Source organism: Myodes glareolus, chromosome 7, assembly GCF_982192425.1.
Source record: "Myodes glareolus chromosome 7, mMyoGla1.1, whole genome shotgun sequence".
NCBI classification, from domain to species: domain Eukaryota; kingdom Metazoa; phylum Chordata; class Mammalia; order Rodentia; family Cricetidae; genus Myodes; species Myodes glareolus.
The window spans coordinates 76,125,179-76,196,677 of record NC_142032.1 but is presented as its reverse complement, the minus strand read 5'-3'; the positions used below and the strand labels follow the sequence as shown (position 1 = coordinate 76,196,677).

The window sequence follows — 71,499 nt, the reverse complement described above, 5'->3', positions numbered from 1 at the left end:
TTAGGTAGTCTTTGGCTCTTGCAGGGAACACTGTCAGTTCGCTCTGGAAGCTCTTATTTAAAATATATTTGTATATTTATAGACAGAATTACATATAGATTTTTTTAGACAAACTATTGCGTTTTTCATACTTATGACATTTTCATACTTAATACTTTTTTTCAGACTCCTTGGTATTTTACCCCCTTATTTGTGTTTCCCTCCGTCTCCCCTCCTCAAAGAGCCCCTTTTCCGTTTTCCAGATTGGACCCTGATCCCTGCCCTTCCCCCCATCTCTTGCTCCCCAGCTCCGCTGTCCAGGCAATGATCCTCTTTACTTCCCTGCCTTCTACAGTCACTGTTCTTCGGCTGCCACTGTCAGTACGACTGACGTCAGAAGAAGGCACAGTGATCCTCTGGGACTGGGGCTATGAGTTATGAGTCACCACGTGGGTTTTGGGAACTAAACCCAGGTCCTCTGCAAGAGCAGCCAGCATTCTTAACCCCTGAGTCATCGCTCCAGCCACACCCCACTACCGCCCCTGCTTTTTTCTCTTGAGACAAGGTCTTATATGGTCTAGGCAGGACTCAAGCTTTCTATGTAGCTGAAGATGGCTGAGAACTCTGGGTTATTTGACTTCTATCTGGGACTATAGACATATGCCATCATGACTAGCTTTAAAAATAATTCATTTTCGTTATTACCAGTTTTTAAAAGATAGGGTCTCATTATGTAAACCAGAGTGGCATGGAGCTCCCAGAGATTCACCTGCCTCTGCCTCCCAAATGCTGTGTTTAAAGGCCTGCATCATCATGCCTGGGCTTGAATGTAGAATTTCTCAAGGATAGGGTGGAGGTGAATTTCTTAAGAGGGAACTTGTGAGTCAGGAGACACCCACATATTCAATTGCCTAACAGGCACATTCTCTACCACTGAGCCTCACACAAGCGTGGTGAATGGATAGTGACAGCTCTCATTATGTTTCTTTTCTTTCTTTTTTTTTTATGAACTGAGTCAACTTTTAAGCTCTCATTATGTTAACACTTTGGTTTTCCCTTTAACCCATCACAAAACTTTGTAAGGCAAAGAGAAGGAGATAAAGAAAAGAAAGAGATAGACTAAAGAAGAGATTTTTCTTTCCTTCTTTCTTCTTTTTTTTTGAGATAGGGTTTCATGTAGCTCAGACTAGCCCTCAAACTAACTGTAATGGCTATTCTTCTTGGTTGTCGACTTGATTACATCTGGAATTAACTAAAACCCCAAAAGGGAGGGTCACAGAGTTAGGGATTTTTGCTTAATTTGAAGCTGAGAACTTTGAGCCCTCTGATTCTCAAGGGTTTGTCTCTCCCGAGGAAGAAGTCTCTCCACCCTCAGCAAAGATGTACTGGCACCTACCCCTTGGAATGTTACCTTTTCACCTTTGACTGAGGAAATGAATCCTTCGTTGTCTTTCTCTGAAGGTGATGCCAGGCAAGTCAGAACCGATGTCCCTCAAGGCCCACCAACAGTTTCCCTCTAGACCTCTAACCAGACTTAAGGCTAGCAGGCTCCTCAAGGGGAGGTAGACAGTGTAGCCCCCGAGGAGCTGCACTGCACTACTGAAGGGCTTAATGGGTTTGCGAATGCATCCGAACAGGAGTCTGGGGAATGTGTGTGGGAATGGATTTTAGGGGTGTGGGATAATGGTGGAAGGAACATAAAACCAGGTCAGGATGAGGTGTGGGGAGACCTTCTGTATATGTGTTGCTTTTATTAGTTAATAAATAAGGTTGTTTTGGCCAGTGGCTTAGCAGAATAGAGCAAGGCAGGAATTCCAAGCAGACAGAAGAGGAAAGAAGGCAGAGACAGTGAGACACCATGTAGATGCCGGAGGAGAAAGACGCCTGCCCCGGTACTGGTAAACCATTTTACCTTGTGGTAAAATATAAAACAGTGGAAATAGGTTAATTTAGGATATAAGAGCTAGCTAGAAAGACGCCTAAGCTTTTAGCCAAGCAGTGTTGTAATTAATACAGTTCCTGTGTGATTATTTTGGGTCTGGGTGACTGGGAAATGAATGAGCAATCTCTGACTACAGATTGGCACACCACCATGGGCCAACTACATCCATATAAAACCTGAGAGAGCTTGGAAAAAAATTCTAGACACAAAAGAACAGAGTTAGGCACAGCTTTTTGGTAGCAACTTCTTCTTGGGTGGACTCTGTTTGCTAGAAGCAAGCAGACATACTACTCCTTTAAGAAAAGTCTTACTGACTCAGCATAAAAAATGGCAGCTTCCTGGTTCATGCTGCCAGCAAGAACTCTGATTCTTTCAGGAGGCTGAGCACTTGAATGGGGTTTGTGAGTAGAGTGTTAGAAACTACACAAAATAGACCCGCTGCATACCTGGAACTTGGGTAGTGTGCATGGCTTGCAGAGGCGGTGAACATGCCTCCACTGTGTTGGACTGGGCAGAACCAAAAGGCAAAACAGTCTTAGCTCTAGCCACACTGCTTAACATTTTAAGAAGTGGTTCTGGTTAGAAAAGGATTACAGATACACAATAAAGACAAATTCAGATGAAAAAGACCTCTAAATGGGTCATAGTGTTAGATAAATGTACATGGAAAGAGAGAGAGAGAGAGAGAGAGAGAGAGAGAGAGAATATAGAAAAAAACAAAGTCTTTACAGACAGTCATAGATTAAAGGAATAAAGAAAAATAAGTCACGTAAAGATGAAAAATACACAGAGAGTCTGGATTATGTATATTATTGTTTTTCTTTGAAATTTTTGACTGTGAATGAGCTAAGACAGAGAGACATTTCATTGTACAGGCTGCTAAGTTAAACTAACAAATGTATTTTAGAGGTATCGACTTTAAAATTTGGTTCTAAGTATATATTACTTTGGAAAAGAGGTTCTGCTTTTGTGGATTTCTTCCAGACTAATATGGTTTGATGGACCAAGATCCCCCAAAAGATCTCTGAGAATCCTCAAAAACTTTGCCCAATAAAAAGCAGGAAGAAGTTTGGAAAGAACTGTGCCCAAATTCCCAAATATTGTTTATAAATGTTTGTTTACATTTAAAGGGGGATATAATATAGAGATGAATACTTTGCATTGGTATGGATCTTGGTTTATTAATACAAATTTAAGGTCAATTTTGTTTTATATATATTTCTGCTCTTGATTAAGGTATTGTGTTTGTGCAGCTCATTTAAAAATGTAATGTATAATTAAGAAATACAGTTTAATAGATAATCACCTATAATAGTCAAGTTTGTAGTCATGTTAGTTAGGTTTTCTAGATGTGCAGAGTATATTTCAGATGACTAAGAATTCTTTAAACTTTTCAAAGACTAACAGAATATGGCATTTAAATGTTTTAAGAATTTAGGGCTTTTCATGACAGTGAGACACATCTGTTCCTGGCAGTGTCGGTACCAATCTACTTCAAGAGGATGATGGGCATCGAAAAGACTCCTTATGGAGTTGGTTAGCCATTTGTGCAAGAAACTGCTCTTGCCTGGACTGCTTGATGTTATGTTGTATGAACTGGACATGCAGGACTGACAGAAAAAAGACTGCTGAACTTGCCTAAAGGTGAAAGGATCCTTCAGGGTTCCTGCTTCATGAAAGAGTCTGCCAGACATTCTGCAGAACACAGAAGAAAGTGACTAACAAACTGCCTAGGTGGAACTATCTTTGAAATTTCCTGATTCATGGAAAAGTCTGCTGGATACTATGGGCCTGAAGGCTGAAGATGGATGCTGAAATATTACAGAAGGACTTTGGGTGACTGCCCAGACAGTGAGATGTCTCTGTCAATTCTAGAGGTTTGGAAGTTGCTTACAATACACTTCCTATATACTTAGGTAATATTATATCCTTCTGGAGTCTTTGATGAAGTTAAAGAATAAATAGTTATAATTATAGTTTTCCTTAGTTATGATAAAAGATAAAGTAGATATAAAGATTGCAACTGTAATTCTTGCTTGATACCTATTTTGTTATATGTAATTTTACTATGTTAAATTTAAAACTTTCCTTTTTATTTGAACAGAAAAGGGAAAATGATGTGGGAAGTCATTCTGCATATGTGTTACTTTTATTGGTTAATGAGAATGAGTTTATTGATATAGACACACTGAATGGAGATTCTAGGTTTAATATAGAAGCTTTCACAGTCAAAAAAAAAGTGTCAAAAGTTTGTTTGAATGCTTGGGGGAAGAATTTGTCAAAAGATGGCCTACTGAAAAGGAGTTAGAGATGCCTGATATCCACCAACTGAGTGCTGATGAAGGGATTTTAAGGCTCAGGGAAAGTGCAATGCTAGAGTAATTCTCTGTAATGGAAAGGCACAGAAGACATGCCCTTCACAATCCTATGAGACAAAAATAGGGCCTAGAGAGATGGCTTAGTGGTTAAGAGCACTGACTGTTCTTCCAGAGGATCCAGGTTCAATTCCCAGCAACCGCATGACAGCTTATAGCTGTCTGTAACCCTAGTTCCAGGAGATCTGACACCCTCACAAGACATGCAGGCAAAACACGAATGTACATGAAATAAAAATACGTAAATTATTTGAAAAAAGACAAAAAATGGTAAGAGGGGCACCAGCACAATCGAAGAGCTCTGTCGTCACGCTTTCCCTTGTGCCAGACCTTAGGGTTGGAGATGCTGCTGCTCAGTTGCATGAATTAAACACAATGGGTTTATTTGGGCCCCAAAGTAGCAGGGGCCAGGTGGCAGCACTGAATTGCCAGAAGTGAGGTGATTGTAGTTATCATAATGAGTAGCATAGGCAGAGCAATGTCCATAATGGCCTGACCTGTAATGGGCAGCATGGCAAAGGGAACTTCATGGTGGCCTAACTCATACAGACCTTTGGTGCTGGTTAATCAAGCATGGCGTTTCCAGGCATGAAATAGGTAAGAAGCCTACTGAATATTTGTTTGATCTGTTTAAGTGGAAAAGTTCTCAAAGAAATGATAGAAAGGCTCCGTTGGATTGTGGCGAAGGAGTCTTGGCTTGTGAACCAGTTTCCAGACTTGATCTAGCTTGCAGACCTAGAACCCCTAGAAAGTAGAGAAGAGAACTCCCGGTTCCCCTGAGAAGGACCTGGATAAAACACCAAAAAGTTTGTTGATTAGCTGGATCATAGCCTGTCATTCTAATAAATCCCATATATAGTATATACTTCCAAATATGTAGAATATATATTTATATTCTATATGTTCTGCTACTCTAGAGGAACCCTGAGTAACCCCGACTAACCACTCACTAAGTAGCTGGAAATGACCTTAAATTCTTCCTGCTTTCACCTATCAAGTGTTGATATTACAGGCAGAAGCCACATCAAAGAGTTTTTAATGAAATGCTACCCCAAGTGACTTACTCTCCCAATTTGGCCCAACCTCCTTAAGTTTCTAGAACCTCTCAAAATAATGCCACCAGATGGGAATTAAGTATTTAAAACACAAGTCTATGGGGACATGCCATATTCAACTCATAATATCATATACAACCAGGTGATGGTGGTACACACAGACACAAGCAGTCTCTGAGTTTGAGGCCAGCCTGATCTATAGAGCAAGTTCCAGGACAGCCAGGGCTACACAGAGAGACCCTATCTGGAAAAGACAAAACGAAATTATATACTTAAGGAACTAGGGTTTAGCATCTCCACCCATTTGCTCCATATTCTGTGTTATTTACTGCTGCATCACTGTGACCAAAACACCTGACTTGTGGCTCGAGGGAGGTGTTGTTCTGCCTCCCAATTTCATAGCATCTCGGTGGATTAAGGCAGCGATGGCAGAGAGCGAAGCCGAGACTGCTTACCTCGCAGAGGAATAGGCAGCGGAGTCCAGTTTGTCTTCGAACCCTTGATTTCCTGCTAAGGGTTCCAGGTACTGGGGAAGTGTATAGCTTTTTACACACACACACACACACACACACACACACACACACACACACACACACACACACCACCCTTTACGATTTACAAGACAAAGACCACAAGGAGCTTTGGTTGCTTGTGTAAATAACAAGCCACTGGAAGCTCAGAATGATCCATGCATCTTTTACTGGGTAGATAATTCAGGCCCTCAGGCCCTCGACGGTGTGGCCTTGTTTCATGTACTGATGCTCAGAGAGCCAATGACCAAGGCAGGCAAGATTGGTAGTGATTGGCAATTACACACGGACACACTAGAGAGGGACTGAATTATTTGACCAGTAACGATGCACATATGAGCACACATACCCATATACATGTGAACTCCCAGCACTTGGGAGGCAGAGGTGGGTGGATCTCTGAGAGTTTGAGGCCAGCCTGGTTCTCTATAGAGAGAGCTTGTCTTAAGACAGCAACTATCGAGGTAAAAGGATTGCGCCTGGAACTCCTCCACTGGGGAGAAGAGTTCGGCCGAGGAAACCTCAAAGGTAGCAGAGACGGGGCTGTGGGGGTTCAGAGGCCAACTCAAGTTCATTTCAGGAAGTAGTGATGAAAAAAGGCAAAAGTACTGAACCACGGAAGGTAAGGACTGGGAACTGAAGCTGAAACCAACCAACTTGACCTGGTGACCTCTGTTTTGGTAGAGAAGGGGCTAGGGCTGGGAACGCTTGCTTGGAAGGGGTTTACGGAAGAAAACATGCAGAGAACCAGCTGCTTTGGAGAAGTTTTGCAGAATGGAAGCGAAACTAGAGCGTTGGTGGGTGTGGGAGGCAGAGCCAAAGAAAGGCTTTTTGCTTCTCTTTGGGAGAAATGGATAATTTCTGGTGGTAGCATTCGGTCCCCCTCTCTCTTTTTCTTCATAAAATTGTTACATTTATTGGCATTTTATTTATCTACCTCTCTGTCTATATGTCTGTCCGTCTGTGTGTCAGGAAATCAAAAGTTTGGGGACTACCTGGGCTCCACCTCTGTGAGGCAGGCAGCCTTGCCTCCCTCTGCTATTCTCCACCTGCCCGGGAGCCAGGAGTGTGAGAAGGTAGAGGGTAACTTTGGGGAGTCTATTCTCTCTTTCAGCCTGTGGGTTCCACTTGGGATGGCAGGGCTTGTAGCAAGTGCCTTTACCCACTAAGCCATCCTGTTGGTCCTCAACAGGGTCTCCTGTATCCCAGGCCGCCCTTTCTGTCAGTGATGTAGAACTTCTGCTCCTGTGGTCTTCGTCTCCAGAGTGCCAGAACTGTTGCCGTGTGCCGTCACACCTAGCTTGTTTGTTTGTTTGGTTGGTTGATTTTTTTGGAGACAGGGTTTCTCTGTAGCTTTGGAGTCTGTCCTGGAACTAGCTCTTATAGACCAGGCTGACCTTCAACTCACAGAGATCCGCCTGCCTCTGCCTCCCGAGTGCTGGGTGCATGTGCCCATACCTAGCTTTTGTTCCATGAAGTATCCTCTTTCTTTCTTTAAGGTTTATTTTTATTATTTTATTGATTTCTTCTTCTTCTTCTTCTTCTTCTTCTTCTTCTTCTTCTTCTTCTTCTTCTTCTTCTTCTTCTTCTTCTTCTTCTTCTTCATTTTTGAGACAGAGTCTCTTTACATAGTCCTAACTATCCTGGAAATGACTATTTAGACCAGGCTGGCCTTGAACTCATAGAGGTCCGCCTGCCTGTGTCTTCTGAGTGCTGGGAGAAAAGACGTGCAACACCATGCCTGTCCTAATTTTCTTATTTTAAATTGTGTCACATGTGGGTCTTCATGTGGGCTTGTGCTTGCCAGTGCAGGTGGCTGTGGAGGCAGACCAAACTCGGTCCTCTGCAAAAACAGTCAGAGCTTTTAACCTCTGCAGCTTCCTCTCTTCCCTTCCTTCCTTCCGTCCTTCCTTTCCCCTGCACTACAGAAAGCTTCCCTGGGTCGCTGATAATATCAGAGTCGCCGAGATCAGTGGTGGCCTGTGTGCACACTGCTCTGCTTTCCTTATCTCCTGTCCAATTCAGTATCGCTGCCACTGAGTGAGGCATGCCAGCTCTGGCCAAAGTGTCCTCACAGCAGGGACATTGTTGGTGAGAACGACACATTTCGCTCTGCCCTGTCTTTCTTTAGAACTTGGCTGTACTCCAGTATTTTCCACTTCTCATGTTGAGTTGGAGCCTAGAGTTGGTGATTTTTTTGGTCTTCTTTGTGGCCACCATTTTGCTGTCTTAGGTTAAGGAGAGTTCCAACCAAGACCACCTGCCGAGAGGGTAAGGAACTTTTTTTTTTTTAATGAGAAAGGGTCTCAAGTCTGTAGCCCAGCCTAGCCTCTAATTTACAGAGATTCTCCATCAAGTGCTTGGATTATGGATGTGAACCATCATGCCCAGACCCTTTCTTTCTTTTGTTTTTTAATTAAAATTCATTTTCTGTGTCTTTCTTGCCCCTCTCCTCCGGAACTGCCCAGTGCATATGCTGACCTCTGACAGTGCTGTGTACCTCTGCTAATGCCCTGTTCACTTGTCTTTCCTTTCCTTTCTTTCGTAAAAATTTAATTTCATTGTGTAGCTCTGGCTAGCCTGGAACTCCCTATGTAGACCAGGCTTGTTGCAGGATATTTGATCACACTGTGTGAAGATGTGTCTTGTCTGTCTTTCCTCATCTGCCTAACGCATCTTCTGATTGGTTTAATGAAGAGCTGAGTGGTCGGTAGCTATGTAGGAGAGGATAGGTGGGATTTTCAGGGGTGGAGGTGGGGGGAAGAGGATCTCAGAGGAAGAATCTGAGAGGTGGGGGAGTCTCCAGGCGGATGCAGAGGATATGGGACTTACAGAACTGAGGAGAGGTGAGCAGCCTTGTGGCAGAACGTAGATTAATATAAACGGGTTAATTTAAGTTTCAAAAGCTAGTTGGGAACAAGACCAGGCTTGGCTGAGGTGGGCTTTCTTTGTTTTGCCACACCAAACATTCAATTTCCACAACCCTGTTGGGCCTGAGAGCTGTTTTAGTGGATGCACTGTAATAGACTTAGGCCTCTTGGTTGGGCATAGACTTTAAAATGGGCACTTGCAGTTCAAAGCCAGATCTGCTCTTGCCTCTGGGATGCCTCTTACAAAATCTTTTAAAATTGAGCCTGTCCGATACAATCTGTCCCAAATGGCTAATTTCCCTATGCACTAAGATTTGACCTCAGCCGTCCTTCAGGACCTTGAAAATTTTTGCCGCAGTAAAGACAAATGGACAGAGCTTACATATGTCCATGGTTTTTGGGCTCTGTGCTCTTGCCCCTCCCTTAGTAGCCAGTATCTTACAGCACCATGCTGCCCTCCCCCCTCCCTCAAGTCCATACTACCCAACCCCCTCCTGTGGAACAACATTTCTCCACAGTCTTCTCCTTCCTGGTCTACCCCCTCCCTTGGTTCAAGGTCAACTTCCACCTTACCCACCTTCCCCTTCCCCTCCCCCTTCCACCTCACGCCCCTACCCTCAGACCCCCTCTGAGCCCTGGGTTAGCCCCTCCCAATCCTCCCCATAGTCCCTTTTCTCTTCCAGATTTCTCAGATAGAAAAGCGGCTGGGTTCCTTTTCTACTAATCCTTCTGCCTAACCATCTTATTTCTCAGTCAGCACTAGATGTTAGGAAAGAGTTAAGAAAGGTTGAGGAGGGTCCCCAAACCCTTATACGGGAATTGGTGAAAATGGCCTTTAAAGTTTTGTTGCCCGAGAAGCTGGATCTTCCTGACAGACAAAGCTACAACCATGTACAGGCCCAGGCCTTAGCAGCTGTCCTAAGGTCGCAGGAAGGAGGACAAGGGACGCCAACCACAAGGCTCTACCCTGGTGGAGCCCAGCCTAAGTCAGCCTCGCAGGCAAGCTGTTTCCAGTGTGGCCTAAATGGTCACGTGGCATGGTATTGCACTACACCTCCTTCGAGGTTATGTCCTATCTGCCAGCAACCTGGACACTGGAAATCACAATGCCCCCATGCGGGCTTGTCCTCTATGCCATGCCATGGAGATCCAACCTCACCATCATCGGCAAGTGAAACTGTGCCAGCCTTCGAATTCTCAGCCTTGCAGAGGATTGACACTGTCTAGATTTGGTTTATCCCGTAACCCTATCCGAGCCTAGGGTAAAGCTGAAAGTAGTGGGTAAGTCCATTACTTTTATCCTCAGTCGGGCCTTATGTTCCTCTTCCCCACGTTGCCCTATATCCACAGGAAGTAGCCAGACTTGAGTCAATGCCCCTTTTCCCTAGAGAGCCCAAATTGTTGGTCACAATTATCACTTTAAGTTCCTATTATCCCTATATCCAAAGAGTCTGGAATGTTAAGTTGGGAGTGTAGACCCCAGCCCCACGCATCTATCCCAGCCCCAGGCTTGAGAGTTGTATTGATCTGGACTCCAAATCCCAGCATGCTAGGCCCTGACTGCCCCCTTCCAGGGAGGGGTCAGGACCACTCCCACAGAGTGTTTAAGTGAACTCCCAAAAGAGGATCATGAGGTCCCTTTTCCTTCCTTCTGGTGGTCTCAAACCTCCCAGAGAGCGCAGGACTCCCATTAAACCTAAATATTTCTTAATTTGGCTTGTTTTGATTTGGCTTGATTGGGAATTTGCATCGACAGAGAGCTTGCTTTGGAAAAAATTTCTAACACAAATTATAATCCTGAACGATCTCTTTGGTTCTGCATAAAGAACCAAAGTGTCTTATCTTCTGTAGAACCATTTTAATTAATAAATACATTAACTGACGACTCTGGATCTATTTTCCTGGTTTATCAATGGGAATTATAGGTAGCCATTTTGTCCCCCATGTCAAGAAGTTATCCCTTGTCTCAGCATTTCAATCTATTTTGGGGCAATGTGTTCTTTTCTGTTACCACTTTGAGCTGTCATTGGACATTGTTATCAGGGCCCAAGAAGGCTCAAAGGCTAGCCACATGTAAGGAGGAATTCAGGCAATGGGGCAGCCATCAGAAGCCATCTGGTTCATTGGCTGTGCTGAAGAGACAGGGAACATTCACATTAGCTTTCAGCAAGTCCAGGGCTTGCAGTTTTGAGGCAGGTTGTAGTCAGCGGCTGATTCTTGGATGTGTCTGTCAGTCAGCCATGTGGAAACCTGTTGAGACAAGTTTAAACTAGGAACAGAAGTTAAATTTTATGAACTTACAGGAAAATAGTAGATTTGAAACTTTCAGGTCCATAGTCTTAGTAAGTGGGAAGGGAAGGAGTCCCAAGACCAGGAGAGAGGATAATATCATTCCTAGGGATAGACAGGGAAAACTTAGGCTGTACTTAAGGCTGTACTTATTGGGAATCCTTTTGACCTGTGAGAAGTGGATCCAGTTTTTTTTTTCTGAAGCCTATATGAATTTTTATTTTACAAAAGGACAGAAAAGTTTTAGATCGATTGCTGTCCCCACTCTATACTGATATCCACATGGCAGAACTAGCAGGCGATGGCGTCTGTAAGACAGCAGGATTGGGCTGCAGACTTGGGTAGAAGCATGCACATTTTCCTCTGACCAGAAAGGCAGGTAGAGACGGACAGAGATGTCTTTAGCCCAGTGAGAAGTCCTTAAAGTCTATTGGCTTACCATAGCTGTACCATAGAAGGGGAAGAAGTAGGAACTTTTTTAAATTCAACAATTTACCAAAGACATAAGCAGTTATTACTGAGAAAAGTTATTTCAATTTTTTTTTTTTTGTGAAAAGTTACTGTTAGAAATATTTCCTAAGAGGAGCATCTCTGCCCATGCAAAAAACTTTAATCAGACCAGATTAGAACGAATCAAAGATGCCCATGTTTAATAAATGCAGTGCTCCTGGGTGGCCAGGAGCAGAGTGGGGTGGGGTGCGGTGTGGGGTGTGGGTAGGGGATGGGGGATGGGACAGGACACACAAACCCAAGACCATGTGTTCCTTTTTCCATCACAAGCCTAAATAGCCTATGGGAGTAGTCCTGACTCTCCCTGGGGAGGGGTCAGCACTTGGCAGGCTTCCCAGAGGTGGAGTCCGGGCTAAGGCAACTCCTGGAGGGGAAGGGCTTGAAATGGAGTGTTCTGCTCCATTGGCACTCCATTGGCACCCCTAAGGATGGATGCCAGGGACTGGGGTGATGCTTCCAATCAGTTACATCCGAAACCTATTTATTTATTTTTTTTAATATGAAGCCTGTTAGCAAGGCAAACTTGTCTACCTCTTTTCAACAGGAGACCTAGTAGCTCTAGAAAAAGCAACTCTTGATTTTGACATATGAAATGAGCTAACAATCTGGCTGTAGCCTAGGGGAAGAACCTGGTTGCTTGCTGCTAAGTGGACAAAGTTAAAGCTAGCCCAACTGTCAATTCTATCAGAGATCTGAGAAGGATACCTGAGTGCAGACCAAGCGGCTTCTGAATTTATTAAAATGATAGGGACTAACCATTTACCCAGTTAGCCATACCTAAGTCTCCATAGTGTTGAGGCAGAAGTATCAGAGCAACAGTGGGCCCATAAGGTGAGAGTCTTTTCTGCGGAGGAACATGGGTAAGACCGACCTTATTTTGTCTAGGCAAAAGGGGCACGATCTGTTCTCCAGTGCTACTGCTTGTCCACAGTCTGGGTTAGGTCCTGGTGACAGTTGTTGCACTGGGGCATCTTGCCCAGTGGTCAGTGTTGTCAAATCCAGGTGGAAGCATTGTGGTGCCCGTAATTTTCTTTGGGGACCTTGGGTCACTGCCAGCATCTGGAGTCTCTGTCTGATATAACAAGGGTTTTTTTTTTTTGTTTTTTGCTTTGTTTTGCTTTTTGAGACAGGGTTTCTCTGTGTAACAGTTCTAGCTGTCCTGGAACTAGCATTTGTAGACCAGGCTGGCATCGAACTCACAGAGATCTGTCTGCCTCTGTCTCCCAAATGCTGGGATTAAAGGCGTGTGCCACCACCGTCCGGCATAACAAACTTTTAATCAACATTTTAAATGCCATATTTTGCAGATCTCTAAAGTATTTGAGGGCTGCCCAGTTATATCTGAATTGACAACTTTTTGTTTTAAGCTTAACTTCTGAAAGTATATACAGGGGACTAAGCAAGGTTTATCCCTGTAATTAATTATAGCATAACTATGATTAACAAGTTTGATCATTAATAAGGATGGCTATTTTTTCTTTTTTTTAAAAAATTGTTTTATTGAGCTATACACTTTTCTCCACTCCCTTCCCTTCCTCCCCCTCCCCTTCTACCTTCTCCCATGGTCCCCATGCTCCCAGTTTACTCAGGAGATCTTGTCTTTTTCTACTATCCATGTAGATTAGATCTATGTATATCTAGTCTATGACTATTAACTTGTGATTCTTAACATTTTACAATAGGCTAACAGCTTTCATAAGACTAGGACTTTACATTACATTTTTGTCGGGTTTAGCCCTAAAAATAATGATCTTGAATTGAAGTCCTTTCAGGATCAATATAAAAACATTTATATGACTTAGTTTATCCAAATAGCTCAAGCTTAACAAAGTTATCAAAGGCAATGAGGCAAGACATGCATTCTTAGGCCTGAATAGACCTTGAGTAATGAGAGACATTCTCTAAGCCATTGGTTCCCAGCTTTCCCAATGCTTTGGCCTTTCAGCATACTTCCCCATGTTGTGGTGACCCCCTTGTTACAAAAAATTTTGCCATTGCTATTTCATAACTGCACTTTTGTCATTGTTATGAATCTTTATGCAAGCATCTAGCATACAGGTGGTCCTAGGCCTGTAAGAAGATTTTTTTTAACCCCCAAAGGGTCAAGACTCAATGGGCTGAGAAATTGCTTCAAGCTCTTTGTTAGACAGCTTAGATCATTGACTTGCTGCATCATGAGAAATGAACACCCCAGTTTCTGGTTAGTATTTGGTGATTATGACTGACTCTAATTTTTAGTCTTTTATTATTTTTAGTCCAAATGTTAACAATATAAAACATTTTATAAATTTAAAAATATCCCAATTTAAATATTTTAAAAACTATTTTTAAAATTTAAAATCTCTCAAATGTCTTTCTGCAATATCAAAAACAAAGTACTCTTTTTAATTTTAAGAGGGAGAAAACATGACATAACTGTAATGGTCTATCCTGTCCCTTTAAGAGACAAGCTCCGCCTACTCCCTCCCCTGTCCACTGCTGAGGCAGGCAGGTCTTCCTTCCAGCTTGCAGCCTAAGCCCCTTCCTTTCTGTCTCTCTCTAAGAGGCAGCTTCTGCCTCCTCCACTTCTTCCCTATCCCCCATCTCTGGTTCTCTCTCTCTCTCTCTCTCTCTCTCTCTCTCTCTCTCTCTCTCTGCTCTGCTCATCTCCCTTCTTCCCTCCCCCCTTTCCCTTTCCCCTCCATAATGCACTAAATAAATATCCAACCTCATTCTGCATGGCGTGCCTATCCCTCTAGGTCTCTCACCCACCATGCGGCTCTGTGCCTAGGACCTGCTGGCCCTCATGGTCTGTGGGCCACTGTGGGGGCTCCCTGCCTGGAATCAGGCTGCCTTCGTGGTCTGCCGTGGTCTCGGGACTGCTGCCTGCCGCTGCTTGGGGACCTGCAGCGTTTCTGCTGCTGCGCCCCTTGGGGAACCTGCAGCATTTTATTTAAACCATAACAATAACCACACTCCAATAGTGCACATAGTCTAAGTTCAATGTCTGGGACTTACTTACAATCTTTTTTTTTTTTTTTTTTTTTTGAGGTTTTGACGGTGGCTGGTGTTTCTCGTGATTATCACCTGGCTCTGGCATTTCTGAAACTGTTAAGGTCACCACAGCAACTGGACTCTCTCTGGGACTCTAACCCTGCCGTGTGTTTGCAAACCTCAGCTGTTCCCTATGCTCCCTTTATGTCTTTAAAACCATCGTCACCTGGGTGACTCTGAGATCACAAAGTTTAGCTGCCAGAGCTGGGTACATTTCTGTGTACAAAAGCAGTGAGGTGTTGCTTTAATATTTTAAATCCTACTTTTTAAAAAAATAAACCTTGTATTTAGGACAGGACATAAATTATATACAAACCTATCCCAAGCCAAACTGTCTTAGAGATCTGTTAGACCCATTTCACGTAATCACCTCTAGTCAAGATGGTGCTGACCTCCTGTGACATCTGTCTTTTTTAAAACTCCAGCAAAATGGCAACCAGTCATGTGACCGACTAAAAAATGGTGGCAATCCAAGTTGGAATCATGTTATATGGTTCATTTAAAATTACTTGTGCATAGATTTTAAATGATCAATTTTTAGTATTACTAGTTTTATTTTTTTATTTTTTTTCTGAGACAGGGTTTCTCTGTGAACCAGTCCTGCTGTCCTGAAACTCACTACATAGAGTCCAGGCTGGCCTCAAACTCACTGAGATCCACCTGCCTCTGCCTTCCGAGTGCTGGGATTAAAGGTGTACGCCACCACTGCCTGGATAGTTTTAAGTTTTTTTAAACTAGTTTTAATTTTAACAGATTTTATTTATTTATTTAAAAGAAAACTATCTTTTCTCATTTTTACATACCAATCCCAGTTCTTAATTTTAACAGATTTTTTAACCAAATCTAACAAAACAAACTTGTAAATTTTAAAGTAGAGAACGTTCACATAAACCAAGTCTAATTTTTTTGGCCGTTCTGTTTTGTTTTGTTCTCTCTGTCACTGTGTCAGGGGCTCAGGCTGACATGTTTAAATAAGCATGCCTGACTCTAGCGAAGGAAGAGCCATAATCCAATTCTAGAGCCAGCTTTTCAATAAAGAAGAGCATAAAACAGTTTTAAGATTATGCACATCAAAAAGACATCCGAACTCCTGCCAACCCGAATCCAGTGACCAGAGGTCTGACCATAAATGTAGCCCCAGCAGCGGTGGGTGGTGACTGGCTGCTGTCAGCAGAGACAGCGACAATATCCAAACCATTTCTGTTTCAGCTCCATGATTGCAGCAAAACTTACAAACACACCAGGAGACACAGACAAACTTTCCAACAAAACAAATATAAACAACTTTCTCGAGAAATAGACAACTTCCCAACAAGACAGTACTTTCCAACTAGGAAACGGCGATGTTCCAGTAGTAAACCGTGACTTCTATCAACTGCTTCTAGCTCAGGGGTTCTCAGCCTTCCTAACGTACTGCGACCTTTTAACACAGTCCCTCATGCTGGGGTGACTTTCCACCATAAAATTATTTTCATTAATACTTCATAACAAATTTGCTACCGTTATGAACTGTAATATGAATCTCCGTGTTTCTGAAAGTCTTAGGTGACCCCCATGAAGGGTCATTCAACCCCTAAAGGATGAGAACCGTTGCTGTAGGGGGAGAGGTAAGGGCTCATGCTCTCTCCCCAGCCAGTGCTGGAACGTGACGGACCCAGTCTTATACAGGTCTTGTTCAGGTGGCCACCGGGACTGGAAGTGAATGCAACAGCCGTGTCCATCTAGAAGCGAATGTGAAGCAGGTGTTTAACTCTTGACTCAGCAGTGGGCAGCTCAGCCTAGGAAGACACTTGCCTGATAACCCGAATTGAATTCCTGGAATTCACAAGGTAGATGGACACAAGTTATGCTCTGGCCTTCACACACGAGCCATCGCGAGTTGTATGTACCCCCTTACGCCCAATAAACAAATGAAGGTACGGCGGGTGGTGGCGCATGCCTTTAATCCCAGCATTTGGGAGTCAGAAGCAGGAGGATCTCTGTGAGTTCGAGGCCAGCCTGGTCCACAAGAGCTAGTTCAAAAGAGCATGCTCAAAAGGTATAGAGAAACCCTATCTTGAAAAAAAGAAAAAAAAAGAAAGAAAGAAAAAAGAAAAGAAAAGAAAGTAGGGAGGAGAAAACGTCTAGAGTTTTAAATCCCCAGGAAGTTGCTTCATCCAGAAGGAAAAAGGCAACAATGTGGTTCTCAGATCAATTCTTACTTTTGTGGAGGGCTCAGCTCTGCTTTAGAGCCTTACTTCTTATTCTGTCTTCTGTAAGCTGTAATCCACTCTTGACATGTGTGCCCAGATGTCTGCCATGGGGTTGTGTGGTGGGGGTTGATAGCTGTTGCAGGTATCAGAGCTGACACATTATTTCCTAGCCACACTTTCTTCCGAAAGTTGCGAGCTGTGGAGTGCCACACCAATTCCAGGATTGTCTGTGTGACATGACATACGTCATTATGCCGGACGGGAGCTACGTGTCCTATAGGACTAGGCTTCCTGGAGGTCAATGGCAGACGGCCTGGTATTAGCCACTGCTAAGGCATAGACAGGTTTCTCGATTAGCTGGCTAAGCGGGATGTGGGTTTTGCACAATCTCTTTTATAATAATGATAGTCTTTATATATACAAGACAAGGATTATCTCTTCAGGATCAGCTCTGGGATAGGGAAGCACAGTATGGGAATGTATAAGACTACAGCATAACCTTTGTCATATCTGGGGTGTATGATGAGCAAGGGAATAGATGGGTTAGTGTTGAAGGACAAAGACTGTTATATTATACTTTGAACTTTATGGATAGGCTTGCTAGATCCCAACCCCCATGGTGTCTGCTGCATAAGAAGGTACAAAAAAGTATATTTCAGCAGGTGCAGAGAACTGATTAGGCGTGTTTGGTCACTAGATGAGATAAAGAAAGGGTTAGAAAGAGGAAGGGGCATGATAGCGATAATGAGGCAGAAACTTTCTATTCTTAGATAAGATGAAACCACTTGTCTGAGGTTTGTGTTCCCAAGGACAAGAGTTCCTCTTCGAAGGATGTCTTATGTCTAACACCTGTTCCTGATAATATGCTTTTCTTAAAAATCGCTGATGTGACTAAAAGAAGCTTTCATACTGTGCCAACTGATGATTTATGACCTTCTGACTTGTTCTTTGTTTGAATACTATATAATGAAACCATGAATTCAGTAAAATCGCAGCAGATTCCCACCACTCTCTTATGTGTTGTGTCTGTCATTCGCCGAACTTGTGCCTTCCTGTGTACCAAGACCCTGCTTCTCCCACGGTCTGAGTGGCTCCCCTGAGCCTGTCCGTGGCAGTGGAGGGTAACACTGCCAGCCTGACAGGATGTAGAATCACTCAGCAGACAAGCCTCTGACCTGTCCGTAAGAGTTTGCCGACTGTGTTAACTGAGCTGAGACAATCTGCCCCTAGTTCCCAGGGTAGCACTGTTCCATGAGCTAGGACCCAGGCCTGAATAAAAGGGCAAAGTGGGCCCATGAGGCTATGCTCCTCCCGGAGGGACTGACCACTGCATTTGCAGCTGAGGAGAAGGAAGGGCGTTCACTGGTAGAGCCCCAGATTGGCTGCCCTTGCTCCACTAGATCACTTTGCTGCTGCTGTAATAGAATACCCAGCAGAGCAGCTTAAGGAAGGAAGGGTTTATTTTGTTCCCAGTTTGAGGGAGCAGTGAACGACGTCAGGGAAGGCATGGTGTTGGAGCAGGAGGCAAGGGACTGAGTCCCACCCACAGTCAGGATGCAGAGAGACAAAGGCTGGCACAGATTTCTCTCTCTTGGTTCATGTTTTCATTTCTATTATTTTATTGTTTGACAATTTCATACATATATATGTAATATATGTTTATAATTAATTTTAGTCATGTTAAATCTCTATTCCTGGCCCCCATCCCCTTCCTCTCCCAGTGAAGACCTTCTCAAGTCTGCCTCCTACCCTCCCTTATTTTGCAGTCCCTGAGACTACTTGCCAAAACATGGCCATGAGGTTATCCTTTGAACTGACCTCAGAGCTCCAAAATCATTACATTGGATAGATTGTGTCCTACCATTTCTGAGTAGATGGTGCTTTCCAATCAGTCTATGGCCAGACTTTTCTCTCTTAGCCAGTTCATTTTTATTGGATGTTGTCTTGGTCACTGTTTGATTGCCATGAAGAGACACCATGACCAAGACAACTCTTATAAAAGAAAGCATTTAGTTTGGGCTGGCTTAGAGTTTCAGAGGGTTAGTAAATTATCATCATGGTGGGGAGCATGGTAGCAGGCAGGTAGGCATGGTGTCGGAGAAGTAGACGAGAGCTGTAATCTGATTCGCAGGTAGTGGGCAGCAGGCAGGAGACACACACACACACACACACACACACACAAAGACAGATACACACAGAGAGACGTAGATACAGAGAGAGAGACAGATAGGCAGAAAGACAGACAGAGACAGAGATGGACACACACAGAAAGAAGGACACAGAGAGATAGACACACACACACAAAGACAGAGACACAGAGAGAGACAGAGATACACAGATACACACACACAGACTGGGCTTGTGTGGGCTTTTGAAACCTTAAAGCCAGCCCTCAGGAACACACCTGGGGGACACACCTGCTCCCACAAGGCCACACACCTCCTAACCCTCCCCTGACAGCTCATCACTGGAGACATAGCATGCAAACATATGAGCCTATGGGGGCTGATCTCATTCAAACCACCACAGATATCTATTAGGAACTAGGTATGACCTGTGCACTGGAGAGAGTGAGGAACATTCAAGAATCTCTCCTGTCATGGAGCTTTTGTAGTCCACTAGGAGAGTCAGATAACAGACAGGCGATGAAAATATCCTGCAACTTCATGTAGGAAGAGCTTCGTGACAAGCTTCTGCACCTCCGTAAGCCTCTCTGCCGATGCAGTAGTCCAAATCAGATCACATCGAACCCAATTAAGAAAAGCCCAGGTTTAATGGTAAAATGCTCCCGGATGATCCCTAGGGACGAGAGACCAAAAACACCACTGTCTGTTTCCTGGGGGGTAGTTTAAATACCTCATGGGAGTGGTCTTGAGCATCTCTGGGAAAGAGCCATGTTTGGCAGGCTTTCTGAGATAAGGCGGGGGCGGGGATTGGGAACAGAGAGATTGGGGAGGGGGATTGAGGTGGAGCTTCCACCAGAACATTCCAAACTCTTGGGGTATATGGATGCCAGGGGCTGGGGTGAAGCCTCCACCAGAACACTGAAAAATGCTTATCTGTAGCAGATACTGTGTTTGCCCCATCCGTGTCCCTTTAACACGTGATGTTCTCATGCAAGCTGGATTTGCAAGACAACCATCAACTACTGATCTGGGTGGGGGCCGGTGGACTCAGCAGCGACTGGAGCCTGCTTTCTACTTGGGTGAAGGGCAGGCTTGGTCTGAGAGTGGAGGATTTCCTCACGTAACCCTTCAGCCAATAGCTAATGTGAGCTGTACAGCAGTGTCTGGATTCCTTGCCCCTCGAGCAGGCAACTGAGCTTCCCAGAGTGTCCTAGTGTACTGAGCTGCGGTTTTCTATACAAGCAGTTTTCTCTGAGCTTTTTCTCTTGTCCACGCCCCCACTTTTCCAGATCACCTTCCAGCATGTTATTTGTACTTGTTAGATGCTCAGCCATGGGAAAGAAAGAAAGAAAGAGTGGGCGTGGGAGGGCTGGGCTGGCAACCTACCCATAGTCATCTGGTTAGGGCACGCCTGTTGGTATGGACATTTTGTGTGCATATATATCGGGACACCTGGTGCCCTAGAAGCCAGACGAGGTTGTTAGACTCCATGGAACTGGCTTACAGATGGTGGGTGCTGGCAATTGAACCCAGGTCCTCTGCAAGATCAGCAAACGTTCTTAACTGCTGAGCCATCACTCCAGCCTCTGATGGTTGGTTTTAAAGGTCAGCTTGCCACAACCTAGAATCCCGTGCTCAGAAAGCCTCCATTGAGAGACTGTTTCCATGGGGTTGACCTGTGGTATGCCTGTGGGTAGTTACCTTGATTGCCAACTGTTGTGGAACAAGAGGCCCTCTGTGGGTAGTAGCTTTTTATTATTTTGTTTTTGTCTCAGCTGGGCCCTGGACTGTGGAAGTGTGAAGGAGGCCAGCGAGCAGGCTGCACGGTGCATTTGTCTCTCTGCTCTTGACTGTGGATGTAACTGACAGTGCTTGAGTTGCTGCCTTGGCTTTCCTTAAACGAGGAACCGTGACCTGGAATTTTAAGCTAAAATAAACCCTCTCGAAGTTGCTTTGCTCATGGTGTTTTATCACAGCAACAGAAACGACATCAGGACTGTGGGCCTTTGAGAAGAACTCTTTGGATTGGACGGCTCTTCTGGGACTTGCCTAGATCTTTGCAGTCGGTGCATTCTTAGCCACTGCTCATACTTTGACGGCTTGATGTTGAGTTAGAGTAGCCCCTTGGGGAGGTCAGAATGTGACAGATTTTATCAGAATAAACCCGTCTCATCTATTAAATGTCTCCCTGTTACGGCTTAGATAAGCAATGGTCCATAGCCCTCCCTCAGCCCCCATTCTTGTATTGCATGCTGGGTTCCTGGTTTGTAGCACTATTTTGGGAGGTTCTGAAAATTTCAGGAAGTAGGACCTATTTGGCAAAAGTGGTCACCCCTGGGTGATAGGCTGTTTAGAGGAACAGAGCTAAGAGTGTGTGTGCATGCGTGCGTGTGTGTGTGTGTGAAAAGGGGATTCACTGGAATGGCTTACACGCTAGGACTTGGGTCGTCCAACCACAGCTGCCTGTGTGCTTGTGAGACTGAGAGTGTGTCGATTCTAAGCCCACGAACCTGGATGTCTCAAGAGTCTCAGTCTGCAGCTGAAGGCCTGGAGGCCTGGAAGGTTCTTGGAGAATTTCTGTCGGAGGGCCAAAGAAGCTGGATCTGACGCCAGGGAAGGGTGGTGGTTGTAGCAGGTGCATTCATATCCCTAGGGAGACAAGAAGGCAGGTGGCAAGCAATGCTGTCCTCTCTTCAACCTCTTACATCTGGGACACCCACTAGACAGTGCCAGCCACCTTGAGGGGCATCTTCTATGTTAGTCTTTCTGGAAATTCCCTCAGAGATCCATGGAGAGGCTCAGAGTTGATTTCAGATTCTATCAAATTGAGAATTTTCAAGATTCACCATTACCCCAGGGGTGGGGTGGGGTGGGTAATGGAAGCTCACGTCTGGTGCCCAAGCCCTCCCTCACTCTGCTGTATGTTGTGAGCTGAAGACTGTTCTCTACCACACACGCCTTTTACCATGTTTAACCTTAGCAGGATCCAGAAACAGGGCCAAGTAACAGTGGACTTTGGGACCTCGGGAAAGTTCTGAGGAAATGAACATTTCCTCCCCAGGCTGTCTCTGTCAGGTGTCCGTTCACGGTGAATGAGGAGTCTGACAAACGCCCTTCCTCACATTCCGTAGGTGACTTCTCATTTTGGGTCCTTGGGCTTGTTCCTCTTTTCCTCACCCTGTCAGTTTAAATCAGCTACAGTTCTTTCTAATTATAAAAGTCACCTCTCCTTTTTTGTATGAAAGTTTGAAGTGCAAGCCAGGCTCTCATCAGAGCAGTGGGGAAGTTGGGAGGCTGAAGCGGGAGAACTGTGAATTCGAGGCCTCTGAATGCAGGGGTTCCAGGTGTGTGCCACCTTACATTTTAATTTTTTGTGCATGTGAGTATGTATGGTGTCTGTGCATTTTTGCATGGGTGTGTGTGTATATATGTGTGTGTGTTTGTGTGTGCACATCCAAGCAGGTGTATTTATGCTTAGGCCAGAGGTCTGAGTCCTCAGGTGCCTTCATCACTTCCCACCTAAAATAAGGTGGGACAGGGTCTTTCTCTGAATGTGGAAACTTATTGACTAGACTCGTTGACCAAAGAGAGCCAGGGATCTGCCTGTGTCTGTCCTTACTGCCGGGGTTGCAGGCCAGTGTTACCATGCCCAGGTTTCACATGGGTTTTGGGGATCCCAATTCGGGTCCTCACGCTTGTGCAGCAGACACTTAACTCACTGAACTATCTTCTCAGCCAGTGTGTGCATGTGTGAATAGCTTTGAAACAAACTATACAGAGTTTTATTTATTTTTATCTAGCAGACAAACATCTATTTCCATTTGGCTATTGGAAAATATAACTAGGAACAAAAGAAAATGTGTGGAGAAAGAATGAAGAAAGCTGGGCACAGCAGTGTAGTGTGTGCATATGGTTCTAGCACTGGGAGCCGCTGGGTGGGCAGACTGCTTGAGTCAGGGAGGCCAAGATCAGCTTAGACAACACATTGACAATGCACAGGAGATGGCTCAGTGACAAGGTTCTTGTCACTAAGCCTGATGACCTTAGTTTGATCCCTGAGACCCACATGGTGGATGGAGAGAACTGACCCCAGCAAGTTGTACTCTGACCTTCGTACAGACACAGTGAAGCGCACAAGCATTCACACACACACACACACACACACACACACACACACACACGCCAAATAAATAGATGTAAACAAAACAAAACAAAAATAAAAAAATTCCAAAGAGTAAAGAAACCACTATTTTGTTTTGCTCTGTTTTTTGGTTTTGTTTTTGTTTTGGGGCAGAGAAAGTGTGATGTGGTTGTGTATCCTGCATTTGGGGAAATCACAGGGCTCAACACAGCCCGAGTGCACTGGGGGAGCCTCGCCTTGAGAAAAATACCTTCCTGATCACAGCGTCTCCTCTACCAAGGAAGTATTAAAAGAAAACCACTATTTTTAAGAACGAAAACCTAGAATGAAATGCATACCTTAACGACAGGGACGGTTAAACATCCCTGGTGTGACACACACTCAGGTGTTCCCTGTTATGGTGCGCACTCAGATGTTTCCTGGTGTGGTGCACGCTCAGGTGTTCCCTGGTGTGGTGCACGCTCAGGTGTTCCCTGGTGTGGTGCACGCTCAAATGTTCCCTGGTGTGGTGCATGCTCAGGTGTTCCCTGATTGACAGGTTCCTTTATCCACTGAGCCACCTTGCTGGACCAACTCTTGGCTATTCCTTTAAAAAAGAGATTTATTTATTTTACTTTATGCTTGTGGGTGTTTTATCTGCATGCAAGTCTGTGCATCATGTGTGTTCAGTGCCAGTGGAGGTCATAAGGGGTTGTCGGATCCCCTGGGACCGGAGTTATGGACAATTTTGAGCCTCCATGTGGGGATTCTGGAAACCAGTCTTTCAGCCATGGGTTCCACCAGAGCGGCCTGGCACTAAACCCTGAGCTATCTACCTAGCTTGCTTTTCATAACATTTGACCTATCCCAGAGGGAAATGAGTGTCAATTGGCACCTTTTGGGTGGTGACCTTGATGGTTTGGGTTAGGAAACAGGCTAGTGAGGAAGAGCAGGCTATGCTGTCACAGAGGAAGGCTAACTAGGGCTGGGTGCTTGCCGAGCCTACGCCCTCTCTGAGTCGCTCACAGCCTTTGCCTCTTACTTCTCTATTTTTACCCCTCCTGGCTTTGTTGGCTTCCTTAATATCTGTTTGTGGTGCCTGCAACCCCACAGCTCACAGTCCTCCAGCGTCGTGTTCCTTACAGTTATGGCTTTTAAATTTCTTCTGGTAACAGGTATGTCGGGGTCTTGGGGGAGCCTCAGGATAGGGAGGAGGGGCTGGGGGTCTTCAGGGTGGGGAGGAGAGGTTGGGGGTCTTCAGGGTGGGGAGGAGGGGCTGGGGGTCTTCAGGGTGGGGAGGAGGGGATGGGGGTCTTCAGGGTGGGGAGGAGGGGTTGGGGGTCTTCAGGGTGGGGAGGAGGGGTTGGGGGTCTTCAGGGTGGGGAGGAGGGGCTGGGGGTCTTCAGGGTGGGGAGGAGGGGATGGGGATCTTCAGGGTGAGGAGGAGGGACTGGGGGGTCTTCAGGGTGGGGAGGAGGAGCTGGGGGGTCTTCAGGGTGGGAAAGAGGGAGATAGGGGGTCTTCAGGGTATGGAGGAGGGGATGGGGGTCTTCATGGTGGGGAGGAGGGACTAGGGGATCTTCAGAATGGGGAGGAGGGGATGGGGATCTTCAGGGTGGGGAGGAGGGGATCTTTTGAATTCAGGAGTGGAGAGAAAGGGCCGAGAACAGGAAGGAGTAGGGAACGTGAATTCTGGGGATTGAACTCAGGTGTTTATCTGCTGAGCCACCTTGCTGGATCAACTCTTGGCTTTTTCTTTAAAAAGAGATTACTTATTTTATTTTATGTGTGTGGATTATTTTTCTTCTGGGTTTTTTTGAGACAGGGTTTCTCTGTGTGACAGCCCTAGCTGTCCTGGAACTCATTTTGTAGACCAGGCTGGCCTTGAACACACAGAGATCTGCCTGCCTCTGCCTCCAAATGATGGGATTAAAGGTGTGCACCACCACTGCCTGGTGCGCGCGCGCGCGTGTGTGTGTGTGTGTGTGTGTGTGTGTGTTTTATCTGTACACCACGTGTGTGCAGTGTCAATGGACGTCAGAAAGGGGCATCAGCGGGGGAGGGAGGGCAGAGCCTAGGAAGGAATCAGGTGGGGGAGAGGCGACGTGCTGTAGGGAAGGATACGTGATTCAAGGAGAAATAGAGTGGAGGTGGTCAAGAGGGATGGTCGGGGGAGCTTGGGTGAAGGACTAAATCCATCGTCTCTGCAAGGCGGTTTGTCATAGGCAATGTTGCTGAGGCCCAGAGAGAGGAAGGGGCTGGAGCATAGAGGGTGTGGTCTCTACTCCCCAAGCATGTCCTCCTTGGGTTCCACTCACCTTGTCTACTTAGCCTTAAGTTCTAGTTAACAAGGACCTCGTGCGAATGTTCGCTGAACAGTGGCTTGAGTTCCTTTCCTTTTGTGTCCGCTTTGTAGGGGGAGAGTCAAGAAGGGAAGGAACTACTTGAGGATTGCAGAGGAAGGAAATTTCTATCTGAGGCCTTTGATTGTTGTGTAAATCATTGTGGTTGTGACAGCGCAGAAAGAGGCCACTGTGGGCTTAGAGAGGGACTGGTTTGTCCCAGGATGGGCTCCTACAGACCCTTGAGCCGTGAGTCAGCACATTCGGCTTGTGGTTAAGTGTAGCTATTACCTGTTTTGAAGATGACCATTTATCAACCATTGGGGACAGAGGACACTAACTTTATTCCCTGTAAAGTGAAATGCCACTTCTCAAGAGTCTCATTTATCTCATGAGTAAACCTCTATCACAAAAATTGTGATAACTGATTACAGTCTGAATTTCCTTGGTGAAAAGTTGGTGGAAATGAGGCCTGGGACTTGCCTAGCGTGTATGAAGACCTAAATTTGATCCCTAACACCAAAGAGGCTGCATGGGGAGGGTGCAAACCTGTAATTCTAGCAGTGGAAGGCAGAGGCAGGAGGATCAGGGTTCAAATGCTCTTCAGTTGGACGAGGAGTTCAGGGCCAGCCTAGGCTGTGTGAGGCCCCGTCCTGACAAGCTTTTCCTCCATTGTCTTACCATGTAGTCCTGACTGGTCTGGAACTCATTATTGAGACTAGGCTGGGCTCGAACTTGTGGCACTGCTTTTGCCTCTGCTTCCCCAGTGCTGGGTTCTGCTTAACTCTCTGGTCCTCTGTAGAAAAAGAGAATGGACTGCACTGTGATGGCCCAGCCCTACACCCCGACATTTGGGAGGTAGAGTTGAGGCAGGAGGATCGGGAGGTCTACATCATCCAGAGTTACACTGTGGTATTCTAAGCTGGGGAATATACAGCTCGAAAAGACAAGTCCCTGCCCGGTGGACCCCGGACCTGACTGTCAGAGTTTCGGTGGATGCAGTCAGGGAAGGTCCCCGCGGTAAGGGCGCTGTGCTCTTAGCTGTGTTGGTTCCTGTGCTTTGACTTTCCATTTTCACCTTCCAGTCTTAGCCTTATGTCATGGATTTAATCTGGACACTGAAAACCCCATGACCTTCCAAGAGAACGCAAGAGGCTTCGGGCAGAGTGTGGTCCAGCTCGGTGACTCCAGGTAAATGCCTCAGGGGAAGTCCCCTGTCTCACTGTTTCTCTAAAAGCTAGGGAAAAAAACGTTTCTTCCTTTCCTTCTTTCCCTCTAGTCCCCTCCCTTCTTTCCTCTCCCCTCCCCTCCTCTCTTTCTTTTCTTTGCTAGGGGTAGAAGCCAAGGCTTGCTGATGCCCCTACCGCTGAGCTGCATCCCCCTGCCCTCTTGACTGACTTTTCCATTTTTTTTTTTTGACTCTGTAGTGAGGTTTCAGGGTTCCAGATTCATGAGATCCCAGAAAGTCGAGAGAAATAAGCGTTCTCTCCCCGTACCTCCTTCCTAGGAGGGATCCTGATGACCTACCGATTGCTCATGGTTCTTCAGGAGACATTTTTGTCTTTCTATCCCCCGCCTGCTGCCCACCTCCCCACCCTCAATTGGTAGCACGAGTTATGCTCAAGTTATGTTCTACTTGAACGTAATACGGCAATAACACATGGTTATTACTGTGAATACATCTAAGACATTTATTTGTGTGTATGTGTGTGTGTGCACGTGTGTGTGTGTGTGTGTGTGTGTGTGTGTGTGTGTGTGTATGCCACAGCATGCTCATGCAAAGTCAGAATTGCTTGCGGGGTTGGTTTCTCCATGTGGGCGCTAGGGATGAGCTTAGCTCACAGCGTTCGCAGCAAGTGCCTTTACCCACCGAACCATCTCTCAGCTATGAAAATTAACCTTCTCGAACAGGATCCTGCTCACTTGTTACTTACAGAATAGAGAGAAGTGATAAGGGGAAATAGCCCACAGAGCCTAAGACATTTACCGTTAGAGAAACATTTGCAGGATTCATTCTGGAGAGCGCATTTTCAGAGTGAGAAAGAGTTGGTGCCGGCTGTTGCGGACCTGTGGGTTCGTGTGAGCAACAGTGCTGCCGTGTCCAGACAACAGCTTTCCACTGCCTCTGCCTCTCACGTCTTTCTACTTCCTGTGCTGTAGTGATGGCCCCCTTGGCCTCGAGAGGAAGTACGTGATATAGATGTCCCGTTTGGAGCTGAGCACTTCCGATCTCTAATTCTCTATGTATGGACCGGTTGTGAGTCTTCATATCAATCAGTCAATCAATGTAAAAGGAAGCTTCTCTGATGAGGATTGAGAGATGCACTAATCTATGGGTATAATGTTAAGTCCTTAGAAAGAAGTTTAATTTTGTGTCTACCTAGTAGACTAGTAGGAGTAGATTCTCCCCTCGGGTCTATGACCTACAGGAACCTGGACCCAGTTACCAGTACTAGGCATGAATTTCATCTTGTAGAACAGACCTTTAATGCAAGTAGAGAGTGGTGGTTACTCCCTGTCTTAGGTTTCTATTGCTCTGATAAAACACCATGGCCTAAAGCAACTTGGGAAAAAAGGGTTTATTTGGCTCACAAGCCCTGGGTCCATGAGGGAGGCTGAGGCAGGATCTGGAGACAGGAACTTAGAGGTAGGAACTGAAGCAGCCTGGAGGAACATCGTTTATTGACTCACTCAGCTTGCTTTCCTGTGCAGCCCAGAACCACCTGCCCAGGGGTGGCGCTGCTCACAGAACTCACGCCAACCGCTAGTCAAGAAAATGCCCTTATGGACCAGTTTGATGGGAGGCAACTCCTTAACTGAGATTACCCTTTCCCACATACGTCTAGGTTGACAAAGTTGACAAAAAGTACCAAACATGTTCCTATAATATTCGTACCACGATTACACCGGTGGGCACTTAGATATCTTGCCAGACCAGTTCTTATTGTAGCCCAGAGGTTCACAGCCGTGTAAAGCTTTTGATTCCTGTTCTCCTCTGGTAATACACATAGAGCTTTCCAGCATCACGGAAACCAGCGGCAGGGGTGAAGTTTCCAGCTTGGTACCACTTGGTTTCTCCATAGTCTATGACTCAAGGATGCATTGCCTTAAGCAATCAGTTATTACCATCAAATTTTGGAGGGTAACCAGGAGCAACAGCAATATCCTGTCACATTTAGGGAAGAAGTCGAAGGGATCCCAGTAGCCAACATCTCGAGAAGAGGGCCTTTATATCTGGGCTTTGCATTTTGTAGCTCATGGTATCCGGGAGAGGAAATTGCTTCCTCATTCTAGGGTAGCTACATATAAATTGTGTGTGTGTGTGCATATGCCCAGACATGGTATAGCTGGATCTTGCGGTAGAGCTATTTTGATCTTTCTGAGGAACCTCCTCACTAATTTCCATAGTGGCTGCACCAGCAGACACCCCCACCAACAGTGGTTTCCTCATGTCAGCATTTGCTGTAATTCTTAAAAAATCTTAGTCATTCTGACTAGGGCAGGATGAAATCTCAAAGCAGTTTAAATTTGCATTTCCCTGATAGATAAAAGATGAGGAACATTAAAAATTTATTTTTTTTTTGAGAAAAGATTTTATTTGTTTTTATTTTAACTGCGAAGTTTGTCTGCGTGTACATCTGTGCACCATGTGCATGCAGTGCCTGCGGAGGCCAGAAGAGGGCAGCAAATCATCTGGAACCCGAGTCACAAATGCTACCTGGGTGTTTTATTTGATAGCTCATGGTGTCTGGGAGAGGAATTGCCTCCTTCGTTGTAGGATAATGCCTTATAAATTTCATATGTATTTTAAATTTCTATTGCTCCACCCCTTTCCATTCTAACTTCATGTGCTCTTTCTTTAAATCCATTTTTAAAAATTCTCTCAAGAGTTTTGCCCCATTCTTAGAAAGGGCCTTCCCGTTCTAGGGCTTACATTTTTGTCATTGCTAACTTTTCCTCCTGTTCATGGGCGTTCAGGAAGTTCACTCCCCTATGGAAGGCAGGACTGCTTCGGACATTCAGAGTGTTCTTTTCTACCCCCGTTTCTGCAGAGTGGCTGTTGCAGCTCCCCAGGAGGCAAAGGACGTCAACCAAACAGGTGGCCTCTATCAGTGTGACTACAGCACCAGCAGGTGTGAGCCCATTTCCCTGAAAGGTGAGTCTCTCCGCTCGCCCCCTGGCTCCTGGTGGGATGGATCTACCTGTGAACACACCCGCTTTGTCAGCCTTCCCTGTATCCTGTGCCTCCCTGGCGGAGCAGAGAGCACCTGGCTTCCTAGCCTCTCTCGTCTATGGACCCTGCCGGCAACCCCACTCTGCTCCTTTTCCATAGTCTAACCCGTATCTCCCAGGCTGAATTGACTCTTTGCAGCTCTTTTGCTAAAATAATCGATATGTAAATATTTTGTATGTATGTGGTGCATATGACCTGCGAGCTACCCGTGAAGGTCACAGTCAACATTAGGTGTCATTCTTGGTTGGACTCTGGCTTGTTTATTTTGAGTAGAGAATTCATTGGTTTGCTTAGGTTGTCTAGGGCAATGGATTTCTCTTCTTTTTTTTTAAAAATTTTTATGTTATGTGTATGAGTATTTGCCACCATGCATTGTATCATATGCATATCCGGTCCCCAGGGAGGTCACAAGAGAGTGTCAGAGTTCCTGCAACCGGGGTTACAGACCGTTGTGAGCTGCTGTGTAGGTGCTGGGAATTGAGCCCAGGTCTTAGAAGAGCAGACCATGCTCTTAACTGCTGAGTCCTCTGGTCCCTGAGTTTTGAGGATGCTTCTGCCTTTGCCCCTCTAGCACTGGGGTTGCCGGTGAGCGTAGCCTCGTCTACTTTATTACGTAGGTTCTGAGGACTCAAATTCAGGGCCTCGAGCTTTCCTGGCAGTGACTTTACTGAATGAGTCATCTCTCCTGTTCCCAGATAGGCATAGTGGTATATATTATACCGTGTGAGAGAATTAGCTCCCTTTCCCTGTCACTCTCCCCTTCTTCCCCTCTTCCCCTCTCCTTCCCTTCTTCCACCTCTCTGCAAGGTCTCTTGTACCCAGACTGGCCTTAAATTTGCGATGTAGCTGTCAATGACCTTAAACTTCTGCTCCTCCTGCTTCACCCTTGAGTGTGGCAGCACACGTGGCCTTATGCTCGGTGCATGCTAGGCCACACTGTACCTACAGGGCCACACCTCCTTGCCTGAAATTGGGTTTCATTATGACAGTTTCTTTTTTTAATCCTTTATTTTTATAATTTTCAAAGGTTTATTTATTTATTATGGAAATCATGTTCTGCCTGCTTGTCTGCCTGCATGCCAGAAGAGGGCACAATATCTCACTACAGATGGTTGTGAACCACCTTGTGGTTGCTGGGGATTGAACTCAGGGTCTCTGGAAGAGCAGCCAGTGCTCTTAACCTCTGAGCCATCTCTCCAGCCCTTATTTTATATTTGAGACCAGGTTCTACTGTGTAGCCCTGGCTGGCCTGTCTGGCCTGGAACTTACTATGGCTAGGTTGGCCTCAAATGTACAGAGATCTTCCTGTCCTCTGCCTCCCCGTTACTGGGTTTAAAGTTGCCTGACTGATGTTGTCATACATTTGTATTATATATTTCAATCTCCCCGCCGGCTTTACCCCCTGCCTCTTCCTGCTGCCTATACTCCCAGGAGTGCCCCCCTCTTTAAATCTTATCTTACTTAAGTCTATCCACTTCTAGGCAAATGACATAATTTAATTCTTTGTGACTGGGTAGCCTCCATTGTGTAGATGGCATTTTCTTTATCCAGTCATCTATTGACTGGCTTCTGAACTCGGCTATTGTAAGACTGTGAATGTGGTGTGTACACTGTTATGCCCCTGCCTCACTGCTTCACTGTAGCAAGCTTTTTTGTCGGCCACCAGCTCACAAATAATGACAGGGAAACTTATTACTTATGAAAGCTTGGCCTATCTCAACTAGCTCTTAACTTAAACCAACCCATTTATATTAATCTCGTTACTTCCCTTCTGTCTTGTACCTCCTGCTCCCTCTCCGGTCTCTGGCAACTCCACTTTCTTCTTCCCAGAGCTCTCTCTGCCCAGAAGTCCCGCCTATACCTCCTGCCTAGTTTTGAATTACACCAATCACAGCATTATATCATTATATAGTGTGCAAATATCCCTCAACATTTCACAACTGCTCTCATCCCTGAGGATGACCTTGCGTGTGTCTCTCTTCCCAGTGCCCCCAGAGGCTGTGAACATGTCCTTGGGTTTGTCCCTGGCTGCCTCTGCAAACCCCTCCCAGCTGCTGGTGAGTTGCCCTGGATAGGAAGGGGGGAGTGGGAGACCCAGGGATGCTGGGGTGCAGGTCCTGTGGAGGGTGGAGGTGCTGCCATGGCAGGACAGGAGGCAGGGGCAGCCCCTTCACCAGCTCTTTGCCCCTCAGGCCTGCGGCCCCACTGTGCAACAAATGTGCAAGGAGAACACATATGTGAAAGGGCTGTGTTTCCTGTTCGGCTCCAACCTGATGCGGCCTCCCCAGCAGTTCCCAGAGGCTCTCAGAGGTACACTGGGCAGAGACTTGAGGATGGGAGGCAGGGTTGAGAATGGTTTTCAGGCTGCTTTAGAATCAACATCTCCTTACCTCGGCCATATTCTAGTTCTTTGAAGGAAGCTTAAAAACAAACCCAGCTCGGCTAGGTGTCGTGACCTATATCTGTAACCCTATCACGGGAGAAGGAGAAGTGAGGATCAGATGTTCAAGGTCACCTTTAGCTACGTAGTGAGTTTGAGGCTAGCCTGACCTACACGAGACTCTGGTCTCAACTGACAAAACAAAACTAACAGTGCTTCTCACACTGAAGAGGAGGAGGCTGTCTCAGCCAGTGCTCTGTTGCCGTGAGAGACACCATGACCAAGGCAACTTATAAAGAAAGCGTTTAACTGAGGGCTGGCTTACAGTTTCAGAGGGTCAGTCCGCTGTCATCACGACAGGGTGTGGCGGCGTGCAGGCAGACATGGTGCTGGAGAAGTTGCTGAGAGCTACATTCTGATCCTCTAGTTGAGAGGAAGACTCTGGGCTTGGCATAGGCTTCGGAAATCTCAAAGCCCACCCCCAGTGACACACTTCCTCCAACAAGGTCACACCCCCTACTCTTTCAAATAGTGCCATACCCTGGAGATCAAGCATTCAACTCCATGAGCCTCTGGAGGCCATTCTCATTCAAACCAACAAAGGGATTATTCAAGTATATTATTGTCAGAGGGTGGGGATGGTATCGTTTTTTGGCTGATTGATCGATTACACTACTTTTTCTGCAAACCTTGGTACTCTGTGAAATATAATCCATTTTACTGGTAAGACTTTCTACTGAGGTTTTTTTTTTTTCGAAGTTTTTATTTCATCATCATTTGCTTGTTTTTATTTAACATTTCTTTTTTGAATTCTTTTTCCATTCTTAGAATTTAACTTTCTTATTTGATTCAGCTAGCTGTGCTCTCTTTGAAATCATTCAGGCATTTGTTCATGTTGCCTTTGAAATCCACAGACATATTTGTGACCATTTTTCAAATTCTTTGCTTGTAATTTCATCAAAGTGACTCTCATCAGAGGCCGTCACTGTTTAGTGTACCAGGCTTTTTCTTTTGGGCCACCTCGCAGCTCCCAAATCATGACATGGGGACTTCTTATTATATGAATGCTCAGTCTTATCTCATGCTTGGCCCCCTAGGTCGTGTAACTTAACCTGTTCCTCTTCATCTAGGTTTTGCCATGGGGATTTTCACCTTTCTTTCCTTCTCTGATCTTACTTTCACTGCTTCGTGTGTGCTGACAGCTGCCTTGCTTCTGGCCCTGGGCGTGTCCCTCTCTTTTATATGGTTAAAGTAATATTCTGCAACAGTGCCCTCTGACCTTAGGAGTCAGAATCCATGCAGTTCTGCAGGCCTCAGAGTACTGGGGTTACTAGACTCAGCGGGTGCCCCAACAAGCCAGGTTCACACACCTGCCCTCAATAAACCAATTTAAACAGCTGAATTAATAGTGCAAAATAGAAAAAGAAAATTTATTCAGTGTGACCACATTATGAAAGAGGGACAAAGAGATTCAGTGACCCCACCTCAGTCTGTCTTTGGGGGGTCATGACATAAGGATAGGGTTTAAATGGGAAGCATGAGCTGGGTGTAACTAAGCAGTCTGGTCAGGGTGTGGTCCCTGCCCACCATTGTCTCCCTTATCTCTCTGTCCAGAGCCGAGTTCCTCCTCAAGCAGGCAATCCTCTGACTGCTCCAGGGCTCCAGCCACTTCTTCTTTTAGTGAGATTCTCATTTTATGGGATCTATCCTTTCAAGGGTTTGACAGTCAAGGAGGGGAATTTAGCCAACAGGCCAGCTCTACTGGGGCTTCTGAGGAACCTGGGTCCATGTGGTCCTTGCGCACTGGGTGCCAAGGTGGGTTACTGATGCGAGCAGCCAGGGTCTGCAGGGTGTGCAGGTTCAAGGGTGAGGGGGCAGAGTTGGCATGACCTCTGACCTCAGGAGCTGCAGCCCTCATGGTGTGTGGGCACTGAAGGCTGAGTGTGTTTTGCATGGCCTGTGACCTCAGAAGCAGGGGCGCAGATCCCCTACATGGATCCAGTTCTTAGTGTGGGGATTCACGGGGCTTTCGCCCTCAGGATCTAGGATTTTCAGTGTCCTAGGGAGTGAGGTGCTGGGTACCTGGGGTGGGTGCTCAGTCGGCATGAGGTCGTCCTGGCGGTTGCTTCTGAGCAGGGGATCCTCTCAGTGGTGGTCTCTGTTCAGCCCTTCAAGTAAATTTTCATTTTACAAGTTGGAGTCTTTGATGGGTTGGGTCTGGCCTTCTGGACACCCTTTCTATTGTCCCAATGCAGACCAAGAGGGCTTTCTTTACTGGTGTTTATCTCTTTAAGGAAGTATGCACCCTGTCTCTTTTCTATCTCTTCTCTGTCTCTCTCTGGTGTGTGATATATATGTGTAGGGTGTGTGTGCATGCCATAGTGCACACGTGGTAGTTAGAGGTCAACTTGTGGGAGCTGGTTCTCTCCTATCACATGAGTTCTAGGAACCTAAGTCATGTTGTCAGGCTTGGCAGCAAGCATCTTTCCCTGCTGAGCCATCTCACTGATTTATTGTGTCTTTCTCTTTAACCGTTAGAGCTGCTTTCTCAGCATTCCCCTTTCCGCCATTTTAAATGTATTCCTGCTTCTCCCCACTCCTTGTCCCCTGAGGCTCACAGCTGTGTCACCATAAAATGTGCTTAGTGCAACTTCCAGTCTCCATAGTCTTCAGAGACCACACAGAGACCCAAGGCAGTCCTGCAACTGTGACTTCCTCTAAGATAAAAAAGGAAAATGACACACTTCCAACATACAGTGCCATAGAATACATACTTCCAACATACAGTGCCACAGAACACGCACTTCCAACATACAGTGCCACAGAATACTTCCAACATACAGTGTCCCAGAACACACACTTCCAACATATAGTGCCACAGAACACACACTTCCAACATACAGTGTCCCAGAACATGCACTTCCAACATGCAGTGTCCCAGAACACGCACTTCCAACATGCAGTGTCCCAGAACACGCACTTCCAACATGCAGTGTCCCAGAACACACACTTCTAACATACAGTGCCATAGAATACACATTGCCTTCCAAAATGAAGGAGTGAGCACACAGCGAGCAAATATTGGATCAAAGCAAGACTGGACTCCTTAAGGGCAAACACCAAATCCTGCAGCTCCATGTCCAGTGTTCAAAGGGCTTAGATGACCTGCCCCTCGGGACTTGCCGATTACTGAATATATCTCTGTCTTAGCCTGGTTCCACTCCATGTATGCAGCTTTTCTTGGTAGATGCCTCATGTTGGGCATTTCCAACATCCTTGGGCTCCACTGCATCCTAGGCTTCACTTTTATAATGTCACAGAATGACTTCTCAGAGCTTTCATGTAGAGACTCCCTGCTACATGCTGCTGGCCTTGGCAGCTCTCCTAAACATCAGATGTAAAAATCAGATGTAAAATCCACGACCCCTTTACTCTGGCATCCTTCGGCCTCTAATGCTACAGTCTGACTGCCAGTTTGAGCTAGACTCTCATCCCTTGATTGCATTAACAGAAGTTTTTTTTTTTTTTTTTTTTTTTTTTTTTTTTTTTTTTTTTTTTTTTTTACTCAGTTGCTTTCTCTTGCCCAAGTTGGAAGCTTAGCTGGGTGGGGTCTGGCCCTGAGAACACCCTGCCCATTGTTCCAGAGTGGAGCAGGCATCTTTGATGGTGCCAAACTTCCTAACAGTTACAGCCTCTCTTCCAGGACAAACCTTGGCTGAAGTGTAATGGGAGGAGCAGGCTGCTTGTCATCCCGGCCACCTGGCTAGCTTACACCCAAAACAACCACACAGAAACTGTATTTATTAAAACACTGCCTGGCCCATTAGCTCTAACTTCTTATTGGCTAATTCTTACATCTTAATTTAACCCATTTCTATTAATCTATGTATTGCCACGTGACTGTGGCTTACCGGCAAGATTCTAACCACTGTCTGTCTCAGGCAGGAGATCCATGGTGTCTGCCACTCTGACTTTCTTCCCAGCATTCAGTTTTATCTTCTCCGCCTACCTAAGTTCTGCCCTATCAACTAGGCCAAGGCAGTTTCTTTATTCATTACCCAGTGAAAGCAACACACAGACAGAAGGACCTCCTACACCACCGTAGCTCTAAGCTTCCTGGTGTTCCGTCACTCTTCCAACTGTACATTGCTCTTTTCCTGTTGTAGACCTGGATAAACATTATCAATAATAGCCATGCTATAGACGCAACACTGTGACTTGAAATTTCCTTCACCAAAGAAATTAGTCCATTACTTTTAGTTTCAGACAAGTTCTTTTTTTTTTTAATTTATTTTTACTTTATGTGCATTGGTGTTTTGCCTACATGTATGCCTGTGTGAAGGTGTCAGGTCCCCTGGAACTGGAGTTACAGACAGATGTGAGCCCTGTGGTTGCTGGGAATTGAACCTGGGTACCTGGGAGAACAGTCAGTGCCCTTAATCACTGAGCCATCTCTTTAGTCCCTCAGGCAAGTTCTGAAGACATGGGCACGGCCTCTGCCCTAGTTGCTAACATTGTCTGAAAAGGCTAGGTGACCCCCTTCTGTATGGCCAGGTGCAAACTGTGGCTTGAAAGTCTGGCTGCCATACAATGTAGGAATATGGGCCTGTATTATATGGCCCTGCAGACATCTGTCCATATTTTATTTTCCTTGGTGCAAATTCAGATTTTTTTTTAACTCACCCCCCCATTTTCCAACTGAGAGCTGACATTCAAAGATGACATTTCTAATGAATGACTTAACTAATTTGTGTTCTTTTTTCCTCTTGCCTAGAATGTCCTCAGCAGGAGAGTGACATTGCCTTCTTGATTGACGGTTCTGGTAGCATCGACCCCACAGACTTTCAGAAGATGAAAGAGTTTGTCTCCACGGTGATGGAGCAGTTCACAAAGTCGAAAACCCTGGTGAGGGCTGGTGGGTAGCCCCACATAAGACTGACAGATTCGTGACAGCCAGGCTGTTCGATTGATAAAAAAGTGGGATTTGGCAAAGCGACGATTGTATTATTTCATCATGCTCTTTCCTTCTGTGTGCCGGAGACCAGTTTCAACAAGTATACCACTTACTGGTAGGGGCACAGGGATGAGAGAGAGAGAGAGGGAGAGAGAGAGAGAGAGAGAACAAGGATGTGAGTAAAAATGATAAAAAAGAAGCATAGGATAGCACCAGGAGGGAGTTCCAGTGAATGTGAAATCACCCCTGTTTAATTTTTCCACACACTCTCGTGCCCCAATACAAAGGGGAGAGAAGGCAAAAGGCGCTTTAACACGATACAAAGGACAACTAGAACAGTTAATTGCTTCAATACTTTGAGATGCCAAGCCATTAATTAATGAGAAAAACATTCTGTTGTTTAGGCAGTGAACCCACCCTAGACCAAGTATCCTGAAGGCAGTCATTCCCTAGGTCAAACCTCTTAATTCAAAAGGAGTGGAAGTATGCTAGAATTCTTTGAACTTAGGTCAGGGTGGCGTGGATCTACCTGTATGGGCTATCTTAATGTCCAAAACACCAGCAACCACACCCTAAGTTAGGGTGTGTAGCAACACTTACTAACAACTGCGAGCAAGCTAAAACTCTTTGACCTTCAGACAAGGTGGAAATAGGCTCACATTTTTGGCCTCCATATCTGTGCTTGTTGCAATCTTAGCATTACTTTGGCTCCTGTCAAGTAGGTGGCCATGATTGATATGAGGGGGTGAAACCCACATGGCATTCTTTCTCTCTCTCTCTCTCTTTTTTAAAAAAGGATTTATTTATTTATTATGTATACAGAGTTCTGCCTGTATGTGTCCCCGCAGGCCAGAAGAGGGCACCAGATCTCATTTAGGGTGCTTGTGAGCCCCCATGTGGATGCTGGGAATTGAATTCAGGACCTTTGGAAGAGCAGGCAATGCTCCTCTTCTTCTTCGTCTTCGTCTCTGTCTCCTTCTCTGTCTCCCTCTCAGTCTCCTTCTCCTTCTCCTTCTTTGTTTTGTTTTTTGAAATAGGGTTGCTCTGTGTAGCTTTGGAGCCTGTCCTGGAACTGCCTCCCCTCCACTCCCAATACTGGGATTAAAGGCACACATCACCACTACCTGGCCACATGTCATTCTTGCTGACCTCTAGTGTTGTCAAAAAGGTGTACAGTCGTTGTTGGGGTGGGGAGGGAAGACAGGCACTTTCTCTGGTGTGATGCTGGCTGCCCTGTTCCTAGTTCTCTTTGATGCAGTACTCTGATGAATTCCGGACTCACTTCAACTTCGATGCTTTCAAGAAAAACCCTAACCCAAGAACACATGTGAACCCCATCACCCAGCTGAAAGGATGGACAAAAACCGCTTCGGGAATCCGCAAAGTAGTGTGAGTCCCTTCATCTTTGCTTTTCATAGGAGACAGTGACACTGGTAGCCGGATGGTGAAGGATCGGAAGACTTGTTCAGGCAGGGGTGAGGCGAAGCATTTCCAGAGGGCGAAACTATTTGAAGACCGTTCATGTAAACACAGGTCACGGTTAAAATTAACAATTAAAAGAGGTCCCAAGAACATGGCTGAAAAGATGGGTTAAACCTGTTCTGGGTATGTGGCTTTGGGCAGCGTGCTGGCCCAATCAATGGAAGGTTCTGGGGTTAATTCGCAACACCATAAGAAAACGAAAAACCAAACCATAAAACAAAAAGACAGAATAACGTCAGACTGAATCCAAGTCGTCACCAAAGGCCGCTTTATAGTCCGTATGCAGCCACTGGCAGTTTTAAGCAGGAGGGAGGCTTCTGTCTTTTTGTTTTTAAGATTGCTCTGCTTTTGGTATGAATACAGAGGGGAGTGTGGGGTTGGCAGAGTGTGAGAAGATGAAATCAGGGGACATAGCGACATAGCTCAGTTAATAAAGGACTTGCAATGCAAACAGAGACCAGAGATCTGTCTCCAGAACCCAGTATAAAAGCCAGACTTTCTGGATTCATTTGTAATCCTAATGCCAGGGCGGGAGGCATAGATAGGAGGATCCTGGAACTCGCTGGCTGCCCAGCCTGGTGAATAAACTACAGGAACATGAGAGACCCAGGCTTGAAACAAGGCAGACAGCTGCTGAGCTGTGACATCCTGTCCCCAACCCACATTCTCTCTTCTGCCCCCCTCCCTTCCCACCACTCACATACACACACAAGTGTAGGAAAATGTCCTGGAAAACAGTATTCAGGGTAAGATTTAATGATAGAGCCAGGCGGTCTTATTTCTTTATTTTTTTTTTCTATATTTAACAGTAATGAGGAATTTGCCTGTGGTGGTGCATAGTTATAATTCAGGAGATAGAGGCAAGGGGATCACCAATTTGAGGCCCAGCCAGACTCTGTGTTCAGAACATAAAACCAAATCCGTTCAAACTCAGGGGGAGACAGCCCCACCTAGACAGCCAGAGCTAGGCTGTACCCGTGACTGTTGCCCGTTCATGCCTAGTGTTAACAACACTTCCGTCTGCTTGTGTTTCTGTCATTCTTTTCCCTGCACAGGAGAGAACTATTTCAGAAAGCTTCTGGGGCCCGGGAGAATGCCATGAAGATTCTAGTTGTCATCACAGATGGACAAAAATATGGCGATCCCTTGAATTATGAGGATGTCATCCCCGAGGCAGACAGAGCAGGGGTCATTCGCTATGTTATTGGGGTAGGAAATGGAGCGATTGGGCCTGGTACTTCTGTGGAGATTTTCTACTGGTGTGTCCTATCTTCAATTTGCAGATATTGGTCAAATTAAAGGGAGGCAAGGGCCATTGCTAGGCCACACACACTGCTACCACATATCCACACCACACTAACGCTATATATATCACAAATGATCTCAAAATCAGGGGCTTAATATTTTTGGTTGTGAGCCTAGCCCTTAATGACTGGGCCACCTCTCCAGCCCTCAGTGGCTTAATATAAGTCTGTTTGTAGTTTGGTCAGATTATTTTCCTGGTCTCAGCAAGGCTCACTTAGATGTGCTGTTAGCTGCAGGCTGGCGGGCAGATCTGTTGACCTTGCCTTTGCTTTCTCCACTTCTGGACGACAGTTATGCTTGTCTGCTGGGTGGATGGCCTTGCTGGGACCACGTTGGGTAATTTGGCTCTACTGCTCCCTGGGTTTCATTTGCCAGTGAGGATGCCCTTATGTTAGGGACAGAGGAGAAAGGAAGTAGATGCTGCAGGTGCAGTTACTAGCTTCTATCAGCATCACGTTTGGTAACTGTCATGGACTGACCCAGAGACAGCGAGTTGGGCAGGATATTCCAAGAGTGAGCAGGTGTGGCAAAATCTGGGAAAAAGGCCTGTACACGGATCCACATGCGTGCGCGCGCGCGCACACACACACACACACACACACACACACACACAGAGAATTAAAAAGCAAAATAATTTTAAAAAGGATTCTCTTTTGCTGGGGAGATGTCAGCCCCCTACCAGAAGGGATGGCTTAACGAAGCGGTGACATCAGCATAGCTAATTGTTCCCTGTGCTATGCAAACCTGCCGCACTGTCTCCAACAGCCCTGTTCTAAGCACCTTCTGGCGAACTCTTTGGCAGAAGCTTCAGATTCTTTCATTTAGGATTTTCGTTGCCGAATGATACAGCTACCAACAGAGAATAAATAATTTGGCTTCTACTCTTTGGTAACAGGTGGGAAATGCCTTCGCCGGTAGGAAATCTCGCCAAGAGCTTGATACCATTGCGTCTAAGCCAGCTGAAGATCACGTGTTTCGAGTGAACAACTTTGAAGCTCTTAAGACCATTCAGAACCAGCTTCAGGAAAAGATCTTCGCCATTGAGGGTGAGCCAGCCTAGTGCAGACCAGCGGTTCCTACTTAGCGTTCTCACGCCAGCATCAGCTCTCCCGTCACGCGGGTCTGACTTGCTCCATTCCTTTGAAAGAAGCAAAGTTAGATTTTTTTGTCTCTAATTATTAAATCTAGGCTATAGGATGATTAAACTGTAGCCTGGTGGATCAAATCCTACATAATAATTTTCCAAAAGTTTGTATGTCCTGTGAGCCCTGATTCACTACCCTGGCTCTGCTGCCTGGAACAGCGTGTGGTACACAGAGAGCATCTATTAAATATTTATCGAATACATTTACAAATGAGGGAATTTCTTTCTTTTGAGGGATATGCTGTTGCGATAGTCTTACCTTATAGCCCACAATGACCCTGAACTCTTGGTCATCCTCTGACCTCAGCCTCTTGAGTGCTGGGATCACATACATGTGCTACAACTCTTAACCAAATTTGGGCATTTTATATATAACTTGAATGGATGGCTTCTGGGAAAAGTTAGACACCTCGAGAACCCCTTTCTTCCTTGAGGAGGAGAAGGTCGCTGAAGGCCCGCCATCCTCGCAAGCTGTGTGCGTTCAATGTGGGAGCCTCCCTTTGTCTGGCCATGACAGCATTTGGGGTTTGGGGTATTTGGTCCATGCTTCTCTGCTGCTTTCACGTAGAACGTCTTCTTCCCTGCAGGCACTCAGACAGGAAGTACCAGCTCTTTTGAGCATGAGATGTCTCAAGAAGGTTTCAGTGCCGCCATCACCTCTGTGAGTGCTCCTACAATAAGCTTGGGGTGAAGAGGAGGGCACAAAGAAGGAAGAGGTGCAAGGGTTTAGGGGCTTTTTGTGTCAGATTCTCCAGGGGAGTTTTTTTTTTTTTTTTTTTTTTTTTTTTTTTTTTTTTTTTTTTTTTTGAGGGGCATCTCTGGTCCTTTCTTTCCTCCTCAGTCCTGTTATCTCCTTTCTCCAGAATGGTCCCTTGCTGGGCTCTGTGGGGAGCTTTGACTGGGCAGGTGGAGCCTTTCTGTACACATCAAAGGATAAAGCCTCCTTCATCAACACAACCAGGGTGGATTCAGATATGAATGATGCTTACTTGGGTAAGTAAGGAGGGCATGGGTTGTTCTAGAAAGGGATCAGGATGTGATGTCACTCCACGGACATGCATGCTTTTGGATCTTTTGTTGGCCTTTGGGATAGTTGTAGAGATTTTTTTAAGAATCTAAATTTAATTTTGGTTATGTGCATAATAGTCGTCCCAGCACATCAGGCCTGGGGCTGCTCTGCTGTCCTACTTAGGAACAGGCCTGCACTGTGAAAAGGGGGCCAGGTCTGCACCGGAAAACGCTTTGCCTATTATAAACATTCTTCTTAGGTTATTCTTCTGCGGTCATCGTGAGGAGCCGGGTCCAAAGCTTGGTTTTAGGGGCACCTCGATATCAGCATACTGGTCTGGTGGTGATGTTCAGACAGAATTTCGGTGCCTGGGAGCACCAGGCTGATATCAAGGGCAGCCAGGTAAGTGTGGAGTGTGTGTGAAGCAGAAAGACACAGAGGCGCCCAGGAACTGAGATTCTAGGGTGGACCAGTGCTGTGTGTAACATCTTTGGAGGGCGCCATGTTAGAGAGTCCCAGGTCAGTTTTGCGTCTGAGAATGTCATGTCTTTGGCCTTTCTTTCTTTCTTTCTTTCTTTCTTTCTTTCTTTCTTTCTTTCTTTCTTTCTTTTTTTTGGTTTTTCGAGACAGGGTTTCTCTGTAGCTTTGGAGCCTGTCCTGGAACTAGCTCTTGTAGACCAGGCTGGCCTCGAACTCACAAAGATCCGCCTGCCTCTCAAGTGCTGGGATTAAAGGTGCGCACCACCACTGCCTGGCCTTGGCCTTTCTTTCCTGTGTTTTGGTCCTGGGGTTTGAACCCAGGGCCTCATGTGCGCTGGGCAAGTGCTTTACTGAGCTGTATTTCTAGTCCTAGCTGCAGCCTTTCCCCAGCAATGACCACTAGTATTTGAACTGCATGGAGTTTTCTATGATGACCTGGGTTTCAAGCTGCCGTTCATCTGGACATAACCAATACAGCTACATTAGGTATTAAAATACTGAAATAATTCCATGCCTGTTGATGGGCTATGGAGATAACAGGGATGTGAATTTGATGCCCAGAACCCACATATAAAGCTGAGCATGGTGGCATGCTTGTGATCCCAGAACTGGGGAGGTGGAGACAGGTGCATCTCCTGGGGTTCCCTGGCCAGCATCATACCCTACTTGGTGAGCTCCAAGAAACTGAGAGACTGTCTCAGTGAACAAGGCAGACAGTTGCTGAAGAATGATGGTACCAGGCTTTTTTTGGGAGGGTGAGTTTGAGGGCACCAACCAGCTCCCAAATCATGACACAGAGACTTATTATTAATTTTGAATACTTGGTCTAACTTAGCTCTTTTCTGGCTAGCTCTTTTAACTTAAACTAACCCGTTTTTTCTTTATCTACCTTTTGCCTTGGGGTTTTTTACTTTTCTTTTACTTCTGTATATCTGACTTTCATTGCGTGTCTGCTGCCTGGCTTCTGGCCCCAGATGTCTCCCTCAGTCCCTCCTCTTCCTCTCATTTCTTCTCCTCTCGAGCCTAAATTTCTGCTCGTCTTTATTCTCTCCCCTCTCTAGCCCTGCCTACCCTTTCTCTGCTTAGCTGTTAGCCGTTCAGCTCTTTCACAATTAAATAGATGCAGCATAAACAAGTTTAACACATCTTTACATCATTAAAAATGCAGCATAAACAAATGTAACATATCTTTGCTTAGTTGAAATAATATTCCACAACAGATGACACTTAAGGTTGACCTCTGGCTGTCACACACACACACAGACACATACATACATACACACACACACACACACACACACACACACTCATGGGCACCCCCATACACATACACACTAAAATACTGAAGTAATTCCTTATCTGTTGATAAATACCTGTTTCTCTAAGATGCTTCAGATGGACAAACAGATGACAAAGTTCATGGGGAAATGTGAGAGACCCAGAATAACCCAAACAATCCTGAAAAAGGAGAGCACTTCCCAGTCCCGAGTTTACAGGCCAGGTATGGTAGTGCATGCAGAAAATCTTAGTATGTAGCAGGAAGAGGCAGGAGGGTTGCAAGTTTGAGGTCAGGTTAGGTTACACAGTGGGTGCTAGGCTAACTTGGGCTGTATTGTTTGAGACTCACTCTCAAAACCAAAAGAAAACAACAGCAAAAGCAACTACACAACCCCAATGTCCAAGTAGACAGAGATAAAAAGCAGGTCAGGAGTCACCAGCGGATGAAATGGGGTAGACTCTGGGGACTAATCAACACAAGGTTTCTATCCCGGCCAGAGGGACACGAACGGGGGTCCCTGATAAACTTGGAGGGGAGGAATGGAAGGGCAAGAGACACAAGACAGGCTTTCTGATCAAGCTGCCACTTTATCATTCCTCAGAAGCTGTTATATAGGGCAAGAGGGAGGGTAGGGTGTCAAGAAAATCCAGTATGCTGGAATTCAGGTCTGAAAGGTCTCCCACTGAGAGAAAAAGATATTAACTAACAAAGGAAATGCTAATTGCTTCTAAAGCCTGGATCCTGCCGGTCTCACTAGGAGATAAGATAATCAGGTTAATTTTCTAGGCACAGAATTTACCCTGCAGAGGGGATAGAGGTGAATATTTTACTTAACTTATGAACTTAAGATGACTATAAACAAAATACAGGTCTCAAAATACAGGTCTTTGCTTCCAGCAGGTTTCCTTCTGGGGACAGTGCTACAGATTTAGAGCCCATGGTTACAAAACAAGAATATACTAAACACTAATGAGTTTTGCACTTTAAAATAGGGAATTTATGTTATGTGAACTTTCTCACTGAAAGCGCTATTTTGAAAAACCTCAGTGTAATTCATTGTAAACAGACTGTAAGAGCTGTGTACTCACCTTAGTAGAGCCAGAAATAGAAGCTGGCCCACTTCGACATCTTTTCACATTGAAAACTCCTGGTGGGATGGGGCTAAAGGTCGGGTCCCCAACTTGAAAGGGTTCAGTTACATAGTCTCCAGCCGGCCTTATGCTTAAAAGTTTAAAATGTTTCCATCTTAAAATCGTAAACAAGTGACTGCCACTCTTACTATTTCTTTTTTTCAAGTACACAAGTGTATTGCTGAGCTGTTGATTAAATTAAAATCATATTCCTCACAGCAGAGCCCAGAGGCTTGCAACTTAGTTGATTTTAGATCCAGTCAAGTTGACAACTGAGGTTTTTTTATTTTTGTTGTCTGCATTTTGGAGTCTAATATAAAAAGCAGCCCTGCTCATATCAAGGTCCTCAAGTGTTCCTTTGTTTTCTTCTAGTAATTTCATAGTTTAGGCATTACATTTAGGTCTTCAGTACATTTAGAATCGAATGGGTTAGGGATCTAGTTGCATTCTTCAGCCCATAAATAGTTTCCTAAGTGATAACATTTATCAAATGGATATTCATTTTATGTATCTCCTTGGGGCCTTTGTTGAAAATCTGTTACTCATGAGAATGTGGATTTCTGGGTTCTGCATCCACCCACCTGGCTTATTGTTATTTATACTCTGATGCCATGCTGCTTTGATTATAGCAGCCCCCCAACATATGTAGATGGAAGTTTCTGTCCTGCCAGCAACTCCCAAATAAACACACTGAGACTTAATATTACTTATAGATGCTCAGCCAATAGCTCAGTCTTGTTACTAACTAGCTCTTACAACTTAACTCATTTCTATTAATCTATGTGCTGCCCTGAGGCTTGTGACTTTTACTTCTATCCCATTTTGTGTGTCTGATTCATTCTCTGTGTGGCTTGCGCTCTCTGACTCTGCCCTTCCTCATCTCATCATTCTCAGTTTGACTTTCCCACCTAACTTTATCCTGTTCAGCTAGTGGCCAGCTATTTACACAGTGTTGGAAGGATTATTCCACAGGATCTTGCGATTCAGCCTGGCTTGTCCTTGACAGTGATCTTCTTGTCTCATGTGCCCCCCGAGAGCTGTGACTCTAGGTGTGTACTCCTGCTCCCAGGTATGGCAGGCTTACATACTGTACCACCTTCATCTTTCTTCCCTTAGCTCAAGACTGTTTGGATATTTGGGGATTCTTTTGATTTCCTATGAATTTTAGGATTTTAAAGGATATATTTAATTAAAGCTGCCATTTTATTTCAGTATAGACTAATTCTTCTAAATCATAAACATGGGATTTTTTTTATTTTTATGTTCTTTTCAATCTCTTCTCAATATTTTATATTTTTTTTCACTCTAAAGTGGCTCTATTCTGTGATTAAAATCATTCCTAGTTTTTTTTTTGTTTGTTTTTTTTTTTTAGATAAGGTCAAGTAGCCCAGGTTGGCTTGGCTTTGAACTTTCTATGTAGCTGACAGTGGCCTTGAATGTCTTATCCTCTTGCCTCTTCCAAGTGCTAGGATTACAGGCATGGCCACCACCCCACTTATGTGATGCTGGACTTTTTCCATGCTATTAAGGGAGCACTTTCTCTTCTGAACTGTATCTACAGAACTTTTATTAATTTTCTTTTTTTTATTAAATATGTGTGTTTTTGTGAATGTATTCAGGGGCCGACAGATACTGTGGGTTCTAGGAGATACCCTGGGACTAGAGTTACAGATGGTTGGGAACTGTCCCATGTGGGTGATGGGAACTGAACTCGGATCCTCTGGAAGAGCAGCAGGTGCTTTTAACTGCTGAGCCCTAGACCTATCATTTTTCATAGCTGTTGTAAATGGTGTTACTTTTGTCACAATTGTTTTCAGATGGTTCACTATTGGTACCTAAAATGCTACTGCTTTTGTATGTGGATGCTGGGACTTTTAACTGTCCCAAATTATGTTCTCTAATGGTATTTCCAATAGAACCTAAAAAAATGTAAGTTTTGCTTTCTCCTGTCCTGTCTAGTTGCCCAAATTTCTGTCTCTTGCTTAATTTCTCTGCCTAGGGCTTCTACTGTGTTGAGCTGTGTTGAGCAACAGTACTGCTCAGATCTTACAGGAAACAGTTTGTTTCTTATCGTTCAGGGTGGTGTTTGCTCTTGGTGTTTCATAGATTATGTAGTATGTGTGTGTGTGCGTGCATGTGTGTATGTATGTGTGTATGTGTCAACTTGCTCTGTAGACCAGGCTGGCCTTGAACTCAGAGATCCTCCTGCCTCTGCCTCCTGAGTGCTGGGATTAAAGGTGTGAGTCACCACTGCCCACCAACATATACTTTTATAAGTATTTTTTAAAAAATTTTATTATAAAGAAATGTTGAATCTTATAAGATGGTTTTCTTGCATGCCCTGAAATGATCACACAACTTTTCCCACTTAGTCTAGAGATGTGATATATTAGCTTTATTGGCAGTACAATTCCCTTCACCTCCTCTTCTTCCTCCCCTCCTTTTCTCTCCCCCCCCCTTTTTCTTATTCTCCATCTTTCCTTTTCTTTGCAGTATGAACGCTAGGCAAATACCCCACTACCTCTCATCTATGTCGCCAGATCCAAGGTACCATTTGAAAATGCGCTGTTGAGCTCATTCTGTTAACACTTCATTTAGGGATTTTTGCAGCTATATTTACTTGGGGCATCAGGCTGTGTTTTCCTTTTGTTGTGAGCTTGTCTGGCTTTAGTAGCAGTGTAATTCTGGCTTTATAAAATGACTTTGGAACTATTCCCTCTCTTTCACACCTGGGATACTTGTAATCCCAGCCTTTTAGAGTGGAGGCTCAGGAGTTCAAGGCCAGCCTGGGCTACGTAAGACTCTCACCCTCAACTCCAACAATTGATGCTCTTTAACTCTTTATGGGATGGAGCAGCAAGCCACAGGTTTCTCTTTGTTGGAAATCTTTTTCTTCTCACTGGTTCATGGGCACTCCAGATTACTAGTGTGTTCAGGCTCTGCTGCACAGGACTCTCCTGATGAGCTGTCTCCTCTGTCATTCTGAGTCTGTCTTCAGGGTAGACTGACACAGGGCTAGCTCGTCTGGCAGGAATCTTGGCATCCTCCTCTCTCGTGGTCATCGTTGGCGTAGAGTAGCTCTTTTTCTCCTCCCTTCACTTTCAAGCTATGTCCATAAATCTGCACCTATAGGTCTAATTTAGGTAGCCAGTACTGAATCTAAAAAACCGTTTCAGTCAGGCCGGGAGAGTTGGCTCATCAGTTAAGAATAGTCATTGCTCTCGCAGAGGACCTAGATTTGACTCCCATCACCCACATGAGGCTCACAGCCATCTGTAACTCCAGTTCCTGGGGGCATCTAATGTCCTCTTCTGGCCTCTATAGGCACCAGGCACACATATAACACACAAACACATGCAGATAAAACATCTGTATACATAATGGAATCTAAAAAACAAAGCAAAACAAAAGCTCCAAGCCCATTCGTATATTCCACGTTTTGGTTAAAGAGGGTAATTTGCTTGTGCTTAGCACAATTGTTGGTGGACAACCTGGGTTTGTTCACTGTTTTCTGCTTTGCAGATCCTTTGCTCCATTCTATCTCTTATTGTCTCACTTGGCTTTGATAAATTTTTTATAGTTATATATTGATTTCTATAGTTATGTAAGTTTATATATCTTCATTGTAGTTCTATACTGATTTCTTTTTCCTTTGTGTTTCTGACACAGATTTCTCTGTGATTAGGATACTTACTTAAAGCATCTTACAGTCATTGCACTCTATTTTTAGCAGATGACAATTTCACCCACATTAAAAAACGGCTCATTAACAGCTTCTTCCACCACTTTTTATGTTGTTATTGTCACAATTGATGAATTAGTATTCACCAAAAGTACACAAAATGTAATGGAGAAGCTTCCCAATGAGTGACAGTGGAGCTGACAATCTGTAGCAGACCATCTCATTCTGTCTATGAGACTGATCCAAAGGAAGTCAGTTTCTTAGGAGACCTGACATCCCAATGAGTGACAGTGGAGCTGACAATCTGTAGCAGACCATCTCATTCTGTCTATGAGACTGATCCAAAGGAAGTCAGTTTCTTAGGAGACCTGACATCCGGTCACACACTAGCCGTGCAATCAAGCATTACTGAGGGGACACGGAGACAGATATTCAGAAGGAAATCGAATGCTTGCCACTGCTCTGTTCCCAACCATATCAAACCGGAGGCATCGGAAGACCCTGAGCTGGAGGATGGAGTAGCAAACCGTGACAGGCCCGCGCAGTGGAGCGCTCAGCAGCCATAGGAGTGGGTTACTAAAGTGCGCAATCAATATGGATAGATTTCAAGTGAACTATTCCAGCTGAAAGACGAAGTCTAAAGTAGTCTCCAAACTGTGGAGCCATTCGCACGGCAATCTAGACGAGAACAACCGTGGTGCAGGGACAGAAACATCGGTGGTGTCTGGGAATTCCCAGCGGGGGAGAAGCCAACTGTGAGGCACCAGGGGGGCGGTCCACAGCCTGATGGTGGTCATGATTATATGACTGGATGTTTGTCAAAACTCTAAAGCTATAACTAAAACAGCTGAATTTCATTTTATGCAAAATTTATCACTGATAAACCTGACCTAAAAAAATGCTATTGACGTCAAGACAAAGCCCCAGAGCCTTCACTGGGTGGTCAGCGAGTCTCCTGCAGTGGTGGTGGTGGTGGTGGGTGGGGGACGCAGAGTTTGTGTCTTCTTGAGTCCTCTGTACTTTTCCTTCCTGGGACTTCTAGTTTGAAACCTGTAGCACATAACTTGCTCTTCTTCTCTCCACATTGCTGTGCTGAGAGTCCTTGAAGGCACCGTGTCTGCTACCCTGTCTGGTGCTCAGCAAGCATGTCTGTGTTGAGTGAATGAGAAAGTGGGCGATAAACGCCTGCGTTCTATGGATAATGCTGTGTGTTTACCTTGAGCATATGAAAAAGACATTTTTACTGGTTGGGTAACACAAACCTTTCTGGGTAGCAAGGATTTCAGTACTAGGGACTAAGCTACTCAGCGCTAGAGGAATACAGGACAAGTAGTTACCGCTGAGTTCCACCCCCAGTCTTTTTTTTTCAGTTTTTTAAAATTTATTTATTATGTATACAATGTTCTGCCTGCATATGTCCCTGCAGGCCAGAAGTTGGCACCAGATTTTATTACAGGTGGTTATGAGCCACCATATGGTTGCTGGGAATTGAACTCAGGACCTCTGGAAGAATAATCAGTGCTCTTAACCGCTGAGCCATCTTTCCAGCCCTACCCTAGGTCTTATAATTGTGATTTTTGACCCAGTCTTATAATTATGATTTTTTTACCCAATTAAATGATTATGGTCAAATTAGACTTTTTTTTTTTAAAGAAGGGTTCCATTAACATCATACAGATTTCTTTTCTTTCAAGATTTACTTTTTCATTTATTTACTTATTATTGATGCAGTATTCTGCCTGCACAAATGTCTGCGTGACAGAAGGTAGCACCAGACCTCATTACAGATGGTTGTGAGCCACCATGTGGTTGCTGGGAATTGAACTCAGGACCTCTGGAAGAGCAGCCCTGCTCTTAACCACTGAGCCATCCCTCCAGTCCGCCATATTAGACTTTATCCTTTGCTCCTACAGATAATTCTAATCTAAAAGAGTACCATATCTACTTTTCTAGATATTATATTTGTGTTCTCCAATGCATCATATTCTTTGCTTCCTTAGTAATTTCCCTGAAATATCATCTGTGATAAATCCAATCCTACTGCCCTTTGACTTTATGATATATTCCTCTAGCTAGAAGCATATTCAGTTGATGTGGGGGGGTAGCTCGATGGTAGACCAGTTGCCTAGAATGTCTGAAGTCCTGGATTTCACCCTTAACATTCCCTCTTTCTCTCTCTTGTGTGTGTGCACCTGTGCTTTCTCAAAATGTATCATGAACCATGTCTTGGTCACTGTTCTGCTGTTGTGAAGACACACCGTGACCTAGGCAGCTCTTAGAAAAGACAGCATTTCACTGTGAGCTTGCTTACAATTTGAGAGGTTTAGTTCATTATCATCATGGCAGGAGAACGGGGACACATCTCTGCAGCAGTAGCTGAAAGCTCCGTCCTGATCTATTGGCTGAGAGAGAGAAATAAAGGAACACTGGGCTTTTGAAAACCTCAGGGCTGGAGAGATGACCCAGCGGTTAAGAGGACTGGCTGTTCTTCTGGAGGTCCTGAGTTCAATTCCCAGCCACCACCTGGTGGCTTACAATAATCTATAATGAGACTGGTGCCCTCTGCTGGTGTGCAGGCATACAAGCAGATAGAACACTGCATACATAATAAATAAATAAATAAATAAATAAATAAATAAATAAATCTAAAAGAAAAAGAAAGAAAAGAAAACCTCAAAACTCTCCATATATGTTGTTCACCTTTTAAAAAAAATTTTTATTGATTTTTATTGAGCTCTACACTTTTCTCTGCTCCCCTCCCTGCCTCTCCCCTCCTCCCTTTAGCCCTCTCCCAAGGTCCCCATGCTCCCAATTTACTCAGGAGATCTTGTCTTTTTCTATTTCTCATGTAGATTAGATCTATGTAAGTCTCTTTTAGTGTACTCATTGTTGTCTAAGTTCTTTGAGATTGTGATTTGTAGGTTGGCTTTCTTTGCTTTATGTTTTAAAATCACCTATGAGTGAGTACATGTGATAATTGTCTTTCTGTGTCTGGGTTACCTCACTCAAAATAATGTTTTCTAGCTCCATCCATTTTCCTGTAAAATTCTAGCTGCCATTATTTTTTTCTGCTGTGTAGTACTCCATTGTGTAAACGTATCACTTTTTTTTTTTATCCATTCTTTGGTTGAGGAGCATTTAGGTTGTTTTTCAGGTTCTGGCTATGACAAACAATGCTGCTATGAACATTATTGAGCACATGTTCTTGTGGCACGATTGAGCATCCTTTGGATATATACCCAAAAGTGGTCTTACTGGGTCTTGAGGAAGGTTGTTTGCTAATTTTCTGAGAAATTGCCACACTGACATCCAAAGGGGTTGTACCAGCTTGCATTCCCACCAGCAATGCAGAAGTGTTCCCTTTTCCCCACAACCTCTCCAGCAGAAGTTGTCATCAGTGTTTTTGATCTTGGCCATTCTAAAAGGTGTAAGATGGAACCTCAGAGTTGTTTTGATTTGCATTTCTCTGATGACAAAGGATGTCGAGCATTTCATTAAGTGTCTTTCAGCCATTTAAGATTCCTCTGTTGAGAGTTCTTTGTTTAGGTCTGTACTCCATTTTTTTTTATTGGATTATGTGTTCTTTTGGTGTCCAATTTCTTGAGTTCTTTGTACATTTTGGAGATCAGACCTCTGTCTGATGTGGGGTTAGTGAAGATCTTTTCCCATTCTGTAGGCTATCATTTTGCCTTGTTGACTGTGTCTTTTGCTTTACAGAAGCTTTTCAGTTTCAGGAGGTCCCATTTATTAATTGTTTCTCTCAGTGTCTGTGGTGCTGGGGTTATATTTAAGAAGTGGTCTCCTGTGCCAGTGTGTTCAAGTGTACTTCCCACTTTCTCTTCTAAAGGTTCAATGTGGCTGTCTTTATGTTGAGGTCTTGATCCACTTGGACTTGAGTTTTGTGCATGGTGATAGATATGGGTCTATTTTCATTCTTCTACATGTTGATATCTAGTTATGCCAACATCATTTGTTAAATATGCTTTCTTTTTTCCATTTGATATTTTTTTGATTCTTTGTCAAAAATCAAGTGTTCAAAGGAGTGTGGATTAATATTCGGGTCTTCTATTAGGTTCCATTGGTCCTCCTATCTGTTTTTATGCCAATACCAGGCTGTTTTCAGTACTGTAGCTCTGTAGTAGAGTTTGAAGTCAGGAATTGTGATTCCTCCAGAAGTTCCTTTATTATACAGGATTGTTTTGGTTATCCTGGGTTTTTTGCTTTTCTATATGAAGTTGAGTACCATTCTTTCGAGGTCTGTGAAGAATTTTGCTGGGATTTTGATGGGCATTGCATTGAATCTGTAGATTTCTTTTGGTAAGATTGCCATTTTACTATGTTAATTCTGCCTACCCAAGAGCATGAGAGATTGTTCTACTTTCTAGTGTCTTCTTCAATTTCTTTCTTTAAAGATTTAAAGTTCTTGTCATACAAGTCTTCCACTTGTTTGGTTAGAGTTACTCTGAGATATTTTATGCTATTTGTGGCTATTGTGAAGGGTGTTGTTTCTCTGATTTCTTTCTCAGCCCTTTTATCATCTGTGTACAGGAGGGTTACTGATTTTTTTTTGAGTTAATGTTGTATCCTGCTACATTACTGAAAGTGTTTATGAGTCGTAGAAGTTTCTTGGTAGAATTTTTGGGGTCGCTTATGTAAACTATCATATCATCAGCAAATAGTGAGAGTCTGACTTCTTCTTTTTCAATTTGTATCCCCTTGATCTCTTTTTGGTGTCTTATTGCTCTAGCTAGGACCTTAAGAACTATATTGAATAGATATGGAGAGAATGGACAACTTTGTCTTGTTCCTGATTTCAGTGGAATCATTGGGAATCTCTCTCCATTTAGTTTGATGTTGGCTGTTGCCTTGCTGTATATTGCCTTTATTATGGTTAGGTATGTTCCTTGTATCCCTGTTCTCTCCAAGACCTTTATCATGTAGGGATGTTGTATTTTGTCAAGTGTTCACCTTTAATTCCAGCACTGGTGAGGCAGAGGTAGGCAGATCTTTGTGAGTTCAAGACTAACCTGGTCTACAAAGCAAATTCCAGGACAGCTAGGGCTGTTAACACAGAGAAACCCTGTCTTGAAAAATTAACAAAACAAAACAAAAAAGGAATGAAAAAGAAAAAAAAAGAAAACCTCAAAATCCATCCCCAGTCACATACTTCTTCCAACAAGGACGCATCTCTTAATCCTTGTAATCCTGTCAAAGAGTTCCATTCCCTGGTGCCTAAGCATTCAAATATGCGAGCCTATGGGGGTCATTCTTATTCAAGTCACCACAAGTCAAATAGAAAATCTTGCCTTCTCTAACCCCTCTCCCCGCAGTCACGATCTGGTTCTCCTCCTTCTTCCTTTCAGACAAGTCTTACCTCTCTCCCTATGCAACCTTGAACTCCTGAACCTCCTACCTCTACCTTCCTAGTGCTGGTACACACCACCAAGTCTGGCTTCTTCACGGACAAGAAACTCCCAGTGGTGTGTGATCTTTACCCCATCTCTTTCAGATTGGCTCTTACTTTGGGGCCTCCCTCTGTTCCGTGGACATAGATGGTGATGGCAATACCAACTTGATCCTCATTGGGGCGCCTCATTACTATGAGCAGACCCGAGGAGGCCAGGTGTCAGTGTGTCCCTTGCCTAGAGGGGTAAGTGATGGATGGATGGGCCAGATGTAGCTGGGTGTGAGGTGGAGGATTGCCATGGTTTTGGGCCTGTCACTGTTTCTGTTTAGCAGAGGGCTCCTTGGCGGTGTGAAGCCATTCTCCACGGGGAGCAGGGCCATCCCTGGGGTCGCTTTGGGGCAGCTCTGACGGTTCTGGGAGATGTGAATGGGGACAAGCTGACAGATGTGGCCGTCGGGGCTCCAGGAGAACAGGAGAACCAGGGAGCTGTCTACATCTTTCACGGGGCATCGACGGTCAGCATCAGCACCCCTCACAGCCAGGTAAGTCCCTGCTGCTGACCTGGCATGGCACTGACTTGTGTGATCTGGACCCTCTGATTTAACTGCCGGATTGGTTTTCCTACACACCTTCCAGAACTTTTAAGAAAGTCACACACCCTTCACGCTGCCTCAGAGAATCTCCAGCCTAGATGAACTCTTTGGAAGGGTAGGCGGTACTTTGGGGCACCCACACTCAGCTTTATTGCAGAGCCCTGGGGCTGAGGCTGTCAGGCTACAGCTGTGAGGATGTGAAGTGCTCAACACTGGCTGTGAACCCACAGTTAGGCCAGATGAAGGGATGCACAATGTCATACATTGTGTAGCTCCTTTCTCTGGAACCCCTGTTCTGGCCGAGGAACCAAGAGTTCTGTTCTCCCCGAATCTGTCCTGATTTTAATACTGAAAATCCTATGTCCTACGAAACCCATACAGTTGGACACTTTACAGGAGCCTACTGATCTAGGGATTTTTATGAGACTCCTGAGTTTGGCTTAAAATTCTGCTGTTCCTATATTAAGTCTGTGTGTGTTGCATGTATGTGTGTGTGTCTGTGTACACCCTGTGGGTGATGTGGTAGTCAAAGACTGATGGTAAGTTACTCTTTCTCTGTCCTGCCAGCCAGTTCCCGAGTACCACATGGAGACTTGTTATTAATTATGAAAGCTCGGCCTATGGCTTAGGTTTGTTCCTAACTAGCTCTTGTAACTTAAATTAACCCATTTCTATCAATTTATGTGCTGCCACATGGCTCATGGCTTGTTACCTCATCTCCTAGCATTCCCTCTGCCCCCTGCCTAGCTATTGGACATCCAGTTTTTTTTTTTTTATTAAACAGTGACAATGGCATGCTGTCACACAGTGTAAAGGGACATCCCACAACACTTTTCAACGACTTCTCTACCTTATTCGCCTCCTCCCGCCTCTTTTTCTTTTGAGACAGGGTCTTCCTATGTAGCCTTGGCTGGCCTTGAATGCACCATGCAAACCAGGCTAGCCTTCAAACTCATAGAGATCCGCCTGTTTCTGCCTCCAAAGTGCTGGGATTAAAGGCGTGCACCGCCATGCCCAGTCCCTTTCTTCATACTTTTGATGTTTTGAAAATTATATTTTATTTTAAAGACTTATTTTTTTATTTTTGTGTGTGTATGGTTGGATGAGCTTATGTGCACCCATGCCTGCAGCTGCCCAGAGAGGTCAGAGGGTAGAGGGTTCCTGAAGCTGGAGTCACAAGCAGTTGTGAGCTGCCTGATGTGGGTGCCAGGAATCGACCCCGGGTCCTCTGTAAGAGCAGTAAGTGCTCCTAAGTGCTGAGCTTCCTCTCCAGCCCCCAAATAAAATTCTTTGACATTTTCACGCACATAGACAATACATTCTGAACTCTCTTGCCCCCATCTTCCCTTGTCTCCTCCTACCTCTCCTTCCTCCCTACATAGCCATCCTCATGTGTGTTTGCTTTGATTTGAGAATCATTAAGGTTGACCAGGGCCAACTATGTGACCATGGATTTGGAGTCCTCTGCTTGAGCCTGGTGAATTCACCAGGTTCAACTTGATGGCAGTAATTCCCCAATTCCCAGACTCTGCCAGGGCCTACTTGTTCAGTAGGGGGCATGGCAGACCCTCGAGCCCCTTCTCCATCAGTGAATGGCTGTTGACAGCCCATTCTTGTTTGGGCTCAGTGTTGGCAAGTGTGTTTTCATTGAGTGGTGTGGTAAGTAGCGTGGATGTGCCAATATTCCTTCAAGATTCTTCTGCTGATTCTTTTACATGAAATTGAGATGTGGGATTTCTGGATCACATGACAGCCCTAAAAGCCTGGATTCTGCATGCGAAAGAAAACAGGCAGTCTGTTCCTCTGTGCTTGGTTTATCTTGCTCACCAGGATCATTTTCATTTCCATTTATCATTGCTGATGACCTGGGTCTTGCCGGTTTGGCTGGCCTGGCCAGCCAGCAAGCCCAAGTGACCCTTGTGTCTCCACCCTCCAGGGCTGGGCTGCAGACTGACATACCCCGTATTCACATGATGCTAGGGGTTCAGGTTCAACATAGTTGTACAGCCTGTCCTTTACCCACCGAGACGTCTCCCCAGTTTCATTCTTGTGTCTTTCCATCTATCTATCTGACTGTCTATCTATCATCTATCTGTCTGCCCGCCTGTCTGTCTATCTATCTATCTATCTATCTATCTATCTATCTGTCTGTCTGTCTGTCTGTCTGTCTGTCTGTCTGTCTATCTACCTATCTATCTATTCTGAGACGAGGTCTCACTCCATATTCAGGCTGGCCTGGAATTCATGATCCTCCTACCTGAGCCCCCAATGCTACAATTACAATTTCTTTAGGAAACTCAGATAATCCAGGACAGTTTTGGGTACTGTTTGGAGATTGTGACTTAGTGGGTCCTTAATGGGTCTTAAGTCACCTGAATTCCTTGAAAAGGCTGGGTGGTAATGAAGAGAGCCTCTGCCTTTGTGCCCGGTCACACTCTTTCCTCCTTCCTCTCTCCTTTCGCGCCCTCAGCGCATTGCGGGCACCAGCTTCTCCTCCAAGCTCCAGTACTTCGGTCAGTCGCTGAGTGGAGGCAAGGACCTCACAATGGACGGCCTCACAGACCTAGCTGTGGGGGCCCAGGGGCACCTCCTGCTGCTCAGGTGAGAGCCCCTCTGACCGTGCCAGCTCTTTGCCTTTAGAACGTTTCTGCCTTCTCTGGTTCCTGATGACTCTCTGGTATCCCTCTAGAGCCCAGCCCGTGTTAAGACTCGAGGCAACCATGGAATTCATTCCAAACATTCTAGCAAGGAGTGTGTTTGAATGTCAGAATCAAGCATCAAGAAACAAGGATGCTGGGGAGGTCAGAGTCTGCCTCCGTGTCCGCAAGAGCACCAGGGATCGGCTGCAAGAAGGTGAGAGGTGCTGGCTGAACCTCTGGGTTTCCATGACAGCGGGTCATCTTTGTCTGCCCAGGCGTCCAGCAGAAGGAAGGTCTGGCTGGTGCTGACAGCCTTTTAAAGCCTGGCTAGAATGAATGGAGAAGCCCGGCAACCATTACAGAGAAATGACCAGGGGACACTTGTGTGTTGTGCCAGTAGTCAGAGAACCAGCAACCCCAAGTCTGTGAGCAAACTGGGCTCCCTTCCTTCCATTCTTCCCTCCCTCCTCCCCTCCCACCTTCTCTCCCTTCTTCCTTCTTTCCCTCCTTCTTTTCTTTCCTTCTTTTATTCTTTCTTTCTCTTTTTTAAATGTAAGAATATGTGTTCATAGTTTTGTATTTTCATTACATCTATTATGTATGTTTAAAATTTACATAGATTGTTGTACTCTATATATCCACCTGAAACTTCCTGTTTTTACTTAATGCAATAATAGTAAGATAATAAATTATTTTTTTCAAGGCAAAGCTGACCTTAGTCATATGCCCAGGAAGATGACCTCTACTCCCATGCACTAGAAGAACTACCTTACTCAGTTCTGTGTGGTGCTGAGGACCGAACTCGGAACTTTGTGTATGCTAGGCAAACACGTTATAGCTGAGGACACCCATAACTTAACATTTTTATCATTATCTACCCAAAGTGGTTTTTCAATGACTATTTTAAACATACAACGCTAGAGACCAATATATTTCATTCTCAGACAAGTTTTACAGCATTTCCAAACATGCTTCATTCAGCTATTTTTCAAGTTTTCTTTGCCAAGGAATCTTTAAAAATTACTTTGAAGGAAGATATATTATATTTTTAATTATGTGTATGTCTCTTTAATCATGTGTGTGTCCTGTGTAGGTGTGTGCACAGGAGTGTGGGTGCCCACAGAGGCCAGAGGAGGGCGCTGGATCCCTGGAACTGGAGTCACAGGCAGTGTCAGCTGCTTGGCAAGGGTGCTGAGGGCAGAACTCCTGTCCTCTGGTAGAACAGTGTGTGTTCATAGCTACCAAACCTCCTCTTCAGCTCCTCAGATCACTTTTCTGTTTGTTCGTTTTGTTTCTGCTACGTAGAACATAATTTAACATCAAATGGATCAAGAACTTCAATATAAGACCAACATAGTTTTTTTTTATTAATTATCTTATAATATTTACCTTCCTTTATAGCATTTTCATACATACTTATTTTCGGTTGCCTCCCCATCTCCGTGTTTCCAACCCCACTTAACCCCCACCCTCCAGTATCCTTTCTGTTCTTTCCTGTCACATGGGTCCCGTTGCTCTCCTTGCTCTTCTCCCTCAGGCCTCCTTTCTCCTCATGGCGGCCCCTGTCACTGTCTGTCCTCTCCACACTCTCTCCCATCAGAAGTGAGATCCTGTTAGAAACAGAAGCCAGGGGCCACACAGGAGAGAGAACATTTGGGGTCTGCCCTTCCGAGTTGGCACTCGCTCGCTTAATCCAGTATTTTCCAGTTCCATCCATTTTCAAACAGCTTCATTCTCAAGCAAGGGAGAGCTGCCTTGGGAGATTCAATTGATCAAGTTGAACAGGGTTTTTGTTGCCAATGGCCTGACTTCTTCCCTGCCCCCGTTCTTAAAGAGAAGCATCGCGCTTTGGCAGGAGAATAGCAGTGGCTGACACGGAGAGAAACAGGAAGAGGAAAATAGATGTTTTCCCGGCTTCATTCTTACTGGTCCAGAGGTCAGAAGAGCTAGGTTGGCTAGAAATAAAAATGTTTTGGAGACTAGGAACAGTAGGGAGAAGGTATCATGAAATCTACATAGAAATTCTGCTCAAGCCGTTAACTACTAAACTGTGGATGCCCAGATTAGAATATCAGAGTCAAACTAGCAAACAAACAAACAAACAACAAAAAAAGAAGACAAACAAAACAAAACTTTGAAAGGACCATAAATAGCTTTTTAATATCTTATAGAATAGAGACCATCCCTCCCCCGCCCCCGAGACAGGCTTTCTCTGTGTAATAGCTCTAGCTGTCCTGAAACTCCAGACTAGACTAGACCAGGCTGACCTCGAACTCACAGAGATCCGCCTGCCTCTGCCTCCCGAGTGTTGGGATTAAAGGCGTGACCACCACCGTCCAGCATTGCACCTTTCTATCTTTTTTTTTTTTTCCTGGAGCTGAGGACCAAACCCAGGGCCTTGCATTTGCTAGACAAGTGCTCTACTATTGGGCTAAATCTCCAACCCTAGCCACGCTTTTTGAGGGCTTACTCAGTGGGCACGACCTCATTTCTTCTTCTTTTTAACCCCTTGAGGGCCATTGTTACTATTCCTTCTTTGAAAGTAATGAATTAAGATGGAGGCCAGCCGATAGCTGGGAGCCGAGCTGTGGTCACCGACCTCTGCCTTCCTGCCTTGCTTCCTCACACCGCCCCCTCTCCTCTTAGGAGATATCCGGAGCACTGTCACTTACGACCTGGCGTTAGACCCTGGCCGCACACAAGCCCGTGTCCGTGCCATCTTTGAGGAGACAAAGAACAACACTTGCCGGAGGGTCCAGGTCCTAGGGTTGGCACGGAAATGTGAAACCCTGAAGCTGCAGTTACCGGTGAGCAGGCAAAAGGCAGAGCGCCTGGCTGGGGATGGGGTGGCCTTGGGACGCTGCAGAAGGCAGATCCCCAAATCCCCACTTTCCTTTAGGTCTGTGTGGAGGACTCAGTGAGTCCCATCATCCTGCGCCTCAACTATACGCTGGTGGGGGAGCCCTTGGGCTCCTCTAGGGACCTCCGGCCCGTTCTGGCTGTAGATGCTCAGAGGCTCTTCACAGCCATGGTGAGTCCTGGAGTTGGGGCCTTGAAGGAGTAGAGAACAGAATAGAACAGAGTTTGCTGAAACATTTTTTTTTTATCTAAGTTCATTTAAACTTTTCTTTTTGTTTGTTTGGTTTTTTTTTTTTTTTGTTTTTCAAGACAGGCTTTTTCTGTGTAGCCCTAGCTGTCCTGGCACTAGCTCTGTAGACCAGGCTGGCCTCAAACTCACAGAGATCCTCCTGCCTCTGCCTCATGAGTGCTGGGAGTTCATTTAAACCTGGCGTTCATTTAAACATTTTTTAAAAATTGCTCCCCTTAATCATTTCTGTTTCTTTCATTTCAATGATGTGACTTGTCCAGTTTCCCTTTGAGAAGAACTGTGGCAACGACAGCATTTGCCAGGATGACCTCAGCATCACTCTGAGTTCCATGGGGTGAGTGTCCTTCTGGTATTGCTTCCCTTAAGTCTGAATCCTGGTCCCCGAGGGAGCCCAGGCTTCTTCAGAGATATTTGTGCGTCACAAGGTTCCTTGTGCCTGCTCTGTTACATTCCTGCCTCTCCAAGTTTCCACAGCCTGTCTGTATCAAACCAGACGTGCTGAGGTGAAGCCCTTGGTATCTCATGGTCTTGTTATTCTCACAGCCGGGACACTTTGGTGGTGGGAGACACTCAGGAATTCAACCTGAGGGTGACAGTGAGAAATAATGGTGAAGACTCCTACGGGACCACGGCTACCTTTTATTACCCAGCTGGCTTGTCTTACCGGAAGGTGTCAGCGAGTCAGGTAGCCAAATCCTCTCCGGTCTCCGGGCTCTGCTTTCCTCATCCCTGTGGCTGGCAGTTGTTAGGATTACATTTGCCTGCCTTGGTTCCAGAACCCGCTTACCCAGAAGCCTTGGCGTGTGGAATCTGAGCCCACTGAAGGGCACGGGGCTCTGAAAAGTACCACCTGGAACATAAACGCCCCCATCTTTCCTGCCAACTCTGAGGTCAGAGCTCCAGCCCCTGATGTCCTTCTGTCTGCTGTCATCCTATGGAATTCTTCTTCTTCTCACTTCTCCCTATCCTGAGGGAGAAGCCGCCCCTTTCTACAAACTGGCTTTATTGATCCCATAAACCTCCCATTGTGTACAATTCAGTGGCGTTTAAGTATTCTCAGAGGTTTGCATCTGCCACTCTGCTCAATCTGAGACCTTGCTAATAGCCCCTGGTGCCTCCCAGTCAACCTTCTCTGTATGGATTCACCTCTCCTGGATATCTCCCATCCATAGACACATACAGCGTGGTCCTCTGGAATTGGCTTCTTTCTACCAGCATCGTATTTTCCAGGATCACTTGCCTGTCAGTTCTTTTTATTTCTGAACATTATTCTATTACATGGGCAGGCCATGTTTGATTCATCCCATTCAATGGTTGGTGGACAGTTGTGCTGTGTTTTCTTTACTATTTTAAATCACTGTTTCCGTTCTCCATCTCTAGGTCACCTTTACTGTCATGTTTGATGTGGATTCTGATGCTTCCCTTGGGAACAAACTGCTCCTCAAGGCCAACGTGACCAGGTACGTTCCCACATTCTGTGGTCACCCTCCCTTCTGAGGCCCAGCCAGGATGAATCATTTTCTTCTCTCTATCGGTTCTCTGTTTTGATGACTTTATTCATTCAACAAACCGATTGAGCACGCACCCATGTGCCAGACATTGCTGGGGTCACGGTGGTGGATAAGGCAGCTGTGGTCACCCTCATGGACATTCAGTGGCACGGATAGGCAAGGAAACGGGTGATTACTGTATAGTATAAAATAAATGATGAGGGGGTGGGAAAGGTAGGGATGCCCAGTGCTCTGAGAAGATCCCTGAAGAAAACATATTTAGGTTGGGACTAAGTCAAGCAAAGGCCTAAAGGTAGAAGGCAGCACGCAGCGGGCAAGACCCGGAACTGAGAGGTATCTGGGCATGCTCCAGAACAGCTTAAGCAGAGCCCTTGCAATGGCTCAGTGGTAAGGCCTGGTGACCCGCGTTCCATCCTTGCAACCCATGCGAAACTGGAGGAGAGAGCTGACTCCATGAAGTTGTTCTGTACCCTGTAACACATGTGCGCTGTGTATGGACCCTCCCACCACCCACATCTAGTAAAAATACATAATAGAGGCTGCTGAGATAGCTCATCAGGCAAGGCCGCCAAAGCCCAATGACCCAAGTTCAATCCCTGGAACCCATATGGTGGAAGGAGCGAACCAATTCCCAGAAGTTGTCTTCTGACCTCCAAGTGTATACTGTGGCATGTACACACACACACACACACACACACACACACATACACACACACCGTAAAAAAGAAGCAGTAGCCTGAGCACATGAAGCAGGATTTAAAGAGCTGGAGAAAGCCAGACATGGCGGTAGCACGGGATCACTGAGGGCCCTGCTAGGAAGTTTGCTGTTTAGACTACGGGAGACACATGGTTACATCTACTTATATATTAAAAAGGTCCCACTTCAGGAGGGCAAGGGTGGGGGCTGGGAGGAGCAGTCAGAGGCCGCCGTAGCTGTTGGGGTGAGTAGGGCCTGGCGAAGCAGAGGTGGAGAGGACTGTTGGGACAGCAGACACGCAGACAGAGCGGGCGCAGAGTGAGGGGAGGGCCACGGAGAGGCTCACTCTCAGTTCTTAGAGCTGGCTGAGGACCTGCTTTCTTTTCAGTGAGAACAACATGTCCAGGACCCACAAAATGGAGGCTCAGCTGGAGCTGCCTGTGAAGTACGCCATCTACATGGTCGTCACCAGGTGCTGCTCCGCCCCGCTCTCCCTGACAGCTGTGTGATTGTGTTCATGAGCTGTTTGTGTTGTGTGCATGCCACGTGCCTGCGTGGAAGAATGGTGTGTGTGTATGTGTGTGTGTTTGTATGTGTGTATGTGGTGTGTGTGTGCGCGCGCCCAAACCCACACAGAGTCTGACAGACACTGCCCTCAAGGGCTATCTTGTCCCTGCCCTGTGCTCTGTGTATCGTGTCCAAGCAGGACATCTTCATGTTCTGTCACCTGTTGTCTATGCTTTTTTTCCTTTTAGTGATGAGAGTTCTACTAAATACCTCAACTTCACAGCTTCGGAGATGACCAGTCAGGACATACAGCATCAGTACCAGGTGAGGAGCAGGGGAAGCCTGGGTCCTGAGGGATGCTGGGAGGGAAGCTGATATGAAGGGAGGGCAGGAAGCAGTTGCAGGAAGCGTGAATACTGTGCTTCCTGTGTGTCAGGCACACTTCTAAGTTTGTTCTGCACTCCCCCTCACACATATGTACACATGTGTGCAGACACACAGATACACATGCACATACACACACTCACACACATGCTTGCATATATATGCACTCACACCATACATCACACACAGATCCATGTGCACACACATACACTCATAAACACACGTGCAAATACATGGATGCACATGTACATACTCACATATATGCTAGCACACAGATGCATATGCACACCGACACACAATATGTACATACACATAGATGTGCATTTATACACACATATGTACATACACACAGATGCACATGCACTCACACACATATTTGCTTATACATACAGATGCACATGCACACACACATACCTATATACATACACATACAGATGCATATCCACATGCTCACATACACACATGCACACACACAGATGTACATCCACACACATACATGCATACACAAAGATGCACATCCACACATTCACACACAGATGTACATACATACACACACATACGGATGTACATCTTCTCTCTCTCTCTCTCTCTCTCTCTCTCTCTCTCTCACACACACACACACACACACACTCTGATGCATTCTACACATCATTCACACACACACACATCCACACACACATCCACACATTCACACACACATGGATGCACATCCACACACTCACACACAAACACATGTATGTACATCCACATACTGACACACACATTCACATCCACACATTCACACACATGGATGCATATGCATATCAAAACACTCACACACATACACGCACACACACATGCACACCCTGTGTCAGGACCCTGAACACTCTTGCTACCCCTTGTTTTCAGATGAAGAAACTGAGTCAGAGAGACATGAACTATGTCTAAATTCTCACAACTGTCAAGTGACAGCTAGAACTTGAGATGGACAAGTCTCGCAGGAGAGCAGGACGCTTAGGCCTTCTTCGTGGTCCTGGGCTGTAGGAAATGAGGAGCCAGTTCTGAGACCCAGCTGGGCCAAAGACTGGAGCCCTCAACCCCTCCTTTCTGATGTAGTTCAGCAACCTGGGCCAGAGGAGCCTCCCCGTCAGTGTGGTCTTCTGGATCCCTGTCCAGCTGAACAAGGTGACCGTATGGGACCACCCTCAGGTTGTCTTCTCCCAGGTGAGTCCAGCTCGGTCTCCAGAGTTCAGGTCTTTCTGAAGACCTGTTTCTCACCTTTTCCGACTCTCCCTTGGGCCCAGGCTGTTACCCTTTGGGTGGGACCAGAGCCCTCATTTCTCTCTCTTCTTGATGTCTGTTTTTCCTCAGAACCTCTCAAGTGCCTGTCACACCGAGCAGAAATCCCCCCCTCACTCCCAGTTCCAGGATGAGCTTGAGAAGGCCCCAGTGCTGGTGAGGACATGGTGGACTCCAGCCTCGAGGCCACATGCATGGGCACTGTGGTCTGCCCCAGTCTTAGTCAGTTGTGTCTTTGGCCTTTTCTTCCAGAACTGCTCTGTTGCGGTCTGTAAGAGAATCCAGTGTGACCTCCCGTCCTTCAACACTCAGGAAATGTTCAATGTCACCCTCAAGGGCAAACTGTCATTTGACTGGTATATCAAGGTAGGTTGTGTTTTGAGGCTCTCTGGGTATAGCCATAACAGCCCAGAGCCCAGGCCTGGCTCCCATTCTGTTCTCTCCATAGACTTCTCATAAACACCTCCTGCTTGTGAGCACCGCCGAGATTGTGTTTAATGACTCTGTGTTTGCCCTGCTCCTAGGGCAGGAGATGCTTGTGAAGTCCCAGGTACCCATTTCAGGCACGGTGGGGCGGAGGGGCAGCGGGGCTGTTGGAGGGAGGAGGAAGCTGGACAGCCGATCTCATCTCTGGGTTGGCAAGAGAAGCCAATGGGAAGAGAAGTGAGGCCTGCAGCAGGTCTTGTGGATTGCAGGGAGGGGGTAGCCCTAGAGCTCAGGGAACTCTCCAGAAATTTGGGGGTATATCTCCCCTGCTGTACCCCTTTTCTTTCCTCTCTCCCCTAGACGCAGACCAAAGTAGAACCATATGAAGTTCACAACCCTGTTCCACTCATTGTGGGCAGCTCCATTGGGGGACTGGTTCTTTTGGCTCTCATCACCGCTGGCCTGTACAAGGTACTCCTCGATTCATTTCTGTTCCCTCCCCCCTCCTTAGCAGCTCCGTCCTTGGGTTTGACTCTCAGGAATGCTGCTCACTATATGACTATTGGCCAGTTGGAGGCTTTTAAGACTTCAGTTTCTTCAGTTGTAAAACAATAGCATTAACTAACAAAGAAAATGAGCGTAATACACGCAGAACAACTAGGGTGGCCCCGGCTCAGAAGGGTCACTATGTAAGGAGGCATTCGCCCCGTATTTTATCTCTTTCCTAGCCTGATGCTGTCTCTTGCCCTGCCTGACTTTCCCCAGGTCCTGTCTCTTCTCTACCCTGTCTCTCTGTGTCCTCTTTGGTCATGCTGTCTGATAACGGTCTGTGTCTCTCCTGTTCTTCCTGATCTTGACCTGCAGCTGTGGGCTCTGTGGCCTTACCCTCTGTCTTTACCCTGACAGCTTGGCTTCTTCAAGCGGCAATACAAGGACATGATGAGTGAAGCTGCTCCCCAAGAAGCCCCGCCTCAGTAAAGGCCCTTTCTCCACGGAGTGACCTCTGCCATAGCAAGCAGGTCTGGTCAGACCAACACCCCGGTTCCACAGCAGATGGACAAACATGCCCTCTAGGAGACTGTTGCAGTGTGTCTTGTACAGGAATGGTTTGGGACGTGTGTGTGTGTGTGTGTGTGTGTGTGTGTGGTGGGGCTCGGACATTTCTTGGATGTGGGCAATGCTTTGAAAGCATCCTCTCTCGGAGGGAAAGGAATCTTTTGGGCTTCCCGCTGTGTAAGGGCAAACGACTAATGGACCTTTCTCTGGACAAGACGATGGGACCCCATGGACAAGCATAGTGAGATGCTGTGGCTGTCCTCTTTGAAGGAAGTAGTATTTCCTTGCATGGATGAACTGCAGACTTCCAAGAATCCAGGTACTGAGAATACAAGAGAAGCTGGACTTGGACTAGAGAATGGGTGGCCCAACAAAAATGTCCAGTGAAGAATGAGAGATCCCCCAGGGATTGGAGAGATGGCTCAGTGGTTAAGAGCACTTGTTGCTCTTCGGAGGACCTTGGTTCAATTCCCGGTAACAATATAGCAGCTTTCAACAATCTGTCACTCCAAACCCAGGAAATCTGAGAGATCTCCTACTACCTAGTTATTTATTGTTTTAATATTAATTTAAATATTTAAATCGATTAACCTGTCCACAGTACAAAAACCAAAAGACATTCGAGAATGTATGGCAAAGGCTGGGGATGTAGCTCATGGGCAGAGAACTCACCTGGTCTAAGGCCTTGTGCTCAGCTTACAGCACTGAGAACCAAGGCAAAACAAAAACCAATCTAAAAAGTGTATCATGAAAGACTCCCTCTTCAGGGGTATTCAAGACTCTATGGTTAGAACCTACTTCAGAAAGATTGTAGGTATCTGTACACACACATGTGTGTGCGTGCACACACACACACACACACAGAGTTTTAAACAAATAGTAACATAATTTTGTACTATTATGCATCTTGTCTTTTTATTAATATGCTCAAATAATTTTATAAGCTATAAAATACCATAGCTGCAGAGTACAGTACTCCCCCATGTGACTATATCAATGTATTTAACCTGTCTCCTTTGCATATATTACTTCCAACTTCTTGCTATCCCAAACGATGCTGAATTAATAAATTGTACATATCTAAGTTTTACATATTTATCACAATAATTCATTGATATATTTCTAGACATTTGACTTCTACTTGAAGTGATTCTAAGATAAAAATTTTAGAAAAGCCGGGTGGTGGTAATGCATGCCTTTAGTTCCAGCACTTGGGAGGCAAAGGCAGGCGGATCTCTTTGAGTTCAAGACCAGCCTGGTCTGCAGAGTGACTTTCAGGACAACCAGAGCTGTTATGCAGAGAAACCATGTCTTGGAAAATGAAACAAAAAATTAGACAGGAAGATGAGCTTGGTGGTGTATACTTGTAGTTCTTTCTACTCAGAAGGCAGAAGCAACAAGTTTGTGAGTTCAAGGGCAGCCTGAGCTACAGAGTGAGCTCAAGAACAGCCCAAGTCACTTACCAAGACCTTTCTTGGCAAAATAAATGGCTAAACAAGGGTTGGGGCTACAGGCTACAGCTTACTGACCGAGCACTCGCATAGCTTGCGCGAGGCCCTAGACTTTATCCTCAGTACCACTCCCAAAGAACTCAAGCATCCCACAAAGTACCTACAGCTAGAGGGAGTTATCTGGGAAATGGAAGGCAGATATCAGACCACAGGAGGCAGGTACCCCAAAGTGACTTCTTCCTGGGGAGATGAAGAAAGCTCTGGTTGGTGTACAGTTTGGGTGTGTCATCCTTGGTTGACTTGCCAGGCACTAAGAGATGGAAGCAATCTTGCTATGGTATCCTGAAGCGGGGCATTTGGAAGTGATTAGAATTAGATGAGGTCATGGGGCAGAGCTGCCACAATGGAATCCTGGTGGCTTTTTAAAAAGAGGGAGAGTTCTCTTGGTACAGACCGAGGTCTGCCTACCTCATTTAATACTGTCTTTCCAGATTTACTCTTACGTAGTCAGAATTTCCTTTGGACTGCCAGCTCCCAAATGTTGACACAGAGACTTCTTATTAATTATGAAAGCTTGACCTTAGCTTAGACTTGTTCCCAACTAGCTCTTATAACTTAAATTAACCCATTAATATTAACCTACATTCTGCCACATGGTTCATTACCTCTCCTCCATACTGTACTTCTGACTTGCTCTGTGTCAGTCTGGCAAATCCCATGCATCTCAGATTCTTCCCCAAGTTCCTCTCTACCTGGAAGTCTCTCCTATCCTCTCTTGCCTAACTATTGGCCATTCAGCTCTTTATTAAATCAGAAGGTGCCTTGGCAGTGACACATCTTCAGACTGTACCACACTCTTAGTCCTGCTGCAGCCTGCCTACATGAGCTGCTCCTCCCACCACACCTTCAACTTTGGAGATGCTGCCTCTCGGAGTGGTCGCAGGGTCTCCCTCTTTATCACTGTCCCCCTCAACCTTTCCTCCTACCTCGTCTTCACCCCTTTGTATCACCCACCAATCCACTAATCCACAGCCACCACACTTGCCTGGGACCCAAACTGGGCAACAGCAACCAAAGGACAGAAGACCCACACAACAAAGATGAGACCCAATATCTACACCAAGAAGCAATTCAAACATCCTAACTCCAGATGCCTGGATCCCAGAGCAAAAACACAAACATAAACACCCAGCACAATATGCCTCCTCCAGAAACCCTATTGGAATAGGTTCCGAGGACAGCGATTTAGCAGATGCACACGACAATTGTTGGGAGAGTTGTGCTGGCTGGCAGAGGCTGCAGTCTGCCATAGCCTGACAGCTCTAAGCTCGGCAATATGGAAACCCCATCCCTCCCCAGCAAAGTCTCTTGCTCTCTACCTAGCCTTATGTGGAGGATGTCCCTGGGCCTGGGGGATTGACCTTATCTGAAAGCTGCCTGTCTCTAAAACTAGATACTTGAACACTGGCAGAGATCCCTGCTAGAAGGCTCCCTTGTTGCACATACTAGAACCCTTATGATAGGAGCGTGCCCCTTAGTGCATACTAAGTGATGCCCCTGCCACTGTCCCCAGCCTTTATGTTTCCCATTTATTTCTGGAACAAGCTGGAGTTGTAACACTTAACTGTCTTCCCAGAGAGCTCACAAGTCGTGGGACCCTGCTCACTCGTTCCGGCTCCTTCCCTCTCAGACAGCCAGTGACAATCCTGAGGACCTGCACATGGGGCTCTATCCCTACCCAGCTAGGCTTTCTTTTCTTTTTTCCCCAAGCCTTTGAGCAAGTCTGGTATTTTCCTGTTTTAGCCTCTCTGAAACAGTCTCCAGCTGTCACACAAACTCCAGAAGCATCTGGGTTCCAAACACTACTGGCTGGCTGGTTCTGCCTTCAGGCAGCCCCCTGCCATATCCCTGGTGTGTTTTTCAGACTCTCTCTCTCTCTCCCTCTCTCTCCCATGGGTTGTGGGTTCTCCCTGAACTCACTTCTTGGGAGTCAGGCTTTACTGTTCTCTGCAGCAGCAATCAGCCTCACGTCTTCATCAACATTGTCAGTAGATTTAGTAAGACAATTGAGAACCCTTAAAGAGAGGAATTAGTTAAAAGAGAGGTTTTTTTCGTACACTAAAACATGGGGAAAACAATTACAATGGAGGGATTTGGGTCTCTGTATGATAATATGCTAGACAGTTTGAAAAATGAAATGATTAAATCTAATTCACATGGGATTTATGGAATGTCAGTTGTAAACATTGTCAGCTTTATCGGTTTTGTTTTTATCACTAAAAAAGTTGATTAATTTGAGCGCTCATATACAGGCCTTAGAAAAACCTAATAAAACAGAAGACAGAGATATTAAAATTCAGACAGAGGGATTTAATGGAGAACCAATTTCAGCATTGCATTATAAGAATAGAAAGGAACAGCCTAAGGTTTTCAAACAGCCAAACTTAATATAACTAGCAATCTTACAGGAATTGCCAAATGGCAGAGGCTCTGTTACAGCTAAGTGAAATCCTGTGCCAATGTTAGATTTAAAGAGATTCAAGGAAGCAATAATCTCAAATGGCATGCATTCACCTTTTCCAAAGCAAATGTTAAACTTGTAGTCACTTTGCAAAAGAATTATCCTTAAAGATTGGACAGAATGGTTAAAGGTGTTTTAGAGCCTGGTCCACAATTACAATGGAGTACCTGGTTCAGAGAAGAGGCTAAGATTATTGAACAATGGAGTAAAGCTAGAGGTAGGGAAATCTGCCAAGATCAACTCCCTGGAGAAGGAGATTATGCTACTATAGAAAGGCAGGCTGTATATGATGACCACACCCTGGATTTATGCCACACAGCAGCTTTGAATGCTTGGGTTAGAACTGGAAAAATAGGAAAGAAAGTTGAGCCATTTACTAAAGTTATACAGGGCCCAAAGAAAGCCTTTACGAATTTCTTACAAAGATTGACTTCAACAGTAAATAGAATGATCCCAAATTCAGGAGTTAAACAAATAATAATTGAATCTCTGGCTTTTGAAAATGCCAGTTCTATATGCAAAAGGATAATTAGGCTATTACAGGCAAGGTCGGCCTCCTTGGAGGAATGAATTTGAGATATAATTAATATTGAATCTCATCACTATGATGATGCATAGATAGGAGAGGTGATTTCCAAAGGTTTGAGGAATAATTAAAATGTCAAATGTTATAATTGTGGCAAACAAGGTCACCTTAAAAAGGATTGTAGACAGGGCATTCCTAGAAACAATATTTTTTTTTCTAAAAATAATTCATTTCAGAACACCCTCCCTTTTGGATTATGCAAAAGGTAGGCACTGAACTAATGAATACAGGTCAACAAGGGGTATTCAAGGTAATCCTTTGTCATTGGGAAACTCCTTGAGGGACCTTTTTCAGGTCTCTATGCCAAATCCGGTTCAGTTGTTTACTGCCATCATAGAGAAAACTCCTTCCGTGAGCAATTAAAGAACCTAATGCCTATTGCAAGGAACCATGCTGCTCTGGATAATAGAACAGCTATAGAAGAGAGAACAAAACATTTAGGAGAAACAATAAAGTGAGTATTTTGGCAAACTTCTATAAATGAACAAAGACCAAAATTAAAAATACAAATAAATGACATTGTCATTGAAGGTCTGGTAGACACAGGTGCAAAAGTAACACTAATTTCATCACAATCTTGGCATTCAAATTGGCCTTCTCAGGATATAAATGTTCAGTTGGTAGGAATCAGAACTTTATCTCAGGTAAAACAGAAAGCAAGATTAGTCAAATATATAGGGCTAAAAGGACAGAGAGAAATATTAAGACCATACGTGGCTAACATAGTAATGAATTTGTGGGGATATGATTTGTTACAGCAATGGAATACACAGATTGACATTCCCCCAATCTTCGAAACAAATCATAAATTAATATATGTTTCTGGGAAAATATTACAAGATATTATAAAGAACAGTAACCAACCATTCAGGTTGTACAAGAACAGGGTACA

The 71,499-nt window shown here is 45.3% G+C and overlaps 1 protein-coding gene across 2 annotated transcripts; it reads left to right on the top strand.

The window, feature by feature from the left end:
- Positions 1-24,008: 24,008 nt before the first annotated feature.
- Positions 24,009-67,139, top strand: Itgam (integrin subunit alpha M). 2 transcript variants are annotated; one of them, XM_048455071.3, is made up of 30 exons: positions 24,009-24,196; positions 26,449-26,554; positions 29,416-29,519; positions 31,584-31,654; positions 31,790-31,907; positions 36,752-36,882; positions 38,175-38,320; positions 39,469-39,622; positions 40,614-40,764; positions 41,450-41,523; positions 41,726-41,855; positions 42,131-42,273; positions 53,952-54,092; positions 54,182-54,391; positions 56,913-57,043; positions 57,132-57,295; positions 59,728-59,888; positions 59,981-60,112; positions 60,451-60,524; positions 60,734-60,875; positions 60,967-61,080; positions 61,571-61,650; positions 62,787-62,870; positions 63,154-63,229; positions 64,385-64,492; positions 64,640-64,723; positions 64,820-64,933; positions 65,016-65,117; positions 65,354-65,464; positions 65,900-67,139. In XM_048455071.3, exons 1-30 carry the CDS (start codon positions 24,169-24,171, stop codon positions 65,969-65,971), a joined length of 3,456 nt encoding a protein of 1,151 aa, XP_048311028.3. In that variant the 5' UTR covers positions 24,009-24,168; the 3' UTR covers positions 65,972-67,139. The 2 variants fall into 2 exon arrangements, with proteins under 2 accessions (XP_048311028.3, XP_048311027.3); XM_048455070.3 differs by having other exon boundaries at positions 54,179-54,391.
- The last annotated feature ends 4,360 nt before the right edge of the window (positions 67,140-71,499 follow it).

Bases quoted from the DNA above. Each gene is read 5' to 3' on its own strand.
- Itgam (XM_048455070.3), top strand. From the start codon at position 24,169: ATGGCTTTTAAATTTCTTCTGGTAACAG. The intron at 54,093-54,178 runs GTAAGTGATGGA...GTTTCTGTTTAG, and splicing joins TGTGTCCCTTGCCTAGAGGG to CAGAGGGCTCCTTGGCGGTG. The intron at 60,113-60,450 runs GTGAGTCCTGGA...TGACTTGTCCAG, and splicing joins AGAGGCTCTTCACAGCCATG to TTTCCCTTTGAGAAGAACTG.